Genomic DNA, 69,534 nt, shown 5'->3' on the forward strand with positions numbered 1-69,534 from the left:
CGAGGTACCACTGTATTATTTTGTCCTTCATTTCAAATAAATATATCTCTCCCCCTCACATCATACTAGGACCTGCGGATGTCTGATGAAGATTCAGGACAGAGAAAACAAAGGACTTCTTCACACAGCGCAGAGTTAAACTAGAGAACTCCTTTCAATGGGAGATTGAGATGGCCATCAACTTGGAGGGCTTCAAAATATGATCAGACAAATTCATGGAGGAGAGGGCTATTAACGATGACAACTAGTCATCCTAGAAATGGAGGCCTTGAGAGATTGTACTTTCTTGGGATCCATGATCACTGCAGATGGTGACAGCAGTCACAAAATTAAAAGATGCCTGCTTCTTGGGAGAAAAGCAATGACAAACCTAGACAGCATCTTAAAAAGCAGAGACATCATCTTGCCGACAAAGGTCCGTAGAGTTAAAGCTAAGGTTTTCCCAGTAGTGATGTATGGAAGTGAGAGCTGGACCATAAAGAAGGCTAATCGCCGAAGAATGGATGCTTTTGAATTATGGTGCTGGAGGAGACTCTTGAGAGTCCCATGGACTGCAAGAAGATCAAACCTATCCATTCTGAAGGAAATCAGCCGTGAGTGCTCACTGGAAAGACAGATCCTGAAGCTGAGGCTCCAAGACTTTGGCCACCTCATGAGAAGAGAAGACTCCCTGGAAAAGACCCTGATGTTGTGAAAGATGGAGGGCACAAGGAGAAGGGGACGACAGAGGACGAGATGGTTGGACAGTGTTCTTGAAGCTACCAGCATGAGTTTGACCAAACTGCAGGTGGCCGTGGAAGACAGGAGTGCCTGGTGTGCTCTGGTCCATGGAGTCATGAAGAGTCGGACACGACTAAACGACTAAACAGCAACAACAACAAGCTGTCCATCTGGCTGGGTTTCCCCAGCCACTTTGGGGAGCTCCCAACAGAATATTAAAAACACAATAAAACGCCAAACATCAAAAACTTCCCTATACAGGGCTGCCTTCAGATGTCTTGTAAAAGTCAGATAGTTGTTTATTTCTTTGACATCTGATGGGAGGGCGTTCCACAGGGTAGGTGCCACTATCCCTGTGAGGGAACCGCCAGAATGCCCTCGGCGCTGGATCTCAGTATCCAGGCAGAATGGAGATTGAGATGCTCCTTTAGGGCGTTGGCCCCGTATATGGTGTGGGGCTTGAATTTGTGAATGCTCTGATTTGTGAAATGGCATATAAATATATTGTGCCCCTGTTGGCTCCTCATAGCATAACCAGAACCAAAGCTGGATGGTAACTCGTAACAGAAAGATCCCATCTTTGGCCTTGGTCATTAGAGAGACCATTGCATTTTATTGCATTTACATCACACCTTCGCTCCTCCGAGAAGCTCAACCATACATAGGTCACCTCATTTTATCCTCACAACAACCATGGGCTGTAGAGTGAGTGATGGGCCCAAGGTCACCCAGTGAACATCCTGTGGGGATTTGAACTCTGATCTCCCAGATTTTAGACCAAAACTCTAATCACTATACCACATTGGCTCCAATGGTCCCTACTTGGAACTGATGCAGATTCAGGGGACCCAACATTCCCTGATTGGCTTCAGCTGATCCTAGCTTGAGATCTTCCCTAGTCAGCCCCAGGAGCGGAGATAATGGAATGCTGAAGCCAGTCAGAAGACATCTTGTCCCATTTGGCAGACCTAGATTTCTTAAGCTTTACTCAGGAAGCAGAAAAACTGGCATAGGCTCTGGATGAAAGCTCTTCTGGTGCACCATTGCTGAGGCAACATATTGTTAGAATTCCTGCTCCATGATTGCAGTCATGGGATTGTTGCCTATCACATATCGGTATATGTTTTGACTCCACAGAGTGGGAAGTGACGGAGACAGGATGTTTGTGTTACTGTGTTCTGTGAAGTGGGACTATTGTCCTTTGTTCTTTTTCTCTTTGTTGTCTGATGCTAGAGAGAGAGGGAGCCATGTTCAAGTGCTCCATGCGTGTTTATATGTAAATAAAGTGGATTAGCCAAAATGCTGAGTTGCTGAGGTCTGTTACGCATGATGTGCAAACTCTGCGGATCCTTAAGTGTGCCGGTGTCGGTTGGCATCAGTCGCTGTGATGTTCAGGCTGAAGAAAGCTTTTGAAGCTCCCGAACAGTCGACCAGGAGGGAGAGAACATGCCAGTCGGGAATGTGTCTCTGCCAGGGTCCTACTCAAGTATAGGCCGAGCTCCTGACACATATTGTATAGCTCAGCTCACTGTCGCTATGGCTGGACAGCTCCTTCGGTCTTGTGGACTAGAAACCTTGATTGCCAACCCTTTAGATAACTTTGCAACCTTGCTAGTAAGGTGTGAGCTTAAGCCAGGTGGAGGTGAGAATGGAGTGAAATGTGGCAGCTGGTAAAAACATGATAAGGATTTATCCAGATTCCTGGAATTTGAATTATGCAAAGGCAGGCGTTTGCAATTCATTTAACCCAGAGCACAATCCACCAGGACTTTCTCCTGAGCTCGCTCTATTGAGATGAATGAGTGCAGCAGAAAAACACGACATCTGGGACCTAACTGAAAATATAGTGGATGTAAACAACAGGACAAATATTGAGAATTAGGAAAATAGCTCATAGCAATGCAGCAAGCCTGGCGTTCATCTGTGTGTAAATGTCGGTAGTACAGTTGAGCAAATGAAATTAAATCCAGGCAAAGCAGATGCAGATGATACATTAATAAAGATAACATTTGCCAGGAGGACCCAGTCATTTTTCCCTATTACCATTTTTATGTATAACTTTGTGAAATCCTTGCCAACCTCCACCTGAATGCATCTCCCACCACACACCCACACACAAAAATACCCACACCCACAATTCAAATTTTGTATTAAAGGTAAAGGGACCCCTGGCCATTAGGTCCAGTCATGGCCAACTCTGGGGTTGCGGTGCTCATCTCACTTTATTGGCTGAGGGAGCTTCTGGGTCATGTGGCCAGCATGACTAAACCGCTTCTGGCGAACCAGAGCAGTGCACGGAAACGCTGTTTACCTTCCCGCCGGAGCAGTACCTATTTATCTACTTGCACTTTGATGTGCTTTCGAACTGCTAGGTTGGCAGGAGCAGGGACCGAACAATGGGAGCTCACCCCGTCGCGAGGATTCGAACCGCTGACCTTCTGATTGGCAAGTCCTAGGCTCTGTAGTTTAACCCACAGTGCCACCCGTGTCCCTAAATGTTGTATTACGGAATGTAAAATCTCCATAGGGATTTCATTTTAGGTTTTCCATAGTTGGTGGGGTGGAGAGTTCCTAGGGATGAAATATGCTTTCTTAAAAGCAGGGTTGGAAAACCGCAGACCTTCCAAGTACTGTGGGGCTACAATTCACATCTTAAGAATGTAAGAATAGCCTGCTGGATCAGTCCAATGGCCCATCTAGTCCCATATTCTGTTCTCACAGTGGCCAACCAGATTCCAGCAAGAAACTCACAAGCAGGGTTTGAGCAGAAGAGGCTGGGTGGCTATCTGTTATGGATGCTTTAGTTGAGATTCCCGCATTGCAGGAGGTCGGACTAGATGACGCACGGTGTCCCTTCCCACTTTACAATTCTAGAATTCTATGGTTCCATGCTAGTGGGCTTCCCATTCGGGCAGCAGGATGCTGGGCTAAGACAGGCCTTTTATCTGACCCAGCAGCCAGGCTCTTCTTATTCCATTTCTATACCTAACAGATAACTTTCCTCATCCCTCCTTGTCCCTTTGCCTTGCGTGTCGTGTTCTTTTTATTATTATTATAGTTCATTAGTAGCCCTCTGGTTATGAACTTAATTCATTCTGGAGGTCCGTTCATAACCTGAAACCGTTCTTAACCTGAGGTACCACTTTAGCTAACGGGGCATCCTGTTGCCACCATGCCAGACCCTCGAAATTTTACCAGCCTGAGGTAAAGTTCTTAACCCGAGGTACTACATCCAGGTTAGCAGAGTCTGTAACCCAAAAGGGTTTGTAACCCGAGGTGTTTGTAACCCAAGGTACTGTCAGGAGTTCAGCCTACACTCGAGTAGGACCCTGGCAGAGAGACATGCCTGACTGGCATGTTCCCTCCCTCCTGGTCGATCGTTTGGGAGCTTCTAAAACTTTCTTCAGCCCAAACATCACAGCAACCAATGCCAACCAACACCGGCACACTTAGGGATCCGCAGAGTCTTCACAGCTTGCATAACAGACCTCAGCAACTCAGCATTTTGGCTAATCTACTTTATTTACATATAAACATGCATGGAGCACTTGAACATGGCTCCCTCTCTCTCTAGCATCAGACAGCAAAGAGGAAAAGAACAAGGGGCAATAGTCCCGCTTCACGGAACACAGGAACACAAACATCCTGTCTCTGTCACTTCCCACTCTGTGGAGTCAAAACATACACCGTCATGTGATAGACAACAATCCCATGACTGCAATCATAGAGCAGGAATTCTAACAGGTACCACTGTATAATACAAGCCACAGCACCAGCGAGGGTGGGTTGTCACCATCATGCCCTGCTTCTGAGGCCAACCCCCAAAATGGTGCCCTGCCAGGGAAGAAGGGGTGAAGGAAGATCTACATCAGGATCAAGAGGGGGAAGAAAGATTGATATTGGGATCTGCTGCGCCAGAGGATCCTGCCACCTGAGGCAGTCATCTCGCCTTGCCTCATGGGTGGAACAATGTAGGGAAGGAGACTAGAAAGGGTTTTGGTGTAACCTAGCAAAACTCTGCTTCTGCCCAAAAGAACCAGAAGCAAAATAAATCTGCCCTCTTTCCTTGATGTTGGTTTTAATGCGATGTTCATTTGCATGAACAAGACAGCAGATTTTAATGAGAACCCCAATTATCTCCCCTCCCCCCCACTGCCAACTGTTTTCAGTTGTTGATGCTGTTGGTTTGGAATTAAAAGTAAATAAATGAAAAAGCTGATAAAAGCTACAGAGCCATTTGCTTTTTTTAAAATGACTTTTCAAGCAACAACCCACAAATTAGTGAGCTCAGAATATGCGGTGTTATTATATGCAATTAATCGATGCTTTTTAAGCTACATAGCCATACCAAATTAATCAATGCGTTTTAGCCATGCGCTCATGCCAGACCCTCGAAATTGCATAAAATCTCAGACGTCTGTAAAAATGGTAATGGGTATCCAGACGGAGGGGTCACGGTTTCCTTTTGTGTTGGTCTGGCTGATGGGTGATTCCAGAGGCATCGGCGATGAAGTGTGGAAGAGAAAGGGGCCAGCGGTGTCAAGTGTTTTATCTTTTAATTGAGCTCCATGGCTCTCTCTGTTTCTGGAGGGGGGGGAAACATCAGCAAAAGCATGTTTTAGAGTAGGAAAAGTAGCAGATTCGGGCAGCTGAAGGTATCAGAGGGCTGGAGCATTTTCCAAATGAGAAAAGGTTGCAAATAATTGGGGCTTTCGAGTGCAGCAAAATAGCAAATGCTGGAAACATGAGAAAGGTCCGTACAATTAGGCACAGTGTAGAGAAAATGGATAGAGAGACATTTCTCTCCCCTCTCTCATAAGATTAGAACTCAGGGCCATCCATTTCTGTTGCAGGATGGGAGATTCAGGGCATTTACCACTCAGTGGGATTTAAAAAGGTAAAGGGACCACTGCCCATTTGTGGCCGACTCTGGGGTTGCGGCATTCATCTTGCTTTATCGGCCGAGGGAGCTGGTGTACAGCTTCTGGTCATGTGGCCAGCATGACTGAGTCGCTTCTGGTGAAACCACAGCAGCACACGGAAACACCATTTACCTTCCCGCCAGAGCGGTACCTATTTATCTACTTGCACTTTGATGTGCTTTTGAACTGCTAAGTTGGTGGAGGAAATGACTGGCAGAATCCGAGACCAGGGAGAAGAGTCGGTGGAAGAAGATTGGAAAAAAATTAAAGATTATTTACAGAAATATTGTAAAATTAATGAGCTTTAGAAAAATGGTGAAATGAAGTTACCATATATGGCTTTGGCAGAAATGTTATAAGGAAATAGGTACAGATAGATTGTTAATGTATTAAAAGGAAAAAAAAAAGAAGGTTAGAATATGTTAAGATTAATTACAGGACAGAAAACAGAGGAAGATGGAAAGGAATTGCTGAAACAGTTAATTGAAGTGGAATACAAAAAGGGAGGCGTGAGGAAGTCAATGAAACAAGTGAATGAAAGCTAAGTTTGGAAATATTGGAAGTGTTTTTAATTGTTCTTGTTTTGTTTTGTTAATTCAATGTTCTATGTAGTGCTTTTGTATTTGTATTGTATTATATTGGTTTGTTTAATTCTTTTTTTTCTTTTTGTAATCTTTAAACTCTTAATAAATATTATTATTTTTTTTTTAAAAAATATGAACTGCTAGGTTGGCAGGAGCTGGGACCAAACAATGGGAGCTCACCCTGTCACAGGGATTCAAACTGCTGACCTTCTGATTGGCAAGCCCTAGGCTCTGTGGTTTAGACCACAGCGCCACCCACGTCCCATTTGGATACCTATTAGGTCCGAAATTACCCTATAGCATATCTTCAACACAAAAAACAGCAACAATTCATTGTTGACAAAGGACAGCTGGACATATAACGGGCACCATTTCCTTCAGAAGAAGAGAAGAAGAGTTTGGATTTGATATCCCGCTTTATCACTAACCGAAGGAGTCTCAAAGTGGCTAACATTCTCCTTTCCCTTCCTCCCCCACAACAAACACTCTGTGAGGTGAGTGGGGCTGAGAGACTTCAGAGAAGTGTGACTAGCCCAAGGTCACCCAGCAGTTGCATGTGGAGGAGCAGAGATGCGAACCCAGTTCACCAGATTACGAGTCTACCACTCTTAACCACTACACCACGCTTGCACTTCAGTAGCTTAGGGCCTCATCAAACCTAAATCCGGCCCTGCTGATGAGCTTATGTCTGGGTTGTGGGCTTCCCAGAGGCACTCTGGTTTACAATTGTGGAGAGACAGGCTGCCAGATTAGAATCATAGAATTATAGAGCTAGAAGGGAACCTGAGGGTCACCAAGTCCAAACGCCTGCAGTACAGGAATCTCAACTAAAGCATCCATGACAGATGGCCATCCAGCCTCTGCTTAAAAATCTCCAAGGAAGGAGAGTCCATCACCTCCTGAGGGAGTTTGTTCCACTGTTGAACAGCTCTTACTGTTCTTCCTGATGTTGGGCCTCCGTTGGGCCTCCATTGGATAACAACCATTCCTAGACCTGTCCATGCATGTGTCTGTTTCTGAACACATAGCTTTTACATCTGCATCAAAGTTTCACTTGTCCTCCAAAATCTCTCTTTGTTGTTGTTTAGTCATTTAGTCGTGTCCGACTCTTCGTGATCCCATGGACCAGAGCACACCAGGCACTCCTGTCTTCCACTGCCTCCCGCAGTTTGGTCAAACTCATGCTGGTAGCTTCGAGAACATTGTCCCACCATCAATTCTTCGGCAATCAGCCTTCTTTATGGTCTAGCTCTCACTTCCATCTAGATCTCACTTCCATCTAAATCTCTCTAGTTTCATCTAAACTCTTTTTGACTTCCTCCAAGATTCCTCAAATGTCTTGCCTGAAGGGGAGAAATCTCTTTGTGGCCACTTTCAGTATCAGTTGTAATACATGTGCACACTGGAAGAAACGATGTATCTAAATAAGTATTGCAGATAACATGCTAGATACTCTGGAGGGACAGTCCCACAACTTGACAGTCCCTGTAACTTGACTGCAATCTGGTTTCTCCATCAGCTGATGTTTCCGCTCACTTCCAGTGGGTGTTCCGGTCATGAAAACACACAGTTTCTCTTTTGCATCTGCATCCTATAAGGTACAGAGTGAATCATCGCAGGTGTGTTGAGAAGCTCGGTGTGAGCTCAAGAGATCTCATCAATATGAGAGCAATACTGCTCTCTGCATGTGTCTTGCTTTGCCAACTGAAGAATCATTGAATATTCAAGTTCTTGCGGAACAGGATGACGTTCAGGAAGGTGAGAAGAATTAAGTGAAGAGGTTGTCAATCTCGAACTCTCGGGGTGGAATAAAGCATTGCAAGGAACTCAGGGCAGCTAAAAACAAAAGGCATGTGAAATGTTCTCCTACGTTCAGTATCTGGAACAACTCTCTCCATGACCTGACATCAGGAGATGATTCTAGCAGTGCCATAACTAGAAATGTAATTGGGTGATGTGGATGGAGGGGGAATCACAGTTCTTTTGAATGGACAAAACACCTTCTGTCTACCTTCTAAGAACATACAAAGAGTTCTGCTGGCCCAGATCAGCATTCTGTTACTACAACTGCTGACTACACATCTGTGGAAAGTCTTCAAGCAGGACCTAAACAATAGCATTTTCCTGCGCCTCTTTCAGAGGCATGCTACCCAGTAGCGTAGCATGGGTTGCCAGTGCCTGGGGCAATAATAATAATAATAATAATAATAATAATAATAATAATAATAATAATTTATTTATACCCTGCCCATCTGGCCAGCCACTCTGGGCAGCTTCCAACAAAATATTGAAATACAGTAGTCCTTCAGATATTAATAGCTTCCCTAAACAGGGCTGCCTTCAGATGTCTCCTAAAAGTCTGGTAGTTGTTTTTTTCCTTTGACATCTGGTGGGAGGGTGTTCCACAGGGCGGGCGCCACTACCGAGAAGGCCCTCTGCCTGGTTCCCTGTAACTTTGCTTCTCGTAGTGAGGGAACTGCCAGAAGACCAGAAAATCGCTCACCAGCAGTGCAGGGGCAGCGGGAGGCCCCATTAGCTAAAGTGGTACCTCAGGTTAAAAACAGTTTCAGGTTAAGAACGGACCTCTGGAACGAATTAAGTTCTTAACCCGAGGTACCACTGTAGAAGGAAATATATGGGGAGAAAAGGCACCCCTTGTCTCAGCTGGGAGGGCCAGATGAGACACAATGTCTCCTATCCCTGCTTCCTCGTGATTATCTAGAGTTATATACATATACTGCTCAAAACTCTACTTCCTCATTAGCCATGTCCCCATACTTATTCGGGACTGGGCTTCAGGGCTGGTGGTTTTCCCGAGGTACAGCCAGAGTGGGTCAGCAGTTCCCTCCCCCCAGGTCAGAGCCATGGGGCAGATCAAGGTGTGCCTGTGTTTGGGCATAGCCCTAGTTAACACTGACTCCCTTTGCTGCACATGATGAGAGGTTATAACTGTACAAGCCCTGTGGTTTTTTTTTTTATGTTCTCTGTTCCATCCCGATGTTATCACATCTCCATGCATTTTGGAGTGAAAGGCTTGATGTTCCTTTCCCCAATTCTTTCTCCCCATTGCTTCTTGCCTCCCTTAATAGGCCTAATTTCCTGAATGCACTCCACACCCCCAGCCTTGTTGTTCAGTAGCAAACTAAGTAGCTTTTAACTGCTGGCTGGATATTAATTTTACCTCTCTGAGCTTTAGGAGCTTTGGGGAGTGTGGGGTGGGTTTGGGAGGAGGATGGAAGAGTAGCTTTTAATAAAGGGGAAAGCATTGGAATGGCAATCATTTCGTTTTTCTCCCTGCCTCTTCAGCGGCTGCAGAGAGCGCTATTTAATTAGATTAATTCACAACTCATATGCAGAAAGCTTTTCTCCCCTTCCTATTTTTCCAACCTAGCAAACCACCTGAAAGGTATTCAGCCACCTTTGCTCAAGAGGTGACTGCGAGCAACAAGTACCCTCATTTACTCTTGCGGGAACAAGGCAGCCAGCCGACAAAGACAGAGCTACATGCCCAATTACTCCAAAAGAGAGGAAATGGATCGCATTCATGCAAAGATGATGGAGATGCATGCACGAAAATTGAACGCGCTAATGGATGGGTGGGTGCGAATGCAGACACAATCACGATAATTTAAACACTGCACAGCACACAATAGTGGAGGTGATCTTGAAAGTCCCTACTCGGTCTGCAATCTGGGTGCTACTGTGGATGCGTAACTTCAGGGCCCCTCCTGCTCTCCCGACTTAGAATTATTGACCTACAAACTGGACTCATACCAGACAGCCTTTCAAACAAAGGATACCTTTGTGAGCAGAGGACATCCTCTGTAAAGTAGGACACTTGGACACCAAAGGAGGCAGTGGGATCATAAGGTAGATCTAGGCCATGCTATGTTTTTAGGGGGGGGGGGGATTGCTCCTGGCAGAGGGACTCGGGTGGCGCTGTGGTCTAAACCACTGAGCCTCTTGGGCTTGCCGATCGGAAGGTCAACAGTTTGAATCCCCGTGACGGTGTGAGCTCCTGTTGCTCTGTCCCAGCTCCTGCCAACCTAGCAGTTCAAAAGCGCACCAGTACAAGTAGATAAATAGGTATCACTGCAGTGGGAAGGAAAATGGTGTTTCCCTGCACTCTGGTTTCCGTTATGGTGCTCCGTTCCACCAGAAGCGGTTTAGTCCTGCTGGCCACATGACCTGGAAAGCTGTCTGTGGACAAATGCCAGCTCCTTCAGCCTGAAAGCAAGATGAGTGCTGCAATCCCATAGTCACCTTTGACTGGACTTAACCATCCAGGGGTCCTTTTTTTTTACCTTGTGAAATTGTCTAATTCTCCTTTAATTCTCCTTTTTTACCTTGTGAAATTGTCTAATTCTCCTTTAAAAATCTCCATGTTGGTGGCCACCACTGCTTCCTGCACTGTCCTTCCTTTTGTCTTCCAATGTTCTAATGTTCAGGAGAAAGGAAAGAAAACCTCTCTTGTCCATTTTTCCTTATCGAGCATCATTTTACACACACACACACACACACACACACACACACGCACCAATAATCTATACGCAACCATTTGCAAACAGTCTTGCTTAGCTTGGGGCAGATCACTGCATTTTGTGCCTTCAGAGCATAACTGTGGCTCGATTTGACTTCATCATCATCATCATCATCATTTATATCCTACCCATCTTGCTGGGTTTCCCCTGCCACTCTGGGCGGCTTACAGCATGTATAAGAACACAACAAAGCATCAAACATTAAAAAACAAAATGTCCTATACAAGCAACAAGCAAACCAATAAATCAATCAAAACCAATAATAACAACAACAATAACAACAATAATAAGCGGGTTACAGTTATACCCAAATTAAAATAACCTCCAACCCCAACTAAACATTTAACCAACGACAGCCTGACAAAAACAAAACAGAGGAACCAAAATTAGAACCGTTTAAAACATTTTAAACCATTTTAGCCAACCCAAGAGTGCATGCCTGAGAAAATAATGTGGGGAGGGCTGGGATTTCTAGATCTGAATAACAAATGACCTGACTTGTTGCGTCCTGATGGCACATGCTTTGGTGATCCTCTGATACATACTTGGTGCATATATCTCCCCCCCCCCCCACACACACACACTAATATGCCCCTCTGATGTTATGCAGACATTAGCCATTGCAGAAACGATACCTCTCAAATTTAGACTATTTCGAGGGAAAGAAATGCCTGAACATTTCTACGCTGCATGGTGGGACTTTTATCAGCCACAAAAGAATCTGGAACTTATAGTATAATTGATTCTGATACTTAAACACACACATATCCATACTGAGGTGACCGTTTTGACCGTATCTATTGCTTTAGGAGTTGTTGCTTATCGGGTTCTTTGAGATATACAAGGCTGAATAAACAAGGCTTATAAAATACAGTGGACGCTCGGGTTGCGAACGTGATCCGTGAGGGATGCACATTCGCAACCTGCAGTGTTCGCAACCTGCAACTGCGCATCTGTGCACGCGCGGGTTGTGATTCGGTGCTTCTGCACATGCGCAAAGCGCGATTTAGAGCTTCTGCACATGCGCAACCGCCGAAACCCAGAAGTAACACAACCTGAAGCGTCTGTAACCCAAGGTATGACTGTAAGATGAAAAGTGGAACCTAAACTATGCACACATGGTGGCATATCTTAGCCTTCTGAAATGTGAAATGCCTATCTCTGTGCCTAATATTGCTGTTACAGATAGGTAGCCGTGTTGGTCTGCCATAGTCAAAACAAAATAAAAAAATTCCTTCCAGTAGCACTTTAAAGACCAACTAAGTTAGTTCTAGGTATGAGCTTTCGTGTGCATGCACACTTCTTCAGATACACTGAAACAGAAGTCACCAGACCCATCTATATAGTGAGAAGGTGGGGAGGGGTATTACTCAGAAGGGTGGTGGGATTGGGTGATTGGCAGATAGCTGTGATGAGCCTGTTGACGACTCTTAACTATTTTAGCTATCTGCCAATCACCCAATCCCACCACCCTTCTGAGTAATACCCCTCCCCACCTTCTCACTATATAGAAGGGTCTGATGACTTCTGTTTCAGTGTATCTGAAGAAGTGTGCATGCACACGAAAGCTCATACCAAGAACTAACTTAGTTGGTCTTTAAGGTGCTACTGGAAGGAATCCTAATATTGCTGTCATTTTGACTAGTGACTGGGTAGACAACTGGTAGCTGCTTGAATCCTCTCACAGTCTCAAGTGGTACAGTCATCTGCAGCTGATGTACTGCAACACAACCACAAAGCCAGCACAACCCATCTCCAGCACAGCCGTAGTTTACCTGGACAGAGCTGGGGTGGGCCAGGGGTGGGGTGGGTGGCAAGCTTGGAGCTGGTGGTATGGGTAGGGTGGCTCAACCACTCCCTAATATCCAGAAGCTGCCTGCAAAAGAGAGAAGGAATCCTCTCCATGTGAAAAAGAAGAACCCCCTTTCGCAGAAAACTTTTTAATGTAGGAAGCATTTCAGATATTTTATTGAGATTGCCATGACAACGGCACTCTGAGCTTGGTCATCCTTATTTTATGGGCAGAAAGCAAAGGATTTCTTTGCCCTGACTCTTTTCCCCAGCTGGATTCTAGAACATGCTGGAGAGAGAGAGCTCAGGCTCCAGATTTTAGATGGTATGCCCTCATTAAGACCTCCCCTCTCCCTTGCTTCCAGGAAGGCGATAAATATCTTGGGGAAGAGATTCCAGCTTTGCATCTCTCACCCAGAATTCCTTCTAGATATGTGGGGCCAAAAGCCGCACCCTATCTGCCAAGCCTTTCAGCCGCACAGCTGCATACCCTCCAACATTTCTTTGATCGAAATAGAGACATCCCATTCCATACCCTTTAACATTTCTCTGATTCAAATAGAGATTTCCTCCCTCCAACATTTCTCCAGTGAAAATAGGGACTTCCTAACGAAAAGCGGGACATTCCAGTATATAATAATAATAATAATAATAATAATAATAATAATGCAACTTCCTTCCTGCAGAGGAGGTGGGATTGAGGGCGTCGTGGCCCCACCACATGCGCGGTGGCTGGAGCCCAGCCCCTGCAAGATTGGGGGAATCCCCGGCTGCGTCACACCCTGGCCAGCCAATCGGCTGGCTTTCAGGGCGTGACCTGCCCAATTTAAAATGCAGGCGCAGCCGGGGATCTCCCTCTTTTCCCACATACCAGCTGTTCCTGTTTCCCACCCTCCCACCCTTTAAGGCTTTCGTTCCTTGACCTTGCTATGGACCTCGGTTGGTCGCCGTTAAGGGGCCTGGTAGGAATTTTTCCACTTGGCAAATTGGCACCAGCCACTTGGTTTTCACCTACCTCGTAGCAAATCGTCACAACTTCCTTGGTATTGGCGGTTAGGCATTGGTATTGGTATTGTTTTGTAGATGGAAGAGGGGAGGTAGTGCCATCACACACCCCACATAATGAACGGTAGTCCGATAAAGGATTCCGGGGGGTGGGGGTGGCCCTATCCAAAGCCTATGGAGGTGAGGGCCTAAGGCACGCCCCCTATCGGTGACCCCAGGGGAGTTCCTAGTTGATGTGCATCAGCAGGACTCCCCCTACTGGTGGTTAACCCTTCCCAGACTTCAAGTGGATGGGCTGGAGTTGGATATAGTCGGTTAGGACCAATGCCAATACCGCTCACCACCTGTAACCAATAAAGTTGTGGCCTTATTTAGCCCATTAACCTTAATAATTGTGTCGTGTGTCTTTATTTCCACTGGGGGGGGGGGGCAGGAACTCACCACACAATTTGTTATTTATACCCCGTCCATCTGGCTGGGTTTCCCCAACCACTCTGGGCAGCTTCCAACAAAAGATTAAAAGTACATTAAACATCTGAATCTGAAACCAGGATGGCTTCTGTAAATCCTGGACTGTTCCTGGAAAATAGGGGCACTTGGAGGGTCTGGCAACTGTAGAATTTGAAGGAAACCAGAGGAAACCATCTAATTCAACCCCCTGCAATGCAAGAATCATAGCTAACTTTTTAAGTTCGCCATCCTCATCCCCATATGAAATGGGGCTTATCGACACTTGTGTTTCCTCCACATTTTCCGGGCATGGTCCAGATTCTTTTCTTCACTGCAGAGCTTTCTCACACGAAAACCGTCTCTTTACTACTGAATTGGAGCAAACCCGAATCCATCTGATATGCAGGCTGAGACCCTACCTGCCCACAGATTGTCTCGCCAGAGGGGTGCATGCTCTGGTTCTCTCCCACTTAGACTACTGCAATGTGCTCTATGTGGGGCTACCTTTGAAGGTGACCCAGAAACTACAACCAATCCAGAATGTGGCAGCTAGACTGGTGACTGGGAGCAGCCTCCAGGACCATATAACACGGGTCCTGAAAGATCTTCATTGGCTCCCAGTACGTTTCCGAGCACAATTCAAAGTGTTGGTGCTGACCTTTCAAGCCCTAAACGGCCTTGGTCCTGTATACCCAAAGGAGCCTCTCCACCCCCATTGTCCAGCCCAGACACCAAGGTCCAGTGCCGAGGGCCCTCTGGCAGTTCCCTCTCTGTGAGAAGTGAGGTTACGGGGGACCAAGCAGAGGGCCTTCTTGGTAGTGGCGCCCACCCTGTGGAATGCCCTCCCATCAGAAGTCAAGGAGATAAACAGTGAACTGGCCTTTAGAAGACAGCCCTCTTTAGGGAAGTTTTAAATGTTTGATGTATCATCGTGTTTTTAATATTCTGTTGGGAGCCACCCAGAGTGGTTGTGGAAACCCAGTTAGATGGGCGGGGTATAAATAATAAATTATATAATTATTATTTGTTGTGCTTCAGTTTTAAAGAGCAAGTTTTCTCTGGGAAACTTAGGCGGGGGAAAAGAGCTTTTGGATATGGAGCTTTAAATCTGTGCCTGGAAAGGGTGAAGTAAAGGATAAGTGTGGATAAGCTCAGCTCTAAAGGCAGATGCAGAGAGACTCTCCAGAAATTGCTGAACTACAGCTCCCATAAGCCCCAAGAAGCATGGACAATGGCCAGAAATCATGGGAGTTGTAGTTCAGCAACATCTGGATGGCCAAATAGGACTTTAAACAATACAGGAGATGGTATACCGCCAGCAGTAAAGCATTTGAGGCTTTTTCAGTTTCAAAAAAGAGATAAAGGAGGAGATGCAGAAAGAAGATTACACTCCAAGCTTGATATTCATACGTCCCTGGGATTCCCAATGGACTATTGTTCGATCCATCCTTGCAGCAAATGATGAGTCTGACTCGTGCCGTTTTCTTTTTAAATTTCTCCCCGCAGAAGCTATTCACCAGCCAGCTGCCCTCATGCTGGGAGACTGAGCCGCAGAGGCAGTCAAAACATCTTAGTGGAAAAAACCCAGCAGTCCGGCTTCCAGAGACTGCCTGCCACCTTGTGGCTGAGAGACTGGATAGCTGCTCTGTTCTCAGATGGTTTTGTTTCCACACCAACAAATGGCTTCTGAAGGAAGAACGTTTTAAGTTGGACCAGATTCAGTAGCACGAAATCTCCAGCAGGGCCGGCCCTTCCGTTAGGCTATGTGGAAAAGCTGCCTCGGGTGGCAGATGCTGGAGAGGAGGGCACAGGCAGCGGGGTGAGGTGTTGGAGAGCATCGTAGGTGGTGTGCCACATTTCCAGCAGCTTCCCCTAAGCTCGCCTACTGCACACTGGTGTGGTATTGGGTGCTCACAAGGCAACAAGGAATGCTGGAGAATTCTGACAAAAGCAGAAAGAGGAACAAAGTTTGCTGCTGTTCGCTTGTTCAATCCATGTTCAAGACAGGATTCAATTCAACGAATATAAGCTCAGTATTGTTAGTGTGTGAGCACAGGTAAACAGGAATATGTTGTTGTTGTTTCATCATTTAGTCATGTCCGACTCTTCGTGACCCCCTGGACCAGAGCACACCAGGCACTCCTGTCTTCCACTGCCTCCCGCAGCTTGGTCAAACTCATGCTGGTAGCTTCGAGAACACTGTCCAACCATCTCGTCCTCTGTCGCCCCCTTCTCCTTGTGCCCTCCATCTTTCCCAACATCAGGGTCTTTTCCAGGGAGTCTTCTCTTCTCCTGAGGTGGCCAAAGTATTGGCGTCTCAGCTTCAGGATCTGTCCTTCCAGCGAGCACTCAGGGCTGATTTCCTTCAGAATGGAGAGGTTTGATCTTCTTGCAGTCCATGGGACTCTCAAGAGTCTCCTCCAGCACCATAATTCAAAAGCATCCATTCTTCGGCGATCAGACTTCTTTATGGTCCAGCTCTCATTTCCATACATCACTACTGGGAAAACCATAGCTATAGACTGATCTATTAACAGGTTTAAGGCATGACTGCCCTGGTGGGACACAATATTCAGATGGAGGAATGGGAAAGACTATGGAAGAATGAGAATGCGCTCCGGGAAGACGGATGCCAGCGACATTTATATCCTGCCTTTCTTCCAAGGAGCTCAAGGTGGCATGCATACTTCTCCTCTCCATTTTATCCTCAAAAGCAACAGCCCTGTGAGGTAGGATGAGAGTGAGGGACCTGCCCAGGATCACCCAGTGAGCTTCGTGGCTGTGGGGGGATTTGAAAGACCAGGTGCGCAGCCTGGGAGTCATTTTGGACTTACAGCTGTCCATGGAGGCGCAGGTCAATTCTGTGTCCAGGGCAGCTGTCTACCAGCTCCGTCTGGTACGCAGGCTGAGACCCTCCCTGCCCGCAGACTGTCTTGTCAGAGTGGTGCATGCTCTGGTTATCTCCCGCTTGGACTACTGCAATGCGCTCTACGTGGGCTACCTTTGGAAATGACTCGGAAACTGCAATTAATCCAAAATGTGGCAGCTAGACTGATGACTGAGAGTGGCCACCAAGACCATATAGCACCGGTCCAGAAAGATCTTCATTGGCTCCCAGTATGTTTCCGAGCACAATTCAAAGTGTTGGTGCTGACCTTGAAAGCCCGAAACGGCCTCAGCCCAGTATACCTGAAGGAGCGTCTCCACCCCCATCGTTCTACCCGGACACTGAGGTCCAGCACAGAGGGCCTTCTGGCAGTTCCCTCGCTGCAAGAAGTGAGGTTACAGGGAACCAGGCAGAGGGCCTTCTCGGTAGTGGCACCTGCCCTATGGAACGCCCTCCCAGCAGATGTCAAGGCAATAAGCAACTATTTTACTTTTAAAAGACAACTGAAGGTGGCCCTGTTTAGGGACGTTTTTAATGTTTGATGCTGTATTGTTTTTAATATTTAGTTGGAAGCTGCCCAGAGTGGCTGGGGAAACCCAGTCAGATGGGCAGGGTATAAATAATAAATTATTATTATATTAGCCTGGTCTCCCAGGTCCCATTCCACTAAATCACACTGGCTCTGACCCCACACGCATAGGTCGAGAAGGAGGTATCTGAGTCCAGGGGAGATGGGAAGCATAGGAAACTGCCTCACACCATCTGACCATTGGTCCACCTACCTCAATATTGTCTATCTGACTGGGAGCAGATCTCCAGCTTTTCAGCCCGGGAGTTTTCCCTACATTTATCTGAAAATACTGGGTATCAGAACTGTGACTTTCTGCCTGCTCTACCACGAGAACTGCATGATGCAACAGTCAACAAGGAACATTGCCTGCGAAGAATTTGCCTCCCACCGACTGAAGACATTTCCAAGAACTGCAAGCTGGATGTCATCTGAAGTCCGCGGTTCCACTTGATTGAAGAGGTACAATTACATCGTTGGGTGGAGGGCATGTCCCAAGTCCAGCGCTCACGTGCCCGAGGTTCCTATTATGAGGCACTCAAGAATGAAATTACCATCCAATTATTCCGGGGAGCATAACACATTTAATCAAGAGCTATTCTCCAATCCAAATCACACAGCCCTTGAAAGCTTGATCTGGAGTCGTTTGTGGGGGGAGAAGATGGGCTATTTGATGAAAATGGTCACATAATTTAAAGGTCTGAGACCAATTACAGATACTTTGCCAGAGGAGAAGTGGCAGTGGGGTAGAAATTTCTATTCCATGTCAAAGCAAAGTTCATTAAACACTATTTCTTGGGATGGCCAGAGGGGCTTACGATCCTTGGGGTTATTTATTTCTTAATTTTATTACATTTGCATTCCATTCTTTTTCCCTCCAGGGTAGGTTGAATATGGCATGCATAGTGTTTGCCTAACTTCTTAGACTCAAGGAAATGCTGGGGTTTGCTGATGGAATTGCAACAACTGACTCCTGGCCATGCCCTAGACCGGGCATCCCCAAACTCAGCCCTCCAGCTGTTATGGGACTACAGCTCCCATCATCCCTAGCTAACAGGACCAGTAGTCAGGGATGATGGGAATTGTAGTCCCAAAACAGCTGGAGGGTCGAGTTTGGGGATGCCTGCCCTAGACCAGTGTTTCCCAAACTTGGGTCCTCAGCTGTTGTTGGACTACAACTCCCATCATCCCTGACCACTGGTCCTGCTATCTAGATATGAGAGTTGTAGTCTGAAACATCTGGAAGGCACCAGGTTAAGAATGTAAGGTGAGTCTGCTGGAAGATGACCCATCCAGAATTCTGGAAGTTGTAATTTGTTAAGGGTGCTGAGTGTTGTGAGGAGAACCCTATTTCCTTCCTGGAGCTACAATTCCCAGAGTGGCTTAACAATCAGTCCATCTTTCCAGGGAACTCTGGGAATTGTAGCTCTGGGAAGGGGAAAGGTTCCCTCACTGCAAGAAGTGAGGCTACAGGGAACCAGGCAGACGGCCTTCTCGGTAGTGGTGCCCGCCCTGTGGAACGCCCTCCCATCAGAAGCCAAGGAAATAGACAGCTATCTGACTTTTAGAAGACATCTGAAGGCAGCCCTGTTTAGGGAAGTTTTTAATGTTTAATCATGTATTGTGTTTTTAATATTTGATTGGGAGCTGCCCAGAGTAGCTGGGGAAACCCAGCCAGATGGGCGGGGTATAAATAATAAATTATGATTATGATTATTGCCTAACCGCTCTCAGCATCCATAACAAACCACAGCTCCCAGATTTCTTCTGAGGGAGCTATGACTGTATAAATTAGCATAATCATTGCAGGGGATTGGACCAGATGATACCTACCGTCTTTTCCAACTCTACAATTCTATGATTCTATGACAGTATAATATTTTAAACATATGGTGTGAACATAACCTTAAATGACATTTAACAAATGTCTTTTTCTTAGTGTGGTCAAGTTTCACCCACACACTGCACAAATATAGAATTATACAACTTCATCTGTCCTCCACTTTTATGTATAAATTTAGAAAAATAAATTTTGTAGATAATGTAGATTCCACTGTGGCAGTAGGGCCAGGGCTCTGTCTAGTCAAGTTGTATGGGATCAGTTTCAAACTGTAGGCTCTGAGGATGTGGACAGACTGCTTGGATGAGTGAAAATGACCACCTATCTCCTTGATCCTTGCCCATCGCTCATAAAAGTGAGCTAGGCAGGGTTAGGCAATGGGTCCATGGGCTGGTGAGTCTTCCCAGACTTGCTTCAAGAAGTGGTTATTAAACTGCTTTAAATATATATTTTTTAAAACCCCACCATCTTTGGACCTGACCATTATGGCTAATTATCTCTCAAATCTCAAATCTTCCATTCCTGGGCAAGGTGATTGAGCAGGTGGTCGCTGAACAACTCCAGGCACACCTGGAGAATGCAGACCATTTGGATCCCTTCCAGTTTGGGATTCAGGCCCCATTATGGGGCTGAAACCACCTTGGTTGTGCTGGTCGATGGTCTCCAGCAGGCCACGGACAGAGCCATGTGTGTGGACCAGTGAAAGCAAAGAGTTGTCTGGAAAGGTCCCTGCTGGGTATGGGATTCAGTTTACAACAGCAAAAGAAAGTGCAGTAGAGATTGTTTGACTTAGTAAAAGCCATCATACACAATACAGATGTGACCAAACAGTTTTCTAAGTTCCTAAATTTTCCTAGTAGTGATGTATGGAAGTGAGAGCTGGACCATAAAGAAGGCTGGTCGCCGAAGAATGTATGCTTTTGAATTCTGGTGCTGGAGGAGACTCTTGAGAGTCCCATGGACTGCAAGAAGATCAAACCTCTCCATTCTGAAGGAAATCAGCCCTGGGTGCTCACTGGAAGGACAGATCCTGAAGCTGAGGCTCCAATACTTTGGCCACCTCATGAGAAGAGAAGACTCCCTGGAAAAGACCCTGATGTTGGGAAAGATGGAGGGCACAAGAAGAAGGGGACGACAGAGGACGAGATGGTTGGACAGTGTCCTCGAAGCTAGCAGCATGAGTTTGACCAAACTGCGGGAGGCAGTGGAAGACAGGAGTTCCTGGTGTGCTCTGGTCCATGGGGTCACGAAGTGTCGGACATAACTAAACGACTAAACAACAACAATTAAACAAACACAAAACACACTATATATAAACAGTTGCTTGAGGAAGTCTTCTCTCTCTCTGAGCCCAGAGAGGGCTTTCACTTTCAAAGCCGTTGCTTAGGCAAAGCTCACAAAGCATGTATAAAGTCCACTCGCCAAAGTCCTACAGCACACAGATCTCCAAGTCAAGTTCTCCAGTGGTCTTCCGATTCTCCAGCTTCTCCCCATCTCCACGCTTTATCTTCATATGTCTCCAGAATTTCTGCCTCAAAGGAATGCTGTGAAGTGAGCCTCTTACACAAGGCAGCACAGGAATCTTATATTGGGAGAGCAGCGCCACTCTGCTACTGGCTGCTGATGCCATCATCCTGAATCTTTTCGCTATAATGGCATAATAAGCTATAATGATAATGTCTCATCTCCTGTCAATTTGCTGGGTTTTAAATAGTTGCCATGCTTTCATTTCGCTTATTTCTTGCATGGTTGTTTTTGTATTTTATCTATTATAAGCCACCTTGAAAGGCAGCCTAAAAATATATCCATATATAAATACAATTATTTGCCTCCGCTGAAATGCCGCAGTTACTGTTTGTTTTTCTTTACTGCAACTTTAGATCAGATTATCCAATGACATGCAAACATCCATAGGCAACATTTTTTGCTTTCTGCCCTGAGTTCACTTAACTCAGCAGAACATGTCGGCAGATTCTGCAGTTCCACCTTTTCCAACTGCGGCCTGTGTTTAGTTCAGCTTAATTTGTTGTATGTTCACTGATGTAATTGCTGGCAGCTGTATCTAACTTCCACATCACTATTGATTTAAGGTTTGTCTTAATCTACAGTTTGTAGATAAAGATTTTAACTTATTGTGCTTGGGGCACACTTTCCATTTCTTTTTGTAATGAAAAATAGGCTGGAAATATTTTTCAACAAATATTAAATTATCATTATTTTAAAATAATTTGGGAGTGTCAGGTTAGGTTTTATGTAGCCTCAAAGGCTACATTCTACCTATTCTGTCACAAACAACATGCTTCTGTCAATCAGTTACTGGGAATAATAATAATAATAATAATTTATTATTTATACCCTGCCCACCTGGCTGGGTTTCCCCAGCCACTCTGGGCGGCTTCCAACAAAACACTAAAATACAGTAACCTATTAAACATTAAAATCTTCCCTGAACAGGGCTGCCTTCAGATGTCTTCTAAAAGTTTGGTAGTTATTTTTCTCTTTGACATCTGGTGAGAGGGCGTTCCACAGGGCGGGTGCCACTACTGAGAAGGCCCTCTTCCTGGTTCCCTGTAACTTGGGAACCACAGAAGGATACAGTGCTCTTTTACTCTGGCACCTGCTTACGGGCTTCCAATAAGCATCTTGTTGGTCACTGTGGGAATAAATGGACCATTGGCCTGATCTAAGAAGGCTCTTCTGGTGTTCTTAATCAAACAGGCAGGCATGGAGGACTCCCTGGTCCTGAATGGGGTAACTGTGCCCCTAAAGGACCAGGTGTGCAGCCTGGGAGTCATTTTGGACTCACAGCTATCCATGGAAATGCAGGTTAATTTTGTGTCCAGGGCAGCTGTCTGCCAGCTTCAACTGGTACGCCGACTGAGACCCTACCTGCATGCACACTGTCTCAATAGAGTGGCACACATTCTGGTTATTTCCTGCTTGGACTACTGTAATGTGCTTTTGTAGTTTTACCAGTTTCGTGGTATGTTCTCGTTTGTGACATTGGCCACAGTGACAATGACTTCAAACAAACGAGACAAAAAATCCACGTCGGCTATACATTTCCCCTGTTTTTCCCCTTAGTGTGAGTGTTGAGGCACATCCCTACACTACTTCCTCTAGGTGTGTGGATAATAATAATAATAATAATAATAATAATAATAATAATAATAATAATAATAATTTATTCCCCACGCATCTGGCTCGGTTTCACCAGCCACTCTGGGCGGCTTCCAACAGAATATTAAAATACAACAGTCTATTAAACATTAATGCCAATGACACAACCTTGATGGCAGAAAGGGAGGAGGAATTAAAGAACCTTTTAATGAGGGTGAAAGAGGAGAGCGCAAAATATGGTCTGAAGCTCAACATCAAACAAACGAAGATCATGGCCACTGGTCCTACTACCTCCTGGTAAATAGAAGGGGAAGAAATGGAGGCAGTGAGAGATTTTACTTTCTTGGGCTCCATGATCACTGTAGATGGTGACAGCAGCCACAAAATTAAAAGACACCTGCTACTTGGGAGAAAAGCAATGACAAACCTAGACAGCATCTTAAAAGTAGAGACATCACCTTGCCAACAAAGGTCCATATAGTAAAAGCTATGGTTTTCCCAGTAGTGATGTATGGAAGTGAGAGCTGGACCATAAAGAAGGCTGATCGCCGAAGAATGGATGCTTTTGAATTCTGGTGCTGGAGGAGACTCTTGAGAGTCCCATGGACTGCAAGAAGATCCAACCTATCCATTCTGAAGGAAATCAGCCCTGAGTGCTCCCTGGAAGGACAGATTGTGAAGCTGAGACTCCAATACTTTGGCCACCTCACGAGAAGAGAAGACTCCCTGGAAAAGACCCTGATGTTGGGAAAGATGGAGGGCACAAGGAGAAGGGGATGACAGAGGACGAGATGGTTGGACAGTGTTCTCGAAGCTACCAGCATGCATTTGACCAAACTGTGGGAGGCAGTGGAAGACAGGAGTGCCTGGCATGCTCTGGTCCATGGGGTCACGAAGAGTCGGACATGACTAAACGACTAAACAACAACAATTAAACATTAAATGCTTCCCTAAACAGGGCTGCCTTCAGATATCGTCTAAAAGTCTGGTAGTTGTTTTTGGTAGTCTGGTAGTTGGGATGTTTCTAATAATTTTTTCTGCCCATGATTTGCAATGCCAGTGACTAAAGCAGCACCGATATGCTCTGGATCTTTCATTCCTGAGCAATAAAGCAACTTTTTTCTACTTCCTGGTGTGACAAGTTCTTTATTAGGCAGAAGTTTTAAAGGTATACACACATATTTTTAATGGGCACATGTCAAAATGTTGCATTCCTCTCAAGAGCGGATGCCAGGTCTATACGAGTGGTGAACACATACGCAGTTTCAGACATGTACCTTGTAGCAACAAACACACACGAAATTGTGAAAGCAAATTCATTTGGTATGCTTCTTTTGTTTCATGACAGACATATATTTTAACAAATAAGGATGAGTACTTTCCCACAATTTCCAGTCAATTCTTGATGCAAACTTATCCACCCTGTCCACGTTTACTCACAGGACCCCTTGATTTCGACAGACCCTAGACTACGATCCTAAACACATTTATTCAGGAGTAGGCTCCATTGAGCAGAGGTGGGCTTACTCATGGGTAAATAGCACCCAGAGGATTGGGTTCCATGGCTGCTGAATCATATGCTAGCTTACTCAGAGGCCAGACCACACTGAAGTCAAAACGAATTTAGCGGGGTGAAACAGAAGCAGAAATTGTCCGCGATGCTATATCTGCGGCGATTCAAATATTCACATCAAATTTGTGTTCCGGGAGCCTCAGCGACACATTTCCAAATCTGGATTGTTTTAAACAATGCAGACAATGTCAGGCTGTTAGCCTTATCGCATCAAGGTGCGAGAAGTAATCATATTGAAGCTGGATAATTTCTGTTGTCTGGGTTTAAAAACTCAATTAATTGCCTGGGGGTTTTCATATGACAAGCCCTCTGAATTAATTCTGTTCCTTACAGATCACACATTACATAAGGCCCTCAGCTAGGGGGAACTCCCTCCTCTGGTGACATTTACATTTACATGATGAATCTAATGCTCCCGGCCACTTATATGTGCGGTATATTTTCCCCCCAGGCGCTCTTGGCTGAAAACCCTCAACCTTCCCTGTGCATATTAACCCGAAACGCCCTCCTAATTATGATTAACGATCATGTTCCCTCCTCCAGATGTCTGGAGGGAACTGTAAGGGGTGGCGTTGCTATGGCAACATCGAGTCCATTCCCATGGAGTCCATTCCATGAAGCAGTCCTCTCCTGAAGATTAAGGCTTATTCCGCACTTCACAGAGGGCGAAACAGCCAATGTTGACCCAGGCTGAAACTGGGTAAATGGAAAGCTGTGAGAAATGTCCTTGAAATGTCCCCTCCGAACTGGATGCGGTGGCCTGTTGCTGTAAAGTGATTTCCACAATTTTGCTTCTGGAATCTTGTTGCAATTCTGATAGTAAAGCATTTGTAGGGATGAGCCGAAAATCCACGCTGAGCCAAAAAGGCCTCCCAGAATTCAATGCACCATTTGTGGGTGATAAAATGAAACAAATTTGTGGAGGTGCAAATCAGCAAGGGCCACCAACCCTAGAATCATAGAATCATAGAATCATAGAGTTGGAAGAGACCACAAGGGCCATCGAGTCCAACCCCCTGCCAAGCAGGAAACACCATCAGAGCACTCCTGACATATGGTTGTCAAGCCTCTGCTTAAAGACCTCCAAAGAAGGAGACTCCACCACACTCCTTGGCAGCAAATCCCACTGTCGAACAGCTCTTACTGTCAGGAAGTTCTTCCTAATGTTTAGGTGGAATCTTCTTTCTTGTAGTTTGGATCCATTGCTCCGTGTCCGCTTTTCTGGAGCAGCAGAAAACAACCTTTCTCCCTCCTCTATGTGACATCCTTTTATATATTTGAACATGGCTATCATATCACCCCTTAACCTCCTCTTCTCCAGGCTAAACATGCCCAGCTCCCTTAGCCGTTCCTCATAAGGCATCGTTTCCAGGCCTTTGACCATTTTGGTTGCCCTCCTCTGGACATGTTCCAGTTTCTCAGTGTCCTTCTTGAACTGTGGTGCCCAGAACTGGACAGAGTACTCCAGGTGAGGTCTGACCAGAGCAGAATACAGTGGCACTATTACTTCCCTTGATCTAGATGCTGTACTCCTATTGATGCAGCCCAGAATTGCATTGGCTTTTTTAGCTGCCGCGTCACACTGTTGGCTCATGTCAAGTTTGTGGTCAACCAAGACTCCTAGATCCTTTTCACATGTACTGCTCTCAAGCCAGGTGTCACCCATCTTGTATTTGTGCCTCTCCTTTTTTTTGCCCAAGTGCAATACTTTACATTTCTCCCTGTTAAAATTCATCTTGTTTGTTTTGGCCCAGTTCTCTAATCTGTCAAGGCCGTTTTGAAGTGTGATCCTGTCCTCTGGGGTGTTAGCCACCCCTCCCAGTTTGGTGTCATCTGCAAATTTGATCAGGATGCCCTTGAGTCCATCATCCAAGTTGTTGATAAAGATGTTGAATAAGACCGGGCCCAAGACAGAACCCTGTGGCACCCCACTAGTCACTCTTCTCCAGGATGAAGAGGAACCATTGATGAGCACCCTTTGGGTTCGGTCAGTCAGCCAGTTACAAATCCACTGAGTGGTAACATAGTCAAGATCCTAGTGGCTGGGAGGCAGAATAACTCTGAATTCCAGTTGCCGGAATGTCCACAGGACAGGACATTAGATGTTCTCTAACTCCAATTCCCATCAGCCCCAGGCAGCATCCCCAATGGTCAGGGGCGAAGGGTTTTGTAGTCCCTCAACATCTAGCAACTGGCTTCCCAAACTTATGTCTCCAGCTGTTTTTGGAGTACAACTCCCATCATCACTAGCTTGCAAGACCAGAGGCATTCCAGGGGGTGGGGGCGGACCACTCCAGGTACCATTCCAAAGGGGGTGTGACAAAATGCCGACCCCCAATTGGCGACACCCCCCCAGGGTGTGCGCCGTAGGCCACACACCACTGGGACATGCGCCACACCCCCTGGGACGAGCGCCGCTCCAGGTACCAGAGCAGGTTGCTTTGCCTCTGAGCAAGACGAGTGGTCAGGGATAATGAGAATTGTGGTCCAAAAGCAACTGCAGACCCAAGTTTGGGAAACGCTGGCCTTGTGGGTCCCATGTCCCTCATCCCTGTGTTAGAGTCCTGGCTGGCGGTGACTCTACCAGCCCACAAATGGACTGGCGTGACCATGTAACAAGATGAGCAACCTCTTCCCCTATATCAAGGAGAATCAAGACATACATTTGAGGGTTGGGGAATAGTCAACATGGCGTCCAATCGGCGCACTCCAACTCCCATCAGCCACAAACAGCAGGGCCAATAGTTGGGGGTGATGGGAGTTGTAGTTCATCTCTAGAGGTCCATCTTGACTACCCCTTTCACATCGCAGTAGGGCACAGCTAATATATTTTTATTTTATTTTTTGTTCTGGAGTAAGTTTCCATATTGTGATTAGGAAGTATCCTGGCAACACCATGACTTACTATGGCTTTATAAAATTGTATTAATTGTTTGGATGAATCGGGTGTTGTTGTAGATAAATAGGTACCACTCTGGCGGGAAGGTAAACAGCATTTCCATGCACTGCTCTGGTTTTGCCAGAAGCGGCTTAGTCATGCTGGCCACATGACCCGGAAGCTGTCTGCTGACAAACGCCAGCTCCCTTGGCCAATAGAGTGAAATGAGCATTTAACCCCAGAGCTGTTGCGACTGGACTTAATGGTCAGGGGTACCTTTACCTTCACCTATACCTGTGCTTGATATTATAGCAGTGTTTGGGACATTTGTGTGTTTTCAAGGTTTTCAAGCAGAATACAAATATTAAATCAAATCCAAGTCAATAATCTGCTCCCTGATCTCGCTAATGGTTGAATTTTGCTTGCAAAGCAGGGGCGTGAGCCATAGTCTATTCCACAAAGCGAAACGAAGGAGCTGAAATAAGCTGGATGCAGCACTCTGTATACCACAATTTGAGGAGGGGGGGGGGGAACAATGGAGATTTCTTCACAATCATTTCCACTTCAGAGGCAGGTGCAAGAGATCCAAAATCTGAGAAATGAGAAGGTCATAATGTTCTATGCTGAAGCCACAATCTTTAAGCAATGGAGGTGCTTGGTTTGGAGAACTAACTCTCAGCTTAGTGATGAATCTGGGTGACAACATCTTCCCAAACTCCACATTCCTTTCTTCTGGTCCTTCCTGTTTCCTTTCGCCTTATCAGTCACCCCTAACACACCGAGGTTGTCATCTTGATGCCAGAACTCGATGGCACGGTCCACCTTGTCCTCTTCCTCCAAATCGGCATAAATCCATAGCTGTTGCCACGCCATTTCCGACAAATTTCTGCCTGTACCTTGAAAATCAAAGAGCTGCCATTACCAGAAAGCTGCCATTTCAGTTCTCAGACACAGCCAGAGTAAAAGTGCAAAGCTCTGTCGGTGACATTTGTTATATGTCAAGCACAGAAGGAATAAACCGAAAACCTTTGGATTATTCTTAGCTATTTTACACTTCAACTGAAATTTGTCAGTGCCAACAAATGCAAAAGTTGAGGTGTCAACTGTTGGCATCAGAAAACACAGTGGGCACTTTGGGGGGACTTTATCATTTTTCTAGTGCTGCATCATTATTATTTGCTTAGTTTCACTGTTTAACATCTACCTACCTTAGAGACTGAGGGACATGGGTGGCGCTGTGGGTTAAACCACAGAGGCTAGGACTTGCCGATCAGAAGGTCGGCTGTTCGAATCCCCGCAACAATGTGACCTCCCGTTGCTCTGTCCCAGCTTCTGCCAACCTAGCAGTTTGAAAGCACATCATGTGCAAGTAGATAAATAGGTACCCCTCCGGCAGGAAGGTAAACGGCGTTTCCGTGCACTGCTCTGGTTTGCCAGAAGCGGCTTAGTCATGCTGGCCACATGACCCGGCAGCTGTACGCCGGCTCCCTCGGCCAATAAAGCAAGATGAGCGCTGCAACCCCAGAGTCAGTCACGACCGGACCTAATGGTCCCTTTACCTTTACCTTAGAGACTGTTATGATATTAAGCAGCATATAAATATATAGAAGGAAATAAGCAGAAGCTTCCATAGCATCAGGTCATTTTTATTGATTGACTGATTCATAGAATCATAGAATCATAGAGTTGGAAGAGACCACAAGGGCCATCGAGTCCAACCCCCTGCCAAGCAGGAAACACCATCAGAGCACTCCTGACATATGGCTGTCAAGCCTCTGCTTAAAGACCTCCAAAGAAGGAGACTCCACCACACTCCTTGGCAGCAAATTCCACTGTCGAACAGCTCTTACTGTCAGGAAGTTCTTCCTAATGTTTAGGTGGAATCTTTTTTCTTGTAGTTTGGATCCATTGCTCCGTGTCCGCTTCTCTGGAGCAGCAGAAAACAATTGATTGATTGATTGAATCACAGAATCACAAAATCACAGAGTTGGAAGGGCCGTCACTTGGAAGATGGAGCAATCCTGTTTTCTCCTGCTCTGGAGGGCAAGACCCAAACCAATGGCTTCAAGTTACAAGGAAGGAGATTCCGACTAAACATTAGGAAGAACTTTCTGATAGTAAAGAGCTATTCAACAGTGGAACGAACTCCATCAGAAGGTGGTGGACTTTCCTTCCTTGGAGGTTTTGAAGCAGAGGTTGGGTGGCCATCTGTCAGGGATGCTTTAGATGAGATTTCTGCATTGCAGGGGGTTGGACTAGATGACCCCAGGGGTCCCTTTCAACTCTACAATTCCATCATTCTATGGCCATGCTGATGTTGGAGGCTGGGGGAAGCAATACTTTGTGTAACCACAAGAGGGCCACATCCTCACAAAGATGAGAACAGGGAAGGGTTTATACCAGGCTTCCTCAACCTCAGTCCTAGAGATGTTTTGAGACTACAATTCCCACCATCCCTGACCACTGGTCCTGCTAGCTAGGGATCATGGGAGTTGTAGGCCAAAAACATCTGGAGGGCTGAGTTTGAGGAAGCGTGGTTTATACTCTCTGCTTCTGTGTCTTGTTGCGCTTAGGATTTCCTGGCCGGATTTTGAATCGCTCAGTTTTGTTTTCTGCTGTGGTCATGGGAATCGCAAGCCTTTACTTCCCTGAAAACGCAGCCATGGCAGCCCCAGCTCTTCTTACCTCTTGGTTTAGGAAGCAGTACAGAACAGCAACAATGAAGCCCTGTATAACAAGGAGGAAAAAACACAGAAATTAAATTACTAAACCGGCAGCTGGAGAAACTCAGGTTTGCGGGCCAATTGGATTCCTCTAGACCTCTCTACCTGGTCCCTGGGATTTTCCATTGGCCATGCCTCCTCCCCAAAACCACACCACAGTCCCTCTCCCACACCCTCCTCCGGTCCCCCTCCCTTAAGATGTAATATGCCCCTGACAGGAATGGACCTTAGTAATATGGTGTCCTTGGTGAGGACCAAATTTGAGGCTCCCCCCCCCCAGCAGCTCCCAGCGCTCATATCGCCCTCCAAAAGTCAGGGAGGCGAGGTGCTGAGCTTGGAAAAGGAGCTGTGACGATCTGGCAGGGTCGTTGAGTCCTCCTGTCTCCTTCCCAAAGCTGGGCAAGTAGTAGTAGTAGTAATAATAGTAGTAATAATAATAATAATAATAATTTATTCTTTATACCCCTCCCCCACCTGGCTGGGTTTCCCCAGTCACTCTGAGTGGCTCCCAACAGAATACAGTGGTACCTCGAGTTACAGTTGCTTCAGGTTACAGACGCTTCAGGTTACAGACTCCGCTCACCCAGAAATAGTACCTCGGGTTAAGAACTTTGCTTCAGGATGGGAACAGAAATTGCGCGGCGGCGGGAGGCCCCATTAACTAAAGCTGTACCTCAGGTTAAGAACAGTTTCAGGTTAAGAACAGACCTCCAGAACAAATTAAGTTCTTAACCCGGGGTACCACTGTATTAAAAACACAATAAAACAACAAACATTAAAACATCCCTTTACAGGGCTGCCTTCAGACAAGTCAGATAGTTGTCTATTTCCTTGACATCTGATGGGAGGGCGTTCCACAGGGCAGGCGCCACCACCAAGAAAGCCATCTGCCTGGTTCCCTGTAACTTCACTTCTCGCAGCGAGGGACCTGCCAGAAGGCCCTCAGAGCTGAACGATGGGGGTGGAGATGCTCCTTCAGGTATAATGAGCAGAGGCCATTTAGGGCTTTAAAGGTCAGCACCAACACTTTGAATTTTGCTCAGAAACATCCTGGGAGCCAATGAAGGTCTTTCAGGACCGGTGTTATATAGCGCTAACTAGGCTTTGAGAAGAAGGACTCTAGGTCCCTGTCAGAGCCCTCACACCTCCTTCCTGAAGCAATAGCTTACTAGGCTTTGAGAAGGAAGCGGGAAGTCACCCCTTTCACTCATCACCCTGAGTTTTGGACGGCTGGGCCAGGGACACTTACCAGCAGAGGTATGTGATCCCTGGATGTTTGAATCACTAGGGAATGTGACCCCCCCAGGCTGAAGCAGGCTACTCAGCAATGGTCCAACTCTTTTGAAGGCAACTTCATCCATGATCAGAACGTTTGTCTTGTCACTGCTAGACTATACAGTGGTACCTCTGGTTGCGAACAGGATCCGTTCCGGAGGCCCGTTCGTAACATGAAAAGTGTGCAACCTGAAGTGCTGTATCTGCACAAGTGTGCGGCACGCTTTGGCGCTTGTGAGCATGTGCGAGTGGCGAAACCCGGAAGTAACCCTTTCCAGTACTTCCAGGTCACCGCGGGACACAATCTGAAAAAAACGTAACATGAAGGAAATATAACATGAGGTATGATTGAGAGCCAGTGTGGTGTAGTGGTTAAGAGTGGTAGACTCGTAATCTGGTGAACCGGGTTCGCGTCTCCGCTCCTCCACCTGCAGCTGCTGGGTGACCTTGGGCTAGTCACACTTCTCTGAAGTCTCTCAGCCCCACTCATCTCACAGAGTGTTTGTTGTGGGAGAGGAAGGGAAAGGAGAATGTTAGCCGCTTTGAGATTCCTTCAGGTAGTGATAAAGTGGGATATCAAATCCAAACTCTTCTTCTACCAGAAAATATGGCTGGGGCTGATGGCAGTCGAAGAGACAAAGGTACCTCAACCCTGATTTGTGTGAGCAATTCAGTCTGAGAGCAGCAGCAGTGAGCTAACTTGTGATTACAAACCAAGATGAGCCTCCTAAATCTAAGAGTAGCAGGCCCTGATTCTATAGCAGCATCGGAAACACCCATGCTGCTACAAGACTTAATCTCTGCAACAAAAAACAAAAAATCCTACAGTTGCACTATATAAAACTTTACTTAACAGGAAGAAATATGATTTAGAATATGAAAGACAAAGATGGAGTAAAGAGCTAGGAGTACAGATAACAAATGATATATGGGAGACATGTATGAAATCAATAGAAAAAGCCTCTATGGATTTAAGGCTCAGACTTATTCAACAGAAGATCGTATTTAGAGTCACCTGGACTCCAGCAAGATTATATTAGAAGAAAATAACAAGTGCAGATAATTGCTGGAGATGTGGAAGTAAAAAAGCGAACTTAACACATATGTTGATTAACCGCCTGACAATCAGACCATTTTGGAGCAAGGTGAGGATATTTATAGCAAAAGTAATAAAAAGAAACTATTATTTAGGGGAACCAAATTTAATTCTGAATTATATTCCAGAAACTTGGAAGATCTCAAGGGGTCAAAAAAAGTGGTTGTTTTGCGCTATATTAAAAGCAAAAAAAACTTGTTTTGATGAATTGGAAGAGTTGCAAAAAGATTCCACTGAGCATATGGATTGATATTATGGACAGATTAGCTACATACGAAGGAATTGCTTGTCGATGCAAAATAAGAATGGATAAATACAAAGAAATTTGGAGCGAATATCTAAGTGACAAGGCAGATAACAGTGGGAAATAGAGGGGGGAGAGAATGGTGATAAACAAGGAGTAGGCATAGAGACATCACCTTGCTGACAAAGGTCCGTATAGTTAAAGCTATGGTTTTCCCAGTAGTGATGTATGGAAGTGAGAGTTGGACCATAAAGAAGGCTGATCGCAGAAGAATTGATGCTTTCAAATTCTGGTGCTGGAGGAGACTCTTGAGAGTCCCATGGACTGGAAGAAGATCAAACCTATCCATTCCGAAGGAAATCAGCCCTGAGTGCTCACTGGAAGGACAGATCCTGAAGCTGAGGCTGCAATACTTTGGTCACCTCATGAAAAGAGAAGACTCTCTGGAAAAGATCCTGATGTTGGAAAAGATGGAGGGCAGAGAAGGGGACGGCAGAGGACGAGATGGTTGGACAGTGTTCTCGAGGCTACCAGCATGAGTTTGACCAAACTGCGGGAGGCAGTGGAATACAGGAGTACCTGGCATGCTCAGCTCCATGGGGTCACGAAGAGTCTGACACAACTAAATGACTAAACAACAACAACAGCAAGGCATAGGGATATTACTGTATCCAAATTTGTATTGTCAATTTGTGTTATTATTGTTATTATGGTTTTTTGTTGTACGTGTCTTTTAAGTTTGGTGTTTGTACTGACTGGAAAAAGTGAATAAATAAATAAATAAACAAAAACAACAACTCAGCAGTGGCAAAGCACACTTGTAAAATCTGATTGATCCCTTAAGTCCATACTTCACCTGGAATGATCCAATGCAGAGCTCTAGGGAGAGGCGAACCCCCACGTTGGCATAATCGGGAAGAAAATTGAAGATGATGTAATGCGTCCCAAACAGAGGGATGAGGAGCAGAGTCGACTTACAGAGGCGTCTGGGTTTGGGAGGAGAAATCGGGAGAAAAACACGGTCATGACACCCTGGCTTACAGGAAACGGGCACAAGATGGCGCTCCCAGCATCTCAATTGATCTAAAGTGACTCACAGGGCCCGTTGGATCTGGCAAGGCAAGAAATGTGGGGAGCCGCCAAATGGTGGAATGTGAGCTAATGGAACAACAAGCAAACAGATCCTAGCTTTGTCCCCACTGCCTATCTGTTGACGGGAGGCAGTGCTAATGAAATATACTCGTAGTCGAGAGTCGATTTCATGCTCTTTATTCAGCTCATAGTGGTGAGGAGGAATGGAAGTTCCCCCAGAATGTCTGCTTTATATACATTATTTACACAATGGGACCCATGTGATTGGCTAATTCCAGGATTCTCCTGTAGGCCAATCAGGTTGCGGATTCACTTCCACCTGGAACTGGATTGGGTGGCTCCTGTGGACCAATCAGACTGCTGCATTCTGGGTCCTATTGTTCTAGGACCAATCAGACTGCTGCATTCTGAATCCTATTGTTCTAGGACCAATCAGACTGCTGCCTTTTGGATCCTATTCAACTCAGTACATAACAGCTAACAAGGAGGTGCAGCCCTTGGCACCTCCTGCGCTGGTTGTAAGTAAGGACACAGGTGGGTGTGACGTTAACATATGAGAGTGCTGGAGGTGAAATAGTTAAACAGGTTACCCAATCAGAACCCAGGGGGTGGAGTCAGAGGGACTATAAAACCAGCTCTGGGAGGGGCAAAAGGGGAGTTCGTTGGGAGTTGGGTGGTTGGTTGGAGTGGGAGTGAATTGGGACAGAGTCTGTGGGTAGGTTGAGTTAGTGTAGCGAAATAAGCTGAGTCAGGAACAGTTAGGAGCTAGGAAGACAATATCTGAGAGGTAAATATCTGAGAAGTAAATATCTGAGAGGTGGTTTAGTGAGGGAGAGCAGGTAGCGGAAGTTATAGGTCTGGATAGGCACCCTATGATTGTAATTGACCGATGCCGTTTATGAAACCACACGCTTGTTAAACTGCAATAAATAAACCAAAGTTTATGTTCCAATTTAACCCTCACTGGACTCAGTATTGTACCAGGTAGGGCCTGGGTGGTGGCAGCAAGAAATAAAGTGGTGGCACAGGGATCAATAGCCGGTGAAAAGTCTGGGGACCTTGTGTGATCGCCACAGTGGGGACTGGCTGAGATTGGTGGATCAGTGCCCCATTCCCTCATACTCTGTGGCCATGAATCCTGTACATTTGCTAAAGGAACTCCCTTCCATCCTAAGCTTTCTACCACTCAGGCAGAGGGAGAGGTCTGGAGAAGGACCACACTACTGGCTGAGAGACTAGAAATGTTTGGCTTCTCCTCTCCTCGAACTTTTATAACTAAGAACTAAGTGCTTGGGTTTGCTTGTTTTTCCTCCTCCCTCCTCCTCCCTTTTTTCCTTTTGTTCTGTGCCTCTTAGATCGCAAGCCTGGGAGCAGGCACTGCCTCATTACTGAAATGTACAAGCCATTCCGGGAGCCTTTTTAGCCAAAGAGTAGGGTTGTTTTTTTTTAATGCCTGAAATAAATAAAATAGTACATAAACAATCATTCCCAATGTGTCACACCCCCACCCCAGATGTTCTAGAATTAAGGAATGAAAAAGAAACATTCCACTACCTTCACCCCATTCCAGATTCATAGGAACCTTAGATCTTTCTCTAAGCCCTCTGCTCAAAAATATGTTCACAGTATGCAGCCTGCCAGCACTTCCTGCTGGCTGGTTCCACTCAATTCACCTGTACTGAGATGAGTTGTTGAAACTGATTTGCCCCGGATCCAGTTTTTTCAGCAGGATTCTGATGATGTTGATAAAAAGAATGAAGTTGACCTGTCCCGGATGTAGGGAGGAGAGAGGGGAAGAGGGAAGAAGAGAGCACAGTTAATGTTAAGACAATATATTTTTTTTATTGATTGATGGATTGATTGGCCGCCCTTCACCAGATTTAAAATATATCCCCCAAAATGTTCTGGATGGAGAAATGATCTTGAGCGCTGAGGGTCTGCTTTGCGGGAATAGGGGAGAATATTCAAATCATATTCTGAAAAACACACTCGTTTTCTTTCTTTTCTTTTCAGATATATTTACAGTGGTACCTCTGGATGCGAACAGGATCCGTTCCAGAGCCCCGTTCGCATCCTGAAAGGAATGTAAGACGCAACTGCGCATCTGCGGCTGTGCGGGTCGCGTTTGGCCACTTCTGTGCATGCGCGTGACATCATTTTGAGCATCTGCGCATGCGCGAGTGATGAAACCCGGAAATAACATGTTCTGTTACTTCCAGGTCACCACGGAGCGCAACCTGAAAACGCTCAACTTGAAGCGTATTCATCCCAAGGTATGACTGTATTGATACTTGCCCAAAGATATACAAAAGTTCATACCCAACACAAGCACACTCTTTTTCTATGGGAGTTAAAAGAGAAAAAAAATCTCAGAAAACCCTCTTCCGAGAAGGTTTGGCTTACTCTGCAATAAACCACGACATTAACAACAACAGCCAAATAACCACTAGAACCACCAGATAAAACTAAGCTGTAGGCAAAATTTAAAAAGGCCTTGATCAACAGAGACTGGGATGAAGTGTTAGCAGTTTGTGAACTTCTCTCTCTCTCTCTCTCTCTCTCTCTCTCTCTCTCCCTCCCTCCCTCCCTCTCCCTCTCCCTCTCCCTCTCCCTCTCCCTCTCTCTCCTTAACACACACACACACAGTTATGAAAGCCAGAACATCCCACCATTCAAGTGTAAAGGTAAAAGGTAAAGGGACCCCTGACCATTAGGTCCAGTCGTGGCCAACTCTGGGGTTGTGGCGCTCATCTCACTTTATTGGCCGAGGGAGCCAGAGTACAGCTTCTGGGTCATGTGGCCAGCATGACCAAACCGCTTCTGGCGAACCAGAGCAGCACACGGAAACACCGTTTACCTTCCCGCCGGAGCGGTACCTATTTATCTACTTGAACTTTGATGTGCTTTCGAACTGTTAGGTGGGCAGGAGCAGGGACCGAGCAACAGGAGCTCACCCTATCACAGGGATTCGAACCACTGACCTTCTGATCGGCAAGTCCTAGGCTCTGTGGTTTAACCCACAGCACCACCCGCGTCCCCATTCAAGTGTACAAAAAGGCAAATAGGATACATACCCCAACAGAAAAGATAATGGGTCCTTTGATTAGCCACCAGTAAGGAGAACCTTGGTTTGCATCCCAGCAACTGGAAAGAACATGCAATGGTTAATGCAAATGAATATGCGATCTTTTCTGAATATTGTATGACTGAATTATTTATCCTTCTTCTTGTGTCTCCCTCTCCATTGGTATTGGTGGAGTGGGGGGTGGCCCTACTATTTTACAGAGACAGCTGCCTCAGGTGACAGATGCTGGCAGCAATGAAATGTGGGAAGACAGTGCTTGTATGTGCAACACAGCTGACCTGTGGCACCCTCTAAACACGGCAGTCTTCAATTGCTTTGTCTCATTTTTGCATCACTTTACAATCTCTTTTGTTTAAAAAGTCCTCCCCCAAAATTTGCCAGCATTTTATTGTGTATTTTTTAAAACTGCTTTGCCCAAATCAGGGATGTCCCTGGAAGACAGGTACACTTGGAGGGTCTGAGACGAGAAATGCCATAAGGGACTTCCGGTGTGGTGTAGTGGTTAAGAGCGGTAGACTCGTAATCTGGGGAACCGGGTTCGCATCTCTGCTCCTCCACATGCAGCTGCTGGGTGACCTTGGGCTAGTCACACTTCTTTGAAGTCTCTCAGCCCCACTCACCCCACAGAGTGTTTGTTGTGGGGGAGGAAGGGAAAGGAGAATGTTAGCCGCTTTGAGACTCCTTTTAGTAGTGATAAAGCAGGATATCAAATCCAAACTCTTCTTCTTTACCTGAGCAATAATGATCTTCCAGGCAATTTTTTTGGATTTTTGTGTGTGTTAAGCATCAGCCCAACACTAATTTGACCACTTTAAGCCTGCACATCTTGTGATACACACACACTACAATCCAAACACAGGTCAACAGCCACCACTTGCAACGTTTGCAATAGCAGGTTGACCACCAAAAAGCAGATGAGCACCTCCAAGGTGAGTAACCATGCATGGCTCATAGATCCATTGCTTGGTGGGCCAGTATTTCTGGAAGCCTGGATTACTTTCTTGTTTCCTGTGCCTCCCCCCACCCTCATTTTTATGAATCTGAACACAGGACATGACTCACGAAATGTCTTCGAAATGCACCTTGACTAATATCCACAGTATGGTAAAAAACGTTGGAACACCTGTAGGATTGAAAACAGAGGACACGGTGATTTTTATGGATGCAATCAACCCACATAATTTTCCAAAACCAACCACCTACTTGTTAAGGGGACAGATCCTTGATCTGTGTCTCTAGAGCAGGTGTGATGAACCTTTGGATCTCCAAATGTTGCTGTACTACAACTCCCATCATCCCTGGCCATGCTTGTTGGGGGCTGATGGGAGTTGTAGTCTAGCAACATCCAGACAGCGGTGGTGCATATGCCCGTGCTGCCCAGGGTGGGCGCACTCCCGAGGGGGGCATGACATGCTCCTGACGGGGAGTGTGGTGCGGAGGGTGCCCTCCCAGGCACGGGATAGCCGCTCGGGTGCCTGGTGTTGGGATTCCATTCCACCCTTTGCTGCAGACATGGGATTGCTACATGTCACATGTCTGTTTACATTCCAGCATAGATTGCTGGTGTGAGAGGAACTTCCGCTCTGTATAGCTTTTGTTTTCTGTCTCTTTCCAAGAAGACGGCATCTTTTCTTTGCCCTGATTTATGTATAATAAATGCGTAGTTTATTATGTGTCTACAGCCTCAAGCCTCTTCTGTTGTGCAGTTTACACTGCTGAGTAAAGTGTGCTCAAGTCTGCAAGCTCTGCATGTTGGAGCAGAGGTTGATGGATCTCCGCAGCGGTAGGGCTGAGGGGCGAAGCTTCAGCCAAGCCAACTGGCCTTTTTGACCCCCGATTCTGACATTGAGGTTATGGGCCCAGATCTGAGGCTTTACACTGGAGTAGGACTGCTATTAGCTGCTGCAGTGTTCTGGGGATTTATGAGGTAATGTGCAGCGTGCACAGGATCAGAGTTCAAGGGCAAATTCCAGCCAGGCAAAAGTTAGTGAGGGGAGTGGTCTGGAGAAACGTCTAGGGGCCAGACTTGGGGTGGCTTGGAGAGCAGCATTTGGCTTGCCAGCCTGAGGTCCACCACTGCTGCAAGTCCTCCTCACTTACCCCAGCCAAACAGCATGAGCCACCAGTAATATTTTCTTCCATGGGGAAAGGACGACAGCAGCAGGCAGTTGAGGTAGAGAGCTTCCACCAGCAGCCACATGAAGTTAGCCATTGTGAAATATTGACAGAAAACCACCGAGATCTTGCATTCGGTCTAAAGAACACAGAAAGTGAAACTTCAATGAACACCTTCATTTGTAGGGCATTGCTTTGGTTTTTTTGGTTGTGTGTGTGTCTGTTGTTATTCTTACTATTATTTCTTCGATTTGCATACTGCCCCTCATCAAAGATCTCATGGCAGTTCACAGCATAGAAATACAAAACAGAAACACAAAAGACATAATATGAACAAGAACAAACCAAACCCATAACCCTTCTATAGGTGCCCCGACATATTGCACAAACTACCCCTGAGTTTCAGGGGAGCTTCAGAAGGAAATTATGGAGAGGGTAGAAACATTCATTCAAATCTGAAAGCAAAGGAAAAAACCTCCAGGTATTATGGACTACAGCTCCCATAATCCATGGCCATTGTCTGTGCTTGCTGGGGCTGATGGCAGTTGGAGTACAACATTTGGACACAGGTTCCTCACCCCAGTTCTAACAGCATCCATGTGCAGGATTTGTAGATTTGGGGCATATCCGTTTCTCATTTTTCAGACTCTCCACATTTTGCAGCAATTTGTGAATTTTATTTTTAAAAGATTCGTCAGCCTAACCTTACTGTATGCTTGTGAAACACGGACCACTTATAAACGCCATCTCCAACTCCTCAAAAGATTCCATCAATGGTGTCTCAAAAAAAAAAAAATACACATCACTTGGGAAGACAGGCAAACTAATGCCAGTGTACTGGAAGAAGCAAAGATCACCAGTGTTGAAGCCTCGATTCTTCATCATCAACTTCGTTGGACTGGTCATGTTGTGCGGATGCCTGATGATCGTCTTCCAAAGCAACTACTCTATTCTGGACTTTAAAAATGGAAAGCGTAATGCTGGTGGTCAACAAAAGAGGTTTAGAGACTCTATCAAGGCAAATCTTTAAAAATGTAGTATAAACACCGACAACTAGGAAACACTTGCCTGTGAACGCTCCAACTTGAGAACAGCCTTTACCAAAGGTGTCACATGCTTTGAAGACACTCGAACTCAGGACGAAAGGGAGAAATGTGCTGAGAGGGAGGCACACTTGGCAAATCCACACCGTGATCAACTCCCACCCGGAAACCAATGTCCCCACTGTGGAAGGACGTGTGGATCCAGAATTGGCTTCCACAGTCACTTATGGACTCATTGTTAAAACCATGTTTATGGAAGACAATCTTACTCGGCTTTGAGGGATCGCCAAAGAAGAAGAAGAAGAGTGCAATTTTCTTTCACCAATGCACACGTTTCCACAAGCAGTTTTCCCTAATATAATGCATTTTGTATGTTATTTTTACGAATAAGTTCCTTTTTTATGTTTCCTTCCTCCCAGTGCTATTTTTCTAGATAAAGAAGTGCCAGAACTCACCATGAATGCCTCCCTTATTCTCTTAGAACAGCAATGGTGCCCAACCTAAGAGGTGCTGGAACAGAGTTCTGGTGAGTTCCAGCTGAAAAAAAGCCTTACTTCCCCTGATATGTGCATTTTTGTAAACATTGTTTGCAGTTGGAGGCAAGAAAGCTTCCAAATTTGCTGGAAACCAAAAGAGGTGAGGGCTGCTTGTGGGTTTCCACAGGCATCTGGTGAGCACAGGATGCTGGACTAAATGGACCACTGGCCTCATCCTCCAGGCTCTTATGTTCTTATGTTTGGACAACTTCATCACAAAATTCAGATAAGTGCGAATTTTGAAAACTAGCTGTGTTTCGGTTTGCATTTTATCATCATTATCGTTATTATTAAATTTATACTCCAACTTTTTCCCTGACAGGGACTCACGTTGGTTTGCAGATTAAAAAACGAAAACAGCTAAAAACAAAATGTTTTGGAAAATTCTGATTTGATAGATTTGGCCTTGAATGAGTGCTGAGTTGCTGGTTTTCTCCCATCCCTCTCAGGGTCTTGTTAGACCCAGAGAAGTGGTGGAGAGGGACCTTCAGTCTCAGCAACTGATTCATGAAATTTAGCTGCTGTGCTCCTAATGCCTGACACCCAGCCAAGGCTGTGAAGATTGTATTCTTGTTAATAAAATGTTAACTCCGACTTTGAATGGTGTGATTTACTGCCGGCTCACTCTGTGACAGACCCTGTCTCCAGCTGAAAGCAGAATACCAGATTACATGAAGCTTTGTTCTGCTAGAGCCAGGCAGTTGGTGTGTCCCCCCCCCCTCCAGGTTCTTCAGAAGGTTTCCAGGCTATAGTTTGTGTTTTAGGAAAAGGAGCAAGCAGAAGAAAGCAGCCCTGGTACCCATGTGGCCATGACACACACAGATGAAAACCAGAGATACAAGCAAGTCACACTTTTTTACACCTTACCGTGGAAAAGCTACAATAGTCAACATCTTCTGTTTTGAAAAGAACCTCATCCTTGACGAAGACGGCAATGGTCTTCAGGATGAAGGTGAAGAAGAGATGGACATGGATGTAGTTTCTGGGGCAACGGAGCCTCCTGCAGGAGCAGAACATGGAACCATAAGAGGCTGAGAGCAGAAGCTAAGAGACTGTCAGTGTCAACACTATGCTTGTCTACCTAGTAAACTTAAGTAATAGTAATAGTAATCATTGTCGTCGTCATCAAAATTTTGTTATTTATACCCAGACATTCTGGCTGGCTTCCAATGCATATAAAAACACAGAACATTTAAAACTTTCTGATACAGGGCTGCCTTCAGATGTCTTCTAAAAGGTGTATAGCTCCTTGACATCTGATGAGAGGGCGTTCCACAGGGCGGGCACCACCACTGAGAAGGCCCTCTGCCTGGTTCCCTGTAACTTCACTTCTCGCAGTGAGGAAACCACCAGAAGGCCCTTGGAGCTGGACCTCAGTGTCCGGGCTGGACAAGGGGGTGGGGACGGTCCTTCAGATATACTGGGACAGAGACCATTCAGGGTTTTAAAGGTCAGCATCAACACTTTGCTCGGAAACATACTGGGAGCCAATGTAGATCCTTTAAGTGTTAAATGGTTCTGACAGCCACTCGCTGTCACCAGTCTAGCTGATGTAATAAAAGATAGCTCAATGTTCAGGCAGAAATGAAATCCCTTTGGAGGAAGGAATTCTCCTAAATTCACATACCTCTTGTAGTCCCCCCCCTCCCTCAGAAAAGCCTGCTACCTGTCAGGTTCCCATGAAAATACCTGAATGTGATGAGGACCATGATGGCCATAGCAAGGGAGGTGGTGGAGATGCTATAGCCCACAGTGTAGATGGTTTTGACGGTTGTCAGGTAGGTGTGCTGAAATGGAAGGAGAACAAGGGCATCGGCGGAATGAATCTTATTACAAAATATTGAACCATTTGAAAGACGCCGTACTAGAGAAGGATTTGGCGGTAACATTGAACTATCTCCTGCAAAATAAAAATGGCTAAATCATGGGGGGGGGGAGGGAGCCACCACCAGCAGCCCATCTCAGAATGGTTTGAAAGAATCTGAGATATTCTAAAGTTGATTGAATACATGTCCTACAATAGAGCAACGAATGTACAAACAAAGAGATTCTTGCAAAGAGGGGTACCATCAGTTATGATCTGGGAGGATAAATGCCCTGTTGTATGTTATGCAATGGTCTGAGAACCTCACTGGCCTGGCTGCATTTGAACGTCAGTTTCATGTGGATATCTGTTTGGACATCTGGAGGCTGTATGTTGACTTATATGTTTGACTTAAGGTATATGTATTGGTAGGGAGTGGGTGGCCCTGTGGTTTAAACCACTGAGCCTCTTGGGTTTGCTGATCAGAAGGTCGGTGGTTCGAATCCATGCGGCAGGGTGAGCTCCCATTGCTCTGTCCCAGCTCTTGCCAACCTAGCAGTTTGAAAGCAAGCAAGTAGATAAATAGATACCACTGTGGCGGGAAGGTAAACAGCATTTCCATGTGCTCTGGTTTCCGTCACAGTGTTCCATTGTGCCAGAAGCAGTTTAGTCCTGCTGACCACATGACCCGTAAAGGTGTCTGTGGACAAACGCCGGCTCCCTCGGCCTGAAAGCGAGATGAGCGCTGCAACCCCATAGTCACCTTTGACTGGACTTAACTGTCCAGGGGTCCTTTCCCTTTACTTACAAGTATTGGTGGCTTCTGTGCCCACTGATGGTGGGGTTTTGATATTTCTTTTTTGTTTAATGCATTTCTATTCAACTCTTAAGCCAGGAAGGTTCCCACAGTGACTTACATACATCCAATTAAAGCAGGATTGTCCCTGCCCACAGGCTTACAATCAGAAGAAACACGACACACTGGTCTCCCAGGGTAAGAGGCTGGGAGGAGAAAGGAAAAATACCAGGTGAGAGCTGGGAGGAGCAAGCTGAGAATTACTTTGAAGAGAGGACTCCATATTGCACTTACTTTGTTTGAATTTTTGTAACCGCTATTTTATTGTATTATGGAAAACTTTAATAAAAATTGAATTACCAAAGAAACATGATAACACAAGGGGAAAGGGGAACGGGAGTGATGGAGAATGAAAACTCAGGCACCAATTCTTAAACAGTTATTATTAGTACTATTTGTAAATTCTCTCTCTCTCTCTCTCTCTCTCTCTCTCTCTCTCTCTCTTCACACACACACACACACACACACACTTCTTTCCCCTTCTCTTTCTTTTTGCTAACTTTGTAAGTATTTTTTTTAAAAAGAAAATAAATGCTTTTAAATAAATAACAATTCTCTGTGGCCTTTAGCTACTGTTCCGAAACACTACCCACTTCCCCTTGCATTGAAATATTGCAAATAGAAAGCAGATTTGAGGCTTAATGGTCAATTATAAGCAAATGGCAGACAACAATAACACGTGTGAGCCACAACAATAATTCAGATTTCCATTCTACTGCTTGGAAAAAGATGTGCGCTTTTGAACAGGGAACACAGTGTGCCTTTCAGACCACTGTGGATAATCTTTCCTTTGTGGTTGTTTGTTTGTTTACTGCCACCATCCCACTCTTTGGCTCCAGAGGGTTTCCAGCAAACAATTAAATATTGAAACTACTAGGTTAAAAAAAACAAAAACAACAACCCACATGAACAGAGCATATAATTATAAAATAGTGGAATGGTAAAAACAAATACCATAGAATCACAGAATTGTAGAATTGCAGAGTTGGAAGGGACCATGAGGGTCATCAAATCAAACTCCCTGCAATGCAGAAATCTTTTGCCCAACGTGGGGCTAGAACCCACAATTCTCATGCTATAAACAAATGAACAATCTGGGACAAGCAAGCATAAGCTCCTGAAATTCTTCAGGTATAGATTCCAACAAATCTTCAGAAACATCGTGTGCTCTACACTGAACAACCAAACGGTTTTGAACCTCAACATCCCTCCCTGCAGCCTGCTTCGGAAATACCAATTATTAGAGATAGTTTTTTAGTCTTCGAAACCTCAGAGGAGGCAGGAACACCACTGAGCTCATAACTTAGAAGCCTTGGAGCCAACCGTCTCAGCATTAGCAAGCGCCAGGGGGTCCCCAAGAGGGTTGCTAGGCAACAAGGCTTTCCTTTCCAAACAGAGCTCTGCCACTATTAGTTTGGAGCAAATGTGTAGGAGTGGCCCAAAGAAAAGCAGGAGATTGGCAGATTAAAAAAGCATGAAGACCAGTCTTCCACAGGACAGGAAACATATGGTGCTTTGTTCAACAAAAATATAAAACATGGCTGGGGAAACCTGTGGCCCTCCAGGTGTCACACTAACCCCAGCTCATGTGGAAGACGGTCAAGGATGAGAAAACCTGCAATATCTGGATGGCAACAGCTTCCCAACCCTGGTACAAAACCAAGGAAGTAGCCCAGACTTTGTGGGATGTAACACCACTGGAGCAGTCAAATACAAAATTTCCTGTTTGCCCAGAGTGGACACACAGGGGAGTGTTGCTCCAGCCAGGAGGACTTCCTGTCTCACCTGGTCTGGAGCATCCTCCTCCTGTGTGTGACCAGGTAGGTGGGCGTGACCCTGGCAGACCCTACAAAAGGGCCAGTCACACAGCCATCTTCCCTTCTCCCTTCTCTCTCTTGACTCTTCCTGGTGCTCTTATGCTGTCTGCTGGCTCTCAGCCAGCAGCACATGGGCTCATTCACCACATGGGACGAAGCCACACTCTCTTCTGTAACTACAAACTAAGGCCTGCCTTCAGGGGTCATGCTGTGAACTGAATGTAAGTAAACTTCTTATTACTTTTAAAAGAAGACTGTTGTGTCATTATTGTTTTAAAGAGGGAGTTAAAGGGAGTTAAAGGAGTTAAAGGGAAAGGGAAAGTTTAAGGGATGTGGGTGGCACTGTGGGTTAAACCACAGAGCCTAGGGCTTCCTGATTGGAAGGTCGGCAGTTCGAATCCCTGTGACAGGGTGAGCTCCCGTTGCTCAGTCCCTGCTCCCATCCACCTAGCAGTTTGAAAGCACGTCAAGTGCAAGTAGATAAATAGGTACCTCTCCTGCAGGAAGGTAAATGGCATTTCCATGTGCTGCTCTGGTTCACCAGAAGCAGCTTGATAATGCTGGCCACATGACCTGGAAGCTGTATGTCGGCTCCCTCAGCCAATAAAGCAAGATGAGCACCACAACCCCAGAGTCGTCCGCGACTGGACCTAATGGTCAGGGATCCCTTTACCTTAAAGGGGAATTTACTAGGAACAAATCCAATCTGGACAAACCAGACTGGATTGCTTAACTCAAGAGATTCTAACGAATCTACCAACAAGCTTCCTGCAATGTACAGGGAATGTGCTCTGCTACTAGCTCACTAGCGTGAGTGAGGAAGGATAATATTTAATCAATATATCCTCTCCTACTATCCACAACATACCCACAGACTTGAGGCTGGTAGAGCTGGGAATGGTTCACACCAGCAAGGCCTTTGATGTTTACAACAGAGCAGAGCAGGGAGCTGTCCGCCCATTCCCTGACACCAGTGGTGCTGAATCTGAGTAGTAGCCCTTATAGGGCTCCTCAGAATATGTTGGGGACTTAGACCAGAGGCCTGGGTTAGGGAGAAGGCAGGATGGCGCCATTCTAGACTCTTGAGTCAGAAGCCAAACTAAGCACCCCTTTTAAATGGTAGCAATTTAATGCCAAAGCAGTGTACTGGCTAGATCAGGAGAGGGGACTTATGGACCTCCATATGTACTTGTACTTTGGCTCTCAACAGGCCTAGCTGGCATGCCCAGTAGTCAGGGATGATGGGAGTTAAAGTCCAACAGCATTGGAAGAGCTTCAGAGTCACACTCAACTGTGAACCTAAGCCAATTTCTCTCTCTCTCTCTCTCTCTCTCCTTCCCTCTTTCCCTCTCTCTGTCACGTACACCACCCTGAACTAGGGGATAATTTTAATTCAGTTCACGTTAAAGTCAGAATTGACCAAATCCACACTTCCAAAAGCAATATGTGGACCAAAATTCACCCATCCTTCAAAATTTACTTTTCTTGGAATTTTGGAATGTCGTTCTCCTGCCAAGTACTGTGTACAAGAACGCATACAACACACACAAAATCATCACGTTATGGAAAATTGTTTTGAAAGACAAAAGTGTATATTAGAAAGTGACACTAAAATCTGACCCGTTTTGATGAAAATAAATCACATACGGGTGTGGAAATGTGCAGAACAGAACCTGAGATTTGAAAGGAGAGAAACAGGAAATGATCACACTCACCAAACCCTATTCTGAATTTCTTGGAAGAAATGGGGGGATGTAAGAAATACGTTCCCCTTCATGGATCACTGCCTTGTCATGGCGAAGGGGTTTGGATAACTCCAAGACACTATGAGCTATGCCTTGCAGGGCCACCCAAGACTGGCAGGTCATAGCTGAGAGTTTAGACTAAATGTGATCCACCTGGAGAAGGAACTGGCAAACCACTCCAGTATTTTGCCAAGAAAACTCCATGGACATAAATAAGGAGAAGCTTTGAGAAGAAAGTGAGAGTTTCCAAGGCACGCACTGGTTCACGGGGTCACGGAGAGTCGAACATGACTAAGACAACTAAACAACAACAAAGAAACATGTTAAGTGTGGTACCCAAATAGTAGGAGGAAGAGTCCTTCCCTGACTTGAAAGGTGTGCCAGTCCAAGATATTGTGATGGCCTGGGACTCGGGCTCGGACTCGGAACCAGAGGAGACTCAGTCTGCACTGCATCCTTTGCCTCAGGCATCATCTGAACCAAGTCTGGGGCCTGATCCTGAAGAGTCCCAGTCTGCACAGGTTCCCCTGCAACAAACACCAGCTGGGCCGAGTCAGGGGCCTGAGCCTGCCCTAGCTCCAGATGCAGGGATTACCTCCAGCTGGGCCATCACTTACAGCTGCTCCACTACCAGTTGGGTCAGGAGACGCTGAGGCAGCCCCTGGGTCTAGTAACCCAAAGACATCTCCCGAGCTGCAGAGACTGAGGTCTGAGAGAAGGAGAGACCTGAGTACTCGCAGGAGGAGTGCTCGCCTTTGGGCGAAACAGGGAGGTGGGTCGCCGGGGGATCAGGACCAGCCGCTACCCCAACAAAGATAAAAGGCTGTCGGACCCCGCCCCAGGTTGCAGGAGCAACATTGCTGTATGTTAGATCCTGCCTAAGATCCTGTACCTGCCCTTGCCTGGTTTCCTGCCTCGTGTCCTGCCTTGGCCCTGTCTGACTGACTCCTAGTGGAACCTCTGGATTCTGTTCTGGTCCTGGACCATGTTTCACGGGTTACCCCCAGGGCCAGCACAGAGATCCCTTATCAGCAAAGAAACTCGAACTGCAGAGTTAATTCAATGCCAACTTTTTGAGGCACCATTCCTTGCCATCCATCATGCTCTGCCTAATTGCAGGAAGCATTGATCTCCTGTAGAAGTTGCCCCCTTCCCCTAGCCTTCCCCCTGCCTCCCAAATACCAGAGAGTATCATTCTGAGGTACTTATTCAGCTTTACCCACCTCATAAAGAGTAACCTCATCTTCCACTGGACATGCTGTGGAATAGGGAGGAAATGGTTCAGTCCAACCCTGAGCTGTGCAGCTTCTTTTCACTGAGCCTGTGAACAACAAGGGGGCAAGAAGTCAGAAATGTAAGATGAATTTATTATTTTGGTCACAGACCAGTTCCAGCTCACATACAATATCAAGGAAGTCATAAAACACGATAGGGATACATCTGAATTTGCAGTTGGGTATAACAGGAACAATACAGATATAGCAGCAGTTAAAAATATATAAGTTAAATCTTAATCACTAAAATATAACCTAAAATTGTCATTTGAGGCCTTAGTCATTATGGTAGCACAGTTTTATGGCAGTCGCACAGAATTTGGCCATCCTTAGCATGATCTCTGGATCCTTGTCCTCTACCAGGGATTTTAGACATTGAAGTTCGGACCCATTTGGAGATTTTTGTATAGCAGGGATGATAAGTGCCAAGCGTATATCCCCATAGAAATGACCGCGTAACAAGACATGAGAGACAGTTTCTACCTCCATCAAGCCACAGGGGCAGACTCGTTCTGCGTATGGTTTACCCTCGAATCAATAAAGCAGATGGCAGCACGTTGAATTTAGCGAGGGCAAACAACCATCTCTATTCAGGTATTTGTAGTTTTTACAAATATATTGCTGAGATGAGCCCTCTCCCGCTATCTTTTATTGCTGGGTGTTTGTTCATCTCACTCATGTGGCATTGCAGTTCCACATCCCAAATTCGTTGGCGTATTATTGCTCTAGCTTTCTCATAACCAACAGCTACCAGGGCCTGTGGGGAAAACCCCAAGCCTCTTAGCTTTTTGTACAGTGTAGCTTTCCATTTGGATTGGTAGGAATCCAGTAGGCTTACGGGAGCCAACCCGAGAGGGAAAAATGTAAGATGGGATTCTCTCAGTTCTAAGCTGCCTCTTCTGAGTCTTGTTCTCTTGCAAACTGTGGGTCTCTGCTGCTCATTACAACACTTGAGGCACCCTTACCATTTACAGTATTTTTTGCTCCATAAGACACACCTGACCATAAGACACACCTAGTTTTTAGAGGAGGAAAGGGGGAAAGTCCTGTTTTTTGGGGGTCAGCTCAAAGTTGTGCAGCTTCTTTTGCAAAGGGGAAAACCCCCCTTTTTGAGGAGCAGCTCAAAGTTGATGAGCTTACTTTGCAAAGGGAAAAAATCCTGATTTTGTGGGGTTCAACTCACAGTTCTGCAGCTTCTTTAGGAAAGGAAAGAGAGCCGTTTCTACAGTTTCCAGACAGATAATCTAGCCAGCCAGTCACATGTCGCTGGGGGAACAAACAGCCTCCATCTGCAGAACATTCAACAATGGAGTCCTGGGCAAGGCGGCAAGGGGCTGGAAAGGGAGCCAGCGATCAACCACACATTCAGTCCATAAGATGAACAGACATTTCCCCTTACTTTTTAGGAGGAAAAAGGTGTGTCTTATGGAGCGAAAAATACGGTATGTCACTTCAGCGAAAAATCAGAAGTTTCACTGGAAACTGTGTTCTTGGAAACATTGGGGGGAATTACCGAAAAAGATCCCTCAGGTAACAATATGCAAAGGGTTAAGTGCAGTTGTAAACAGTACCTAGAAACAAATCAACATAACGAGGGTCATGGCAAGCTAAGGTGCCCTCACCTGGATGCTTTGTGAAGTGGAGAAGGATGTCCGGGCAGGTAAAGGTGAGCGTTTGTCCAGCATTTGTATCCGGCCAGCACAGGAGTTGGTCCCATATTCTCTTGCAACCTTGCAAAGGGAGGGGAAAAGGCACTTTGAAATCTCACATCTTTTCGCCATGCTTGGAAATGGGAATGCAAAAGCAAATAGGATTATCCCAGTGCCTTCAACTGAGCCCAGAGGATGATTTGTAGCCTCTGGAACTCCTTCAATATCATGGCTATAATATGCCTAAATCCATTGGAGGGCATCTCAACCAAAATGTCTCAAAATAGCATGCTTTCAAGGACCCAGAAGTTATTATCAGGCTAGACGTTGGCGGTGGGGACAGGACCACAAGGGGTGGAGGGAGAGAAAAAGCTCTTGGTATTAGTTAAGCAGTCCATATACAGTGGTACCTCTGGTTGCGAACGGGATCCGTTACAGAGGCCCGTTCGCAATCTGAGCAGAACGCACCCCGCGTCCGCGCATGCATGGGTCGCAATTCGCCGCTTCTGCGCATGCACATGACATTATTTTGAGCGTCTGTGCATGCGTGAGCAGCGAAGCCCAGAAGTAACCCTTTCCGGTACTTCCGGGTCGCCGCAGGACGCAACCTGAAAACGCTCAACCTGCAGCAAACGCAACACGAGGTATGACTTTAAGAGGGAATGTGGGAGGAGCTAAGAGCCATTCAAATGAGACACTTTCAGATGCTTTAGGTTTAGGGAAATTCTTCCCAGAGAGTTTTGGTGAAACCTGCAAGCACATGAAATGCTCTGTTTGAACGTCTACTAGCCGCTCCCACATTCCTTCTTAGAACTTGTCAAATGCAGACGTCATTAGATAGAGTGACTCCAGCTGCCTTTTCTTCCATTTCCCCTTTTTAAGTTAAACTATAGAAATAGTTAAACTATGGAACGATCTCTCTCGGGAGGCAGTGATGGCCACCAAGCTGGATGGCTTTTGAAGATGTTTAGATAAATTCACAGAGGATAAGCTTATCAATTTTTACTAGCGAGGACGGCTTTGCTTTGTCTCCATGGTTGGAGGCAGCTCTGCTTCTGAATACCAACTGGAATACTGCTAGAAACTGCATAAGGAGACAGTGCTCAAGTCCAGCAAAAATCTGTTTGGCCACACTGTGAAAACAGGATACTGGCCTCCTCTTTCCCCCCTTTTTTTCTCATGTTTGGGTTTTTAAATACCTAGCCTGATGGAGAACTCTGCAGAACTAGGAAGCTTGTGCACTATTTTGTGGCATTTTGGCTGGCCTAAAATCAAGGGTTTGCTCTAATATGGACATTGGGATTTCCCTTATGAAATCCTGCCTCTACCTTTACATTTTGTGTGACTGATGTAATGTACTGGTGTAAAGTTCACCCCAACCATAGAATCATAGAGTTGGAAGAGACCACAAGGGCCATCGAGTCCAACCCCCTGCCAAGCAGGAAACACCATCAGAGCACTCCTGACATATGGTTGTCAAGCCTCTGCTTAAAGACCTCCAAAGAAGGAGACTCCACCACACTCCTTGGCAGCAAATTCCACTGTCAAACAGCTCTTACTGTCAGGAAGTTCTTCCTAATGTTTAGGTGGAATCTTCTTTCTGGGAGTTTGGAGCCATTGCTTCTCTGGAGCAGCAGAAAACAACCTTTCTCCCTCCTCTATGTGACATCCTTTTATATATTTGAACATGGCTATCATATCACCCCTTAACCTCCTCTTCTCCAGGCTAAACATGCCCAGCTCCCTTAGCCGTTCTTCATAAGGCATCGTTTCCAGGCCTTTGACCATTTTGGTTGCCCTCCTCTGGACACGTTCCAGTTTCTCAGTGTCCTTCTTGAACTGTGGTGCCCAGAACTGGACACAGTACTCCAGGTGAGGTCTGACCAGAACAGAATACAGTGGCACTATTACTTCCCTTGATCTAGATGCTATACTCCTATTAATGCAGCCCAGAATTGCATTGGCTTTTTTAGCTGCCGCGTCACACTGTTGGCTCATGTCAAGTTTGTGGTCAACCAAGACTCCTAGATCCTTTTCACATGTACTGCTCTCAAGCCAGGTGTCACCCATCTTGTATTTGTGCCTCTCATTTTTTTTGCCCAAGTGCAATACTTTACATTTCTCCCTGTTAAAATTCATCTTGTTTGTTTTGGCCCAGTAACCAGTAACCAGGCAGCCTCTTTCTGGACCCTTTGAAACACCCAAACTATATTAAAGGGTGTTCCCACACTGAATGAAAGTTAGTAACCAAACTGCAAAGTGAATGAAGGTAACACAGGCTCCAGGACCTAAGCAAAACACAGGCTACACAACTGTGACCCAACACCTTAATGCTGACTAGGTAAAGAGACCCCTGACCATTACATCCAGTTGTGGACAACTCTGGGGTTGCAGTGCTCATATCACTTTATTGGCCGAGGGAGCCGGAGTACAGCTTCCGGGTCATGTGGCCAGCATGACTAAGCCGCTTCTGGCGAACCAGAGCAGCACACGGAAACGCCGTTTACCTTCCTGCTGGAGTGGTACCTATTCATCTACTTGCACTCTGTGCTTTAGAACTGCTAGGTTGGCAGCTGCAGGGACCAAGCAACGGGAGCTCACCCCATCGCAGGGATTCGAACCGCCGACCTTCTGATCGGCAAGCCCTAGGCTCTGTGGTTTAACCCACAGCGCCACCCACGTCCCTTAACGCTGACTACATCTTTCTAAAATAGATACATGCGAGCTACTTGCACACCCCTCTCTGCCCTCCATCCCTGCAAGTGAAAGGCATGATCAGAGTTTGAGGACATGTTGTTTCAGCCAAAGAAAGGATACTTAAGGAAGGTGTGAAGCAGAAGTAGTGAGGGGCATGGCTTGGGGTGAGTGTCAAGAGCTAGAATGGAGGTCTGGGGTCCCAAGGCATGAAATTTCCCAACCTTGAGATATCCAATGCCTCTCCAGAGATCCAAACACTTCTTCTTCTAAGGTACCTGCTGTTTCATTCATGTGCTGCCGAATCTCCTTGAGGCATTCACTCTCGTTTTTCTTCCATTCTGTTAAAGCTTCGCATTCTGCTTGAGACATTCCAAGACCCTGGAAACAGGGGAGAAATAAGAAGCCCATTGATACAACCTAACCTTCTTTCCCTCTCTGCACCCCCACAAAAAAACCCCTCCTTATAGTACAATCCTAACCACGGTCCCATCTGCACCATACATCTAAAGTAGAATCATAGAATCATAGAATCATAGAGTTGGAAGAGACCACAAGGGCCATCGAGTCCAACCCCCTGCCAAGCAGGATTATGATACCACTTTAAATAATCATGGCTGCCCCCAGCAAAGAAACCTGGGAACTGTAGTTTGTTAAAGAGGACAGTGAGAGTTGTTAGGAGATCCCATTCACCTCCTAAACCTACAATTCCCAAAGTGTTCTATTGGCTAATCCCTCTTCCCCGGTAACTCTGGACATTGTAGCCCTGTGAGGCAAATAACAGTCCCCTAACAACTCTCAGCATCCTTAGGAAACTACAGTTCCCATGATTCTTTGGGAGGGGACCTATGGCTGTTTAAAATGGTATGATAGTGCCCATGTCTACTCAAATGCCCCTCCTACTGGATACAATGGGACTTACTCTCAGGGAAGTAGGGTGAGGATTGCAGCCTTTGTTGTTTGTGATGCTATTAACATTTGAGTGATGTATTCCTCCCCTCTTCTTCCTTGCACATCCTACATCAGTTCACTACGTCAATCATCATTCAGTTGTTGAAAACGGTGTGACATGTAATAGTTATTACTGAATAAATGACTCAACATTGGGTATATCTGGTGCTTGGAAAAAGGGGAAACTGTCATAGAATTGTAGAGTTGGAAGGGAATCTGAGGCTCATCTAGTCCAACTGCCAGGGCCGGATTACCCATAGGCACTAGGGGTGCGGGGCACCCAGGCGCCGGGCTCTCAGGGGCGCCAGGCTGAAAGTCCAGGGCAGAGATTTGGAATCTGAGGGTTGAAGAGCCAGGCCAGCCGACAGTCACTGCTGAGCAGAGCACAGCTCATTGGAGCGCCACAGGGTTTTCTGTTGCAGGAGCTGAGGCGGCCAGCCGGCTCCACCCTCCTGCATGCCTGGGATTGGCGGGCTGTTGAAAGACACACACACACACTGCTCACACGAGGCGTGCAGCTTCTCTCCCAAGCATCTGTGGGGACTGCTCTCCTCCCTCCACGCATAGTATGTACCGGGCATCTACAGATGACAATACAGTGGTACCTTGGGTTACAGACACTTCAGGTTACAGACTCCGCTAACCCAAAAATAGTACCTCGGGTTAAGAACTTTGCTTCAGGATGAGAACAGAAATCATGCAGCGGCAGCCGGAGGCCCCATTAGCTAAAGTGGTGCTTTAAGTTAAGAACAGTTTCTGGTTAAGAACGGACCTCCAGAACGAATTAAGTTCTTAACCCGAGGTACCACTGTATAACACCGGTCCTGAAAGACCTACATTGGCTCCCAGTATGTTTCTGAGCACAATACAAAGTGTTGGTGCTGACCCATAAACCCCTAAACAGCCTTGGCCCAGTATAGCTGATGGAGCATCTCCACCCCCATCATTCAGCCCGGACACTGAGGTCCAGCTCCGAGGGCTTTCTGGCAATTCCCTCCCTGCGAGAAATGAGGTTACAGGGAACCAGGCAGAGGGCCTTTTCAGTAGTGGCACCCACCCTGTGGAACACCCTCCTGTCAGATGTCAAGGAAATAAACAACTATCTGACTTTTAGAAGACATCTGAAGGAAGCCCTCTTTAGGGAAGTTGTTAATGTTTGATGTTTTATTGTATTTTTAATATTTTTTGGGAAGCCGTCCAGAGTGGCTGGGGAAACCCAGCCAGATGGGCAGGGTATAAATTATTATTATTATTATTATTATTATTATTATTATTATTATTATTATTATTTTCCCCTTGCAATCTGGGATTCAGCACATGGCTGCAAACTTTCCTTTTGGCCTCTGCTCCTGATTATTTTGACTAGTCATGGCTTGCCGCTACAACCCATTGATTTCTCGTTAAGGGGCGGGAGAGAATGAGACCCAGAACAATCAAAACACGGTGAAATCGACCTACTTGACAGGTGGCTTGGCTGATGCTGCTCAGCTCATTTCCACACCAGCGGGATAAATATTCAGCAAAGTTTGCAGATCTCTGGATCATATATTTTTTTCGGGTCACAAAGAGTGCAGAAGGCAATGACTCCCTAATGCATGCGCTATTCATATTCACAGCCGTCTTCATTAATGAAGAGGCCTCCAGCCAAATACATGACTGGAGATGGGAAATACTTTACCCACTGCAAGTCTTCTATTTGCCACGCTCCTCTCAATTAGTAAGAACATATAAAGAGTCTGCTCCCCCACCCCTCTCCACACACTGTCCCAAGAGGGGAGCCTGTGCTATACTAAACCTTTTGGGTGCCCCTAGATTAGGGATTAGGGGACGCAGGTGGCGCTGTGGGTTAAAGCCTCAGCGCCTAGGACTTGCTGATCGAAAGGTCGTCGGTTCGAATCCCTGCGGCAGGGTGCGCTCCCGCTGCTCGGTCCCAGCGCCTGCCAACCTAGCAGTTCGAAAGTACCTCCGGGTGCAAGTAGATAAATAGGGACCGCTTACCAGCGGGAAGGTAAACGGCGTTTCCGTGTGCGGCTCTGGCTCGCCAGATGCAGCTTTGTCACGCTGGCCACGTGACCCGGAAGTGTCTCCGGACAGCGCTGGCCCCTGGCCTCTTGAGTGAGATGGGCGCACAACCCCAGAGTCTGTCAAGACTGGCCCGTACGGGCAGGGGTACCTTTACCTTTACCTTAGATTAGGGATGGGGAGAATTTCACAACCACTCCCTTTTCCCAGGGAACTCTGGGAACTGTAGTTCCGTGAGAGGGGAAAGGGTCTCTAAACAACTCCCAGCACCTTTAACAAACTAGAGGATTCTTTGGGGGAAGCCGTGACGATTTAAAGTGGGATTATAGTTCTTTAAAAATGTAGTGCAGATGAGATAGTGAGATTTATGAATCTAAATCTTCCTGGTCCAAAACTCTAGCCAGCACACAATCATTGAAATGTGCACATTAATTGAAATACAGTGGGGCGCTGAATGAGTTAACCACACAGTAGATGTCATAACATTCTCTTCTTTAATCTTGGCATGGTTAAGTTTAAATAATATACAGTGGTACCTTGGTTTAGGGACGCGGGTGGCACTGTGGTCTAAAACACTGAGCCAAGAGCTTGCCGATCGGAAGGTCAGTGGTTCAAATTCCCTCGATGGGGTGAGCTCCTGTTGCTCAGACCCAGCTCCTGCCAACCTAGCAGTTCAAAAGCACGTCAAAGTGCAAGTAGATAAATAGGTACAACTCTGGTGGGAAGGTAAACGGCATTTCCGTCCGTTGCTCTGGTTCTCCAGAAGTGGCTTAGTCATGCTGGCCACATGACCCCGAAGCTGTCTGTGGACAAACGGTGGCTCCCTCGGCCACTAAAGTGAGATGAGCGCCGCAACTCCAGAGTTGTCTGCAAGTGGACCTAACGGTCAGGGGTACCTTTACTTTCCCAGGGCAGTGGGGTACTCAATTTACAAATGGAACACACTGAACAGGAAGTGGAAGATGTTCTGCTTCCAAGGCAAAGTTCACAAACCAAAACACCTAATTCTGGGTTTGCAGCATTCTTAATCCAAGTTGTTCATAAATTAAGCTGTTCTTAAACCAAGGTACCACTGTATAGCCAGAGCAGAGGGTTCCAACACTATGACTAACTGGGGGGTGGGGAGCGTAAACCCTCAAAAAGTTCTCCCTGGATTTGGAGGTGTTTGGTAACAATGGCTAACACCCCTTTTAATGGATTTGCTCATCAATGGGGGTGGTGGGACAACTTCAGATGGGCTTGGAGGCGATGGGTTATCAGGACTCACTTCAGTCTAGCTTCAGGCAAAATCACTAGATTCAAACTGGGAGCCAATTTTTTTGGAAACATGGATTGTCCCAGCACTTGAGAAAAGCATCACATGAATTAAGCATTTAGTTTATATGCTGAACTGAAACTTTGGGACTCTCTTGGGCATCTTTCATATTTTGCTTCCGAAATAAAGCTCTGAGGCTCACTCTGAATGAAGTCAGACCTCAAGCTTTGGCAGTGGGTTTTAAATGGCAACTTGCCACTGCGAATATTTTCACAACCATCACACACACCCTCCCCTTAAATCCTTAATTTATCCACAGCTGCAAATCTTGGGAACACTCTGAAATTAGGAGAACCTGTATCTGGAGTTTTTGCAGGCTATCTGACTGGAGAATTTCTTTCTCCCAGATTTGCTTTGCCACAGATGGAAACGGTGATGGTAGAGTGGAAAGCGTAGGTGGATTTTGTAGACAGGATTGGCCATTTCCCCGATTACTTGATTTATATTTCAAATAATGGACAAGTGACCTTTAGCAGAATACCAGAAGGGGTGATGTAGTTGGAAGGGCAGCCTGGAATTTGGCCAAACCATCAATCCACCCTTTTCTGAATTGTCTACACTGACTGGTAGCAGCTGTCCAGGGTTTGGGGCATCTCCATGCCCTATCCGTAGATGCCGGGACCACTCAGCAAGACATTTTAAGCAATACTCAAGGTGACAAACCCAACAGATCACACAGAGTTGCCACTACGTCCCCACGCAATGTTTCCCAAGCTCTGTCCCATCATTGTATCAGAACCAGCCCTTAAATTTCCTCATTTATTCCTCTTATCCTTAGTGCTTCTGAGAAACAGAACTGGAGCTCTCTAAGTCAGAGTTTGCGTTCACAGGAAACATTCGCCGGTAAGCGATGCAATTTGACAGTCAAAAGAAATCCCATTAGCGCACCTTTCTCTGCCCTTCTCTGAGCACGTTTTGCCAAATCAATGCCAAAAGAAAGATTGATACGATATCAAACAGGGATCTGATCCGAGCAGAAGAGGACAGATGCATGGGAACAACGACAACAAGACTTTTGGACTGTTTACTTACAAGAGACGGCAGAGTTAGCAGGAAGAAGATCCATATATTTCCCGAGTTCATGTTGCAGGAGTTAGAGAGGCACCCCCACTTCTGAGCATCCCTCTCGCCTCTCTCCTCCCTACTGCCTGCTGCTGATCTGAAGCACACAAATGACCAACAGAACCGGTGAATATGTGTAGTGGAAGTGAGGAGGGGGAGTGGTGGAGAGAGAGAGAGAGAGAGAGAGAGACTCAATATTATTAGCAACTCTCCTGGCTACGATTGATTTGCCTTCCACCTGTGTGCATTCGGAGAACTCTGCCAATTACTGCCAACGGGAGCCGGCAGGTCCCTCAAAACTGCAACGCAAACAGCGACAACACAAAAGATGCACGCAGACCTGCTCAAGTTGACTGCTTTCATGCAAATCAATGCAACTTCCACATGCAGGAAACATATTAATTGGGAAGGTGGGTGTTCCAAGCAAGGAGCTGGATTGTTTGGAGCTATGGGTGAAGGGAGAAGGAAAGCAAATTTCCCCAACCTGATACTGTGGGCTGATGCTTTGGACTACAACTCCCATCATCCATGACCATTGGCTATGTTGGATGGGCCTGGTGGAAGTTGGAGTCCAACAACATTGGGAGAGCATCAGGCTGTGTCTCTGGACTCAGTCTCACATCCCTGGGCATTGGAACATAGGAAGCCAACAGTGGTCCATATAGCCCAGTAGTGTCTGCACTGACTAACAGCAGCACTCCAGGGTTTCAGATATCAGATATTCCCAGGGCTACCTGAAGATGCTGTGGTTTGAACCTGGGACCTTCTGCAGGTGAAGCTGGTGCTCTGTCATTGAGCCATGGCTCTTCCCAACCTGGGTGCCCTCCTGTCATCATTGAGGTTGAGGACTACAACTCCTGCCATCCTAAGGAGTATCTCCGCACTCATCATTCAGCCTGGACACTGAGGTCCAGCTCTGGGGGCCTTCAAGTGAGTCCCTCATTGTGAGAAGTGAGGTTACAAGGAATTAGGCACGAGGCCATCTCGGTGGTGGCACCTTCCCCTGGGGAACATCTTCCCATCAGGTGTCAAGGAGATAAATAAATTGAAATACTTTATTGTCACGTGTACAACTTGTACACAGTGAGATTACACGAGCACCCCCCACTCAGCTCTCTTTGTCTTAATTCCCCTCGTTTACTGACGCACACCCACCAAACCCGAAACTCAGTTGCCCTGTTGTTATCTTTTCACTCAGCAGCCTAACAGCCCACGGATAGAAGCTGTTCTTTACACTGTTGGTGAGACTAATCATGCTTCTATATCTCCTGCCCGAGGGCAGGAGATCAAGAAAATGCCGGCCAGGGTGTGAATCATCCCTGAGAGTTTTCTCACTCTTCTGAGGCAAAGTTCTTCGGCTATTTCATCCAGCGGATTCACAGGACGGCCCGTAATATCTTGTGCTGTGTTCACCACCCTCTGTAGGCACATCCTATCAGATAATGTCAAAATAACAATGCAACTTTAAGAAAACATCTGAAAGCAGCTCTGTATCAGGAAGTTATTAATGTCTGGAGACTTCCGGGTTGCTGCCTCTGGTAATGGCGGAATTCCTCTGATCGGGAGGAATTTGCCCCGTGGGAATCTGGGTCTGGCCGCAAAAAATCACAGGCGGGAGAAGCCTGTGAGCGTGGGATTCAGCGGGCACCTTTTGCGCCTCCCCTACTCGCGGGGAAACCCGGTTTCGGGGGTCCGGAGTGACGTGGGGTGAGCGGCACGGTGCTTCGAATCGTCTGCTTCTTCCACGGAGCGAAGCCGCATAGCTGTTGCCGGAGAGCGCTGACTTTTTCCTGTGGACAATTTGATCTTAAAGTAATTACCCGTGAGTAGAGCTGAAGCGGGAGAATTGGATTTTTAAAAAGTTTGATTTGGCATCGTAACGGGGAGGTTCAATACAGGAAGTCTGCCTTCCCCTTTTGTAAATAGACTGAAGCAATGAGGCTGCAAGCTGAAGTCTTGGAAAGCCTACTGTAAAGGACTAAATTTCCACTGGTAAAGAACATTAACCCCCCCCCTTGGAGGCAGGAGAAGAGGGGGGAAAGTTGTGGATTGAGTATGCCTGCAGGAGAGAGTGAAGAGAGCTAAAATACTGCCGCTCTGACTCTGGAAACGGGCTGCTAGCAGGACTGACGTCTTTTGGAATGCTTATTGACAGTGTTTAGAACGTTCATTGACAGCTAGCTAAATAAGAGAAATACATTGTTTCTATTGTCTCTGGCTGCTTTTAAAAAGGAGTAAAAGTAACTGAAAATTGAAACTAACTTTGGATTGTTGGAAACTGTGTTTAAAAGAGGACATTACGGATTTATATAAATAGAAACTGTTTTCCCCTAGTGGAAGCCTTTGAAACTGGTTGCTTTACAAGAGCTGGGCTAGGGGAATTTCCAGCTGCAAGATAAAGAACTGTGAGACTCTGGGACTGACCTTGAATTTTTTAAGTGTTATGGCAAATGGAAAGGAAAAAACAGACCAGTTAATTGCTGAAAAAACATTAAGGTCTGGGAGGACTTGGCAGCAATCCAGGAGAGGCTCAACATCAGGCCCCTCTGCCTCTTCTGCTGCTGCTTTTGCATCAGTACACTCAAAATCAAGAGGAATGTCGACAGAAGAAGCCTTAGCGGCTGCATTAATTAAGATAAATGATTCACTGGAACAGCTTAACAAGAAAACAGACGTGATAAATGTGAAAGTGGATGCTGCAACTACTAAAATTGACTTAAATACAGAAAGTATAAATAATTTGGCACAAAAGGTGAATACCAATACAGAAACTATCCAGAAATTGATACAGGAATCTACTTTGATATGGCAGACTGCGGAGGAAGCCAGGGAGAAAGCCGTTGCTGCTGAATGTAAAGTAACACAACTTGAGAGAGATTCCCAGCCCTACAGAGGCAACTTGATGAACATAAGTTGACGCCTGTTATGATTGAACTTAAAGAAAAACATACGAATTTGAGGATCAGAGCCCTACCTGAATTGGAGAAGGAAAGCTTGACAGATTTTCTCATACAGGAATCTGCTGACTTTTGGGACTTGGACTTGGGCCAAGAAGAGATTAGAATTGTGAGGGCCTTCAGACTTAGAAGAGGAGGGGGAAAAGAGAAGAATAGATTAAGAGACTGCTTGATCACCCTTCGAATTAAAGAAGAGAGAGATAGAATCTTGGGTTGGCATTACCAGAAGAACCTAGAAGTACAACAGTCAAGAGTGGACATTTTTAAAGACGTCCCGAAATATCTTTTGGATTTTAGGCCTAACTACGGAGATATTGTTGCCCTGCTGAGAAGGAACAAAATCATCTTTAGGTGGGAGTTTCCCCAAGGTCTATCCTTCAGTTTCAAAGGAAGGAAAATAAAAATATGATCAGTAGAAGATAAAGTAAAGTTTTTGTATAAATATGAAGAAGATCTGCAGAAGGGACTTGGAAAAGTGCCAAGAGCATCGGATAGAAGATCACCAGGATGAAGTTGATGGACTCTACGGACTATACAGAACTGGCGGAAATGACTGGCAGAATCCGAGACCAGGGAGAAGAGTCGGCAGAAGAAGACTGGAAAAAGTTTAAAGATTATTTATGGAAATACTGTAAATTTAATGAATGTTAGAAAAATGTTGGAATGAAGTTATATGGCTTTAGTAGAAATGTTATAAGGATTTAAGTATAAATAGATTAATAGAGTATTAAAGATGAATGTTAGAAAAATGTTGGAATGAAGTTATACGGCTTTAGTAGAAATGTTATAAGGAATTAAGTATAAACAGATTAATAGAGTATTAAAGGGAAAATAAGGTTAGAATGTGCTAAGATAATTACAGGATAGAAAACAGAGGAAGATGGAAAGGAATTGCTGAAACAATTAACAGAAGTGGAATACAAAAAGGAAGGTATGAGGAGGTCGTGGAAATAAGATATTGAAATTATTTGATGTGCTTTAAATTGTTTTTGTTTCGTGTTGTTAGTTTAATGTGTTAGTGTTATGTAGTGTTTGTGTATTGTATTGTTCTTGTTTTTTGTAGTGTTAAAATTGTTGGAAAAGTAATAATTTTTTATTTTTTTTTAAGGAAGTTATTAATGTCTGGTGTTTCATTATGTTTTTATGTGTGCTGGAAGCTACTCCGAGCAGCTGGGGAAACCCAGCAGGATGGGCAGGATATTATTATTATTATTATTATTATTATCCTTGACCATTGGCTATGCTGATGGAAGTTGGAGTCCAACAACTTCTGTAATTCAACAGGTTCTGTTGCTGGACTGCAGATAATAATAATAATAATAATAATAATAATAATAATAATAATAATAATAATTTATTTGTACCCCGCCCATCTGCCTGGGTTTCCCCAGCCACTCTGGGCTGCTTCCACAGAGACCAAAAATACACTAAAATGTCACATATTAAAAACTTCCCTGAACAGGGCTGCCTTAAGATGTCTTCTGAATGTCAGGTAGTTGTTTATCTCTTTGCAATCTGAAGGGAGGGCGTTCCACAGGGCGGGCGCCACTACCGAGAAGGCCCTCTGCCTGGTTCCCTGTAGCTTTGCTTCTCGCAGTGAGGGAACCACCAGAAGGCCCTCGGTGCTGGACCTCAGCGTCCGGGCAGAACGATGGGGGTGGAGATCCCATCAGTCCTAAATTTTGGCCATGCTGCTTGGGACTGAAGGCAGTTTCATATAGTCATCAGAATCTTTATGGCAGGAAGAAGCCATAGTTCATCACTCACCTGTCGGCTGAAAGACCTGGCTTATTGTGGCTGAAATGGCCAGATAAAGATCAATTCACTGCCTGCAGCTGCACACTAGGAAGTGCAATGGCCCTTAGGGCAATGACAACACCCTACAATGATGGATTCTCTGGGTCACAAAGCACAGTCAGATTGCAATGGGGAGCGGGGAGCACCCTCCGAGTGTGCAGGAAGAGTAATTGGAGGCAATGAATTAATTTTAATTACGCATAAAATGGGCAGGTGGGTTTTGATGAGTAGTGGAGTTGATTCGAGGAAATGTTGAATAGGAAGCTTTAAATCGTGCTAAGTAGGAGGTAGCTACGTTCAGGTGAGTGAGTGAGTGAGATATAGAGCTAACAGGAGCTGTTTTTCTGCCCTAGTTAGAAATGTTTTCTTTCTTTTTTTTTAAATAATATTTATTAAAGTTTTGAAAGTTACAGAAAGAAAAAAGAAAAAGAATTAAACATAACAAAACCATACAATACAATACAAAGACAAAAATATTACATATACATAGCAAAAATAAAACAAAAACAATTTAAAAAACGGAAAAAACCACATCCAATACTTTCAATGTTATTAACTTTCTTTTACTTGTTTCAGCGACCTCCTCACACCTCCCTTTTTTTGTATTCCACTTTGATTAATTGTTTCAGCAAATCCTTTCCATCTTCCTCAATTTTCTGTCCTATCATTTAACTTAACAAATTCTAACATTATTTTTTTCCTTTAATCCAATTACAATCTATTGTACTTAATTATTTATAACATTTCTGCTAAAGCCATGTAACTTCATTCCAACATCTTTCTAACATTCCTTAATTTTACAATATTTCTGTAGATAATCTTTAAATTTCTACCAATCTTCTTCCACCGACTCTTCTCCCTGGTCTCGGATTCTGCCAGTCATTTCCGCCAGTTCCATGAAGTCCATCACCTTCCTCTGCCATTCTTCCCGGGTGGGTAGATATTGTGTCTTCCAGTACTTTGCAATAAGTATTCTTGCTGCTGTTGTAGCATACATAAAGAAAGTTCTGTCCTTCTTTGACACCAATTGGCCGACCATGCCCAGGAGAAAGGCCTCCGGTTTCTTCAAAAAAGTATATTTAAATATCTTTTTCATTTCATTGTAGATCATTTCCCAGAAAGTCTTAATCCTTGGGCACGTCCACCAAAGGTGAAAGAATGTGCCTTCAGTCTCTTTACATTTCCAACATTTATTATCGGGCAAATGATACATTTTTGCAAGCTTGACTGGTGTCATGTACCACCTGTAAATCATTTTCATTATATTCTCTCTTAAGGCATTACATGCCGTAAATTTCATACCTGTGGTCCATAACTGTTCCCACTCAGCCATCATAATATTATGTCCAACATCTTGTGCCCATTTAATCATAGCTGATTTTACCGTTTCATCCTGAGTGTTCCATTTCAACAGCAAGTTATACATTCTTGACAAGTTCTTACTTTTGGGATCTAACAGCTCTATTTCCAATTTTGATTTTTCCACCTGGAAGCCAATTTTTTTGTCCAGATTATATGCCTCCATTATTTGATAATAATGGAGCCAGTCCCGCAGTCTATTTTTTAGTTTTTCAAAACTCTGTAGTTTTAATCTGTCTCCCTCTTGTTCCAGAATTTCCCAATATTTTGGCCATTTGGCCTCCATATTGAGCTTTTTCTGAGCCTTCGCTTCCATTGGTGACAACCACCTTGGGGTTTTATTTTTGAGCAAGTCCTTATATCTTATCCAGACGTTAAACAGTGCTTTTCTGACAATATGATTTTTAAACGCTTTATGGGCTTTGACCTTAACATACCACAAATATGCATGCCAGCCAAATACGTTGTTAAAACCTTCTAGATCCAGCACGTCAGTGTTTTCAAGAAGCAACCATTCTCTCAGCCAGCAAAAAGCGGCTGATTCATAATAAAGTTATGGCAGGGCAAATCCACCTCTTTCTTTAGCATCATTTAGTATCTTACATTTTATTCGTGGTTTCTTGCCCTGCCAGACAAATCTAGAAATATCTCTCTGCCACTTCTTGAAACAATCCATTTTATCCAGAATTTGCAATGTTTGAAACAAAAACAGCATCCTAGGCAATACATTCATTTTTATAGCAGCAATTCGGCCTAGCAATGATAGCTTCAGATTGGACCATATTTCTAAGTCCTTTTTCACTTCCATCAAACATTTTTCATAGTTATCCTTAAATAAGTTCACATTCTTGGCAGTCATATTAACCCCTAGGTATTTCACTTTCTTAACCAGTGTTAATCCTGTCTCCTTCTGAAACCTCTCTCTCTCAATCACAGGTTTTTCTCTAACACCTTAGTTTTCATTTTGTTCAGCTTAAAACCCACTACCTGACCAAAGTGCAAGTAGATAAATAGGTACCACTCCAGCGGGAAGGTAAACGGCGTTTCTGTGCGCTGCTCTGGTTCACCAGATGCGGCTTAGTCATGCTGGCCACATGACCTGGAAGCTGTATACCGGCTCCCTCGGCCAATAAAGCGAGATGAGCGCCGCAACTCCAGAGTCATCCGCAACTGGACCTAATGGTCAGGGGTCCCTTTACTTTCTTTACATATAAACACACACGGAGCACTGCAACATGGCTCCCTCTCTCTCTAGCATCAGACAGCAAAGAGAAAAAAGACAAAGGACAATAGTCCCACTTCACAGAACACAGTAACACAAACATCCTGTCTCCGTCACTTCCCACTCTGTGGAGTCAAAACGTATACCATCATGTGAAAGACAACAATCCCATGACTGCAATCACGGAGCAGGAATTCTAACAGTCACTGCCTCACTGTCTACCTCACAGGGGTTGTTGTGGGGATTAAATGAGGAGGGGGTGAACCACCACCTTGAGTTCCTTGGAGGAAAAGGTGAAATATAAATGCAATAAATACAAAAAAATATGAACACATATTTCACCATGACAAGGTAAGCTTGAGACGCTTCACTGGCTGAAGTTCTAAATGACTTCTGCAAGTGCCCTGAGAATTAGGCAGAAAAATTGAAGCCTCTCTCCCGGAGGAAGAAAACTTTTAAGAAACGGATTTTGACACTAAGCTGCATAGCTTGCATAGAACATGGACTCTGTAAATGGGATTGTTTACAGGAGCCGTAGCTCATGGATCCCATCAATATGGAAATTAACAGCGCTGACACTAAACTGGCCTATTTATATCTTCCGTGCAGGAGGAACATTTTTGCATAGAAATCAGTAACCAGAAGAGCTCACTCCCATTGTAGCAACTTAGCCTCTGGCCTTCGGACATAACAAAAACAAACGTAATCAACGCACCTCAGTGTAGCTAGCCAAGTACATAGATTAATCTGTTTGTGAATGAAGGGACTTAAAAAAAGAAAAGCAAAAAAGCAAATAGCAGCTAACCAGGTAATTTGAAACATTTCCATGGCTGCCAGGGACGAAATCCGTCCCAAGTTCTGTTGTTGCATACAAAACAGTTCCTTAAGATTCACTGCAACAAGCAAACTTCAATCAAAAGCTCCGACATCTTTCTGAAAGCGAAGGCTGAGCTTTCTCATATGCCATCCAATTAAACCAAAGCTCCTGAGTTTTGGGGAAGAGCTGATTGTGTGCAGTCGCTGCCCATGTGTGTGCCTGGGCACGTGGATGTGTGTGTACCAAGACATATTTGCAAGGAACCTTGGACAGATAGATGTGCATCGCAGGGCGCTGGATGCTCCTTGGGTTCCCTTCGAAGTCCACAGTTCTATGATTCAGAAGACCAGCTTAACTCAACAGGCACCTAGACAGCATCTTAAAAAGCAGTGTCATCACCTTGCCAACAAAGGTCCGTATAGTTAAAGCTATGGTTTTCCCAGTAGTGATGTATGGAAGTGAGAGCTGAACCATAAAGAAGGCTGATCGCCGAAGAATTGATGCTTTTGAATTATGGTGCTGGAGGAGACTCTTGAGAGTCCCATGGACTGCAAGAATATCAAACCTATCCATTCTGAAGGAAATCAGCCCTGAGTGCTCACTGGAAGGACAGATCCTGAAGCCGAGGCTCCAAGACTTTGGCCACCTCATGTGGAGAGAAGACTCCCTGGAAAAGACCCTGATGTTGGGAAAGATGGAGGGCACAAGGAGAAGGGGACGACAGAGGACGAGATGGTTGGACAGTGTTCTTGAAGCTACCAGCATGAGTTTGACCAAACTGCGGGAGGCAGTGGAAGACAGGAGTGCCTGGTGTGCTCTGGTCCATGGGGTCACGAAGAGTCGGACACGACTAAATGACTAAACAACAACAACTCAACATGCCTGTGATCTTCAGCCTTGGTTCCCTGCACAGACACTCCAGGCAGCCTCCTAGAGTGGCAGAAACACCATGTTAAAAATGCAGAATGGGGCAGCCAGACTGGTGACTGGGAGCGGCGTCCGAGACCATATAACACCGCTCCTCAAAGACCTACATTGGCTCCCAGTACGTTTCTGAGCACAATTCAAAGTGTTGGTGCTGACCTTGAAAGCCCAAAACTGCCTCAGTTTTGTATACCCAAAGGAGCATCTCCACACCCATCGTTCAGCCCGGACATTCAGGTCCAGCTCCAAGGGCCTTCTGGCGGTTTCCTCCCTGTGAGAAGTGAGGTTACAAGGAACTAGGCAGAGGGCCTTCTTGGTAGTGGCTCCCGCCCTGTACAATACCCCCCCCACCAGATGTCAAGGAAATAAACAACTATCTGACTTTCTGAAGACATCTGAAGGCTGTTTGGGGGAGGTTTAGGGAAGTTTTTAATGTTTGAGGCTTTATTCTATTTTTTGTTCTCTGTTGGGAGCCACCCAGAATGGCTGGGAAAACCCAGCCAGATGAGCGGGATATAAATAATAATAATAATTAAGGATTAAGGCTTTCTGGGAGATGATCTATAATGAAATGAAAAAGGTATTTAAATATACCTTCCTGAAGAAACCAGAGGCCTTTCTCCTGGGTATGGTCAGCCAAGGGGTGTTAAAGAAGGACAGAACATTTTTTATGTATGCTACAACAGCAGCAAGAATACTTATTGCAAAGCATTGGAAGACACAAGATCTACCCAACTTGGAAGAATGGCAGATGAAGAGGATAGACTACATAGGACTGGTAGAGATGACTGGCAGAATCCGGGACCAGGGGAAAGAGACGGTGGAGGAAGATTGGAAGAAATTCAAGGATTATCTTAGGAAACACTGTAAAATTAACAAATGTTAGAATGACATGGGTTTAGAAGTTAAGTGGTTTTCAGCGGTAATGATTAAATAAAAAGAAAAGAAAGGTTAAAAATTAAATCGAGAATAAGGGAAAGGATTTGCTGATTTGATAAATAGAAATTGGAATACAGAAAGGGGAGGTATGAGGAGGTCGGGAAAGTAAGTCACAAGAAAAAAAGAGATTGAAATTATACTTGTTTTTTGTTTGTATTGTTGTTTTGTTTATGTGCAAAATTTAAAACTTTAATAAATATCATTGAAATAATAATAATAATAATAATAATAATAATAATAATAATAATAATACAGTGGACACTCGGGTGGCGAATGTGATCCATGCAGGATGCATGTTTGCAACCCGCAGTATTTGCAAGCCGCAGCAGCGCATCTGCACACGTGTGGGTTGCAATTCGGCGCTTCTGCGCATGCGCGACATCTGAAACCCGAAAGTAACCCATTCCAGTACTTCCAGGTTTTGGAGCGTCCGTAACTTGAAAAAATGCAACCTGAAGCGTCTTTAACCCGAGGTATGATTGTAACATACAATCAGTCCTGTATACCTGAAGAAGCGTCTTCACCCCCATCGTTCAGCCTGGACACTGAGGTCCAGCGCCGAGGGCCTTCTGGCGGTTCCCTCATTGTGAGAAGGGAGGTTACAGGGAACCAGACAGAGGGCCTTCTCGGTAGTGGCGCCTGCCCTGTGGAATGCCCTCCCTTCAGATGTGAAGGAAATAAGCCGCTATCTTCTCTTTAAAAGACATCTGAAGGCAGCCCTGTTTAGGGAAGTTTTTAATATTTAATGCTGTATTGTTTTTAACACTCTATCGGGAGCCGCCCAGAGTAGCTGGGGAAACTCAGCCAGATGGGCGGGGGGTATAAGTAAATAAATTATTATTATTATTATTATTATTATTATTATTATTATTATTATTCCTCCTGGATCTTTGAGAAAGCAGGTTCCCAGGCAAAAGCGTCTGAGTAATGGGTGCAGTGATTACATTGCTCCCTGCTTGGCTTTTCCTAGAGAGAAAAGAGAGAGCCAGCGTGGTGTAGTGGTTAAGAGCAGTGGACTCGTAATCTGGGGAACCGGGTTCACGTCTCCGCTCCTCCACATGCAGCTGCTGGGTGACCTTGGGCCAGTCACACTTCTCTGAAGTCTCTCAGCCTCACTCACCTCACAGAGTGTTTGTTGTGGGGGAGGAAGGGAAAGGAGATTGTGAGCCGCTTTGAGACTCCTTGGGGTAGTGATAAAGCGGGATATCAAATCCAAACTCCTCTTCTTCTTCTTCCTAGCTATGTTCACTATTCCATGCAAATGAATGGAGCAAATGTGTACATTCATGTGTTTAGAGCATTAACAAGGGAGCGGGCGGGATGGAATAAAGGTGTATGATAAGGAAAGCACTCAAGATGAGAGAGGCTGTGATTGAGACAGAGACAGAGAGAGACAGAGAGAATTCTTCTTCATCCCATGCCCTGTGTTTCCAAGAGTTTGTGGGTGGGAAATAGGTATGTTTCTACATACCATCATAGAATCATGGAATTCTAGAGTTGGAAAGGCACCCCGAGGGTCATCTAGTCTAGCCCCCTGCAATGTGGGAGTCTCAGCTAAAGCATCCATGACAGATGGCCATCCAACCTCTGCTTAAAAACCTCCAAGGAAGGAGAATCCACAACCTGGTGCGTGTTTTGAATCAGATAATAATAATAATAATAATAATAATAATAATAATAATAATAATAATAAAAAATTTATACCCCGCCCATCTGGCTGCGCTTCCCCAGCCACTCTGGGTGGCTTCCAACAAACAAATTTAAATACAGTAATCCATCAAAGATTAAAAGCTTCCCTAAACAGGGCTGCCTTCAGATGTCTTCTAAAAGTCTGGTAGCTGCTTTTCTCTTTGATATCTGCTGGGAGGGTGTTCCACAGGGTGGGCACCACCACCGAGAAGGCCCTCTGCCTGGTTCCCTGTAACTTGGCTTCTCGCAGCGAGGAAACCGGCAGAAGGCCCTCAGAGCTGGACCTCAGTGTCCGGGCAGAACGATGGGGGTGGAGACGCTCCTTCAGGTTTACTGGACCAAGACCGTTTAGGGCTTTAAAGGTCAGCACCAACACTTTGAATTGTACTTGGAAAGGTTAACCATATTGATTCATATGCTGTTAGTGGAGTCTTGTCGTTGTCTTGTTGGGCTGTGAAAGGGAGCCATACCAGGGTGAAGGTGTCTTCTATTTGTCCCCGTGTCAGTTTCAGTTTATTGGTTATTTTTTTCCTAATAAGGCTGTTTCCCATAC

The 69,534-nt window shown here is 45.5% G+C and overlaps 1 protein-coding gene across 1 annotated transcript; it reads right to left on the reverse strand.

Annotated features, from left to right (window-relative positions):
• Window positions 1-27,233: 27,233 nt before the first annotated feature.
• GHRHR (growth hormone releasing hormone receptor) lies at window positions 27,234-57,512 on the reverse strand. The gene is made up of 13 exons (XM_079946983.1): window positions 57,248-57,512; window positions 52,206-52,308; window positions 49,207-49,314; window positions 47,534-47,631; window positions 41,778-41,875; window positions 40,956-41,088; window positions 38,495-38,648; window positions 37,457-37,517; window positions 36,384-36,453; window positions 34,983-35,074; window positions 33,074-33,203; window positions 29,565-29,606; window positions 27,234-27,775 (listed from the first exon to the last, which is right to left on the reverse strand). Exons 1-13 carry the CDS (start codon window positions 57,296-57,298, stop codon window positions 27,650-27,652), a joined length of 1,266 nt encoding a protein of 421 aa, XP_079803109.1. The 5' UTR covers window positions 57,299-57,512; the 3' UTR covers window positions 27,234-27,649.
• Window positions 57,513-69,534: the final 12,022 nt, after the last annotated feature.

The sequence above is a fragment of the Podarcis cretensis genome, assembly GCF_951804945.1.
Source record: "Podarcis cretensis genome assembly, chromosome: 12".
NCBI classification, from domain to species: Eukaryota; Metazoa; Chordata; class Lepidosauria; order Squamata; family Lacertidae; genus Podarcis; species Podarcis cretensis.

Coding starts and splice junctions, on each gene's coding strand:
- GHRHR (XM_079946983.1), bottom strand. CDS start 57,298: ATGAACTCGGGAAATATATGGATCTTCTTCCTGCTAACTCTGCCGTCT. Junction 52,309..57,247: donor TGCTAACTCTGCCGTCTCTT/GTAAGTAAACAG, acceptor CCCTGTTTCCAG/GGTCTTGGAATGTCTCAAGC. Junction 33,204..34,982: donor AACAACTCATCTCAGTACAG/GTGAATTGAGTG, acceptor TCCCAAACCCAG/ACGCCTCTGTAAGTCGACTC.